Consider the following 72089-nt stretch of genomic DNA (forward strand, 5'->3'; position numbering starts at 1 on the left):
GAACAACTGAATGAATGCAATACAGAGTGGCCAATCAGAACATATGTAATTTATATTATTTATATTATATTTACATTAGACCTTAAACAGACCTGTACACATGGTAAAGAAATGTTGGGGCATGGTTAGGTAAAAATGAATCCTATTTTGGGCACTAAAATCAACAAAAACAAGACTGGGGACCTTCCATAGCATGTCATCGCTGTCACCCAAAAATCTTGTATCTCTATTTTAGCTGGTTTTCACTTTTTTTTTTTTTACTTAATTTGAATCTGGCAGGTGTTCTTTACACTGTGTCAAAATGTCACGAAGAACGAGCGGATAGAAATGCTCCAAAATGACGGAATAAAATCTGTTTTACATTGACTTCCATTAAAAGTTAAAAAGTGTCATTTTGTAGATTTCTGCCTGACATCTATGATACATACAGTAAAAGTAAAATGTGGGAAGTGTCCTCATAAGGTTTTAATATCATTACTTGATAGAGCGAGTGTTGCACCTTTGTTTTCCTCTTAATAAGCAGTATATGTGGTGTCATCCATCAGCACCCAAAACAGGCCCTGTAAGCCATCCCGGAATTGTGATGGAGATATCCCTTGGCAGATTGGCGGAACAACCAAAGCAAGTGTGTGCACCCTCAGCCCCAGCTGTCTCCTCCCTTGGTGCTGTGAGTCCCCAGAGCTGTCCATTAAACACTCTCATCTGTGGGCTTGGCTGTCAGACGCCTGCTCACCTCTGTGCAAATCTCACCAAACATTCGCTGCTATTGTTTCCCTGGCCCTGCCACCACAACCACCGAGCTTTCCAGAGGAGAAAACAAGGAGGGGGGAAAAAGAAGAAAATGACGCTCAGGCTCTCCGAGGAGCAGGATGAGATGGTTTTGATATGGATCCCATGCAGAAAAAAGAAGCGTGTGTAGGGTGGCCCATCAGGGACCAAATATCTGCGCTGGAGGCAGACAGCCACAGATATATACATGTGACGTTTTTATAATGCCAGAGCATTCCCTGGACAAAAGCACATAATGTTACTGGGATCATGCGGTTGTGGGAGGGAGCGTAAACAAATTAATTATGTGGTTTTTCTCCGGGACTTTAACATGGGGAAACGGCTCCAGTAACATGACATGATGAACAACGCCGAAGCGTCTTCTTCCTTTCTTCCTTCTCTGAATGGTTATACGCTGCCTACAGAGATTAAACACTTTGCGCTTTCATTACAGTGTCACTCCCAGACAATAATTACGCCACGATGTATGGTGTGTTTTTTAACTCTCGACTCTTAACATTCAACCCGCATTTCGTTGCAGTATTTACCAAGCTCGGCGTCTCTGGACGATTATGAGCACGCTTTCGGATCTCCAGCTGTAGTCAGGTTTTTCACTGCAGGCCTCGTCTAGGGTTTAGTTGTCAGATGCTTTGTTAAAAGGGAATTCCATCCATGTTTCGGAATGAAATTCCTGCGTAATGTGATAGCGATGTAAACAAAGTCATTCAGAGTGGTTGGAAGGGAAATGATGCTTCGGGAATGGTTCTGCAGTAAGGAGCCCTCTATGTGTCTCTTCGTTGTGATTGTTTTTTCAAAATATGTGTTTTAGGCCGAGAGCTGATTTTAAAACCGCCGTCTCAGACATCAGGCAGCGTATTCATAGCCATTCTGTGTAATAGCTTTCTGTAAAGGAGCTTTTAGAGTCATTAAACTCTTCAGACGTCCGGTACGTCTGGTTCCTTTCACCACCACTGTGGACAATTCTGACACAGTACTCTGAATGACTGTTTTTTATTGTGTATCTGGGTCATTTTATTATGAGGGGACTTTTAAGATTTACACAATATATTGATGATGTTTCAGTGATATTTTCTGATCCTGATTTGTTCCTGCTTTGTTTGTTAATTTGTTGGATTTGTTCATTGAGTTCCACTTAGGATACTGGTCCAGTTTGTGTACCTATGCACCTAAAACGACCTAACTTATGTCACTTGACCATTTTCTATATATTTTAGAAGTTAACAGACTGTTATGTACATTCAGATGGGATGGGATTGTGATGGGAATTACATTTATCATTCAGTGATATCTCTAAAATGACAGCTCTAGCGAAAGCTCTACCAGGAGCCCTTTCTTCAGTCAATCACCAGCCATCTCCACCTGTGTTAAAAGACCTCAACAGACACACCAAGTTTGGTCTCTATGACTGCCCAGGGTAAGCTCTTCCCCCTGCCTCTAAATTTGACAGGATGTGCAAGAGTCTTAATGTTGCAAGACCCGGGTCTATCTATTAACAAAGAGTTTTAACTGGCTAACATGGCTCCCATCTCATTATTTGTCAAGATTAAGTGTGTGCTTTACAGCTATCATGTCCCCAAAGTCTTCTGGTGGAACTATGCTTTTTCTGGGGCAGAATGAAGCATAACTTACACCTTTAATAGAGAAAGACAAGAATTTGGTGCATATCTTTTAAATTTGGGGTGTGAAATCAACACAGGGTCAAAATGATACATACAGGGTCAAAACATATACACACACCCACTTAGCTAATTAATTCAGTGGCGCTGAAAGATCTAAAGTGTCTTTTAACTAGCCAAGACCCAGGCCTCCTAACATCCTGTTAGTGATCATGATTGACTACAGCTGGTAGCTTCTCTGTGCCCACATAAAAAGGGTTTGTTTGACGGCAAGCAAGCTATTGGGAGGTGTAGCCACTTTGCCAAGTTCTGGAGGAGGATTCAAACTCACACTGAGCTGAGAGGAAATTGGAGCGGATGGTCGGGAACAACCCAAGAACCCCTAAGGCACAGACCTGCCATGAACTGGAAGCTGCTGGAACACCAGTGTCACTGTCTACAGTCAAGCCAGTTTTACGTTGCCATTGACTGAGAGGTTGCCGTCCAAGAACGAAGCCTCTGCTCCAAAAATGACACCTTCAAGCTCAACTAAAGTTTGCAGCTGAACCGCATGGACAAGAAGAAAAAGTCTTCTGGAGATAACTTTATTGGTCAGATGAGAGAAAGGTGTGTTTGGAGGAGTAATGGTAAAGCATTTAATCCCATAAACACTGTACCAGCTGTTGGTCATAATCAATGCATAAACTGGAGGGAATAATGAAGAAGGAGAATGACCTTAGAGTTCTTCTGTATAACCTCAAACCATCAGCTTGGACATTATTCAGTGTTCCAACAGGACAATGCTCCCAAACACACATCCGAGATGGTTACGGAGTAGATACAGCACCGCAGGCTAACATTAAGCATTTCCAATGGCTTTTGTAAAGTCCTGACCTCCACCCTATGGAAGACTTATTTTTAGAAAGTTGAGTCTGTGCTAGGAAACAACACATTTAGCCAGGAAAAGTGGTCAAATATCCAACCCGAATTCTTCAGAGGCTTGCTGATAGCTACCAAAAGCATCTGGCCAAGGTGCAACTTTGTGAGGGACATTTAACCAAACATTAGGTGTGCTGTATGTATAATCTCAACCCTGTGTGGGTTTAGCAACCCCCCATGCATCCCAATATTGCATAATATTGCCATGACATTCATGCCCATGACGAGTGTATGTAAACTTCTGACCACAACTGTACGTAAACAACCTCTGTTGTGATTAGCTGCCCTATGTTGTGCATTGCCTGACAAGTAGGCTGGGCTGCAATGCTCCTTCAATGGTTTCAATGAGAATGAATGTGGCTATACTGCTGTAGCACGAATAAATGGATATATACATTATATGGACAAAAGTATTGGGACACCTGGCATTAAAGAGGAGTTGATCCTGCTTTTGTTGTAACTGTTGAGTAACTGTCTTTACTGTCCAGGGAAGAAGGCTTTTTTCCTATATTTTGGAGCATTGCTGTGAGGATGTGATTGCATTCAGAGACAAGAGCATTAGTGAGGTCAGGATGTTGGATAATCACCACCCCCACCTCATCCCCAACTCCCCAACTCATCCCAAACTCCCCAACTCATCCCAAAAGCATTGGACAGAGCACCAACCATCATTCCAGAGAGCACTTTTTCACTGCTCCACAGCTCAATGCTGGGGGGCTTTATACCCTTCTAGAACACGCCTGGCATTAGGCATTGTGCCAATAGGTTCATGTTTATCTTCTCCAGACAGTCCTATTCTACTGGCAATACTTTGGGCACATAGGACACATTATAAAAACATACCATGCTTTGCACAAAACATCAAACGCATCTGCTAATTCAGGCTCTTTAACAAATTGAAGATTTATTTTTAGATTTATTTATTGAAATTTCATTTTTTTTAAATGCTTGTAAAAATCAGTTGAATTGAGAGTGGTCAAATAGAGGCCAATTTTTCTTAACAGAGATGGATTAGCCTTGCCTCCTGTGGCACAGAGTGGCTGGAGCAAGTGAAGTATTTCAATTGAATTACATCACTAGTGCCTCTGCAGCAGAGGTCTTTTCCCTGAAGGCTTTCGCACTGGAAGTATCTTCAAAGAAGTCAGCCTTATTATATTCATCTATTAACCATGTGCGGTGTAGGGCACTGGAGAATCACCTCCACCTTCACAAGCCTCCTCTTTGATTTCGGCTCTCTTTTACAGGGGTCTCATTATTAAAACAAATAAACAAAGAGACAGGGCGGCAGGCCTGAAACATAACCCCTGAGGAAAGATCAAAACCCTAAGAGTACAGCTGCGAGATGTAACACTGGTCTGAGTGGACGTCTGAAGTAATGGGACAGGTTAATGCACACACACAGAATTATTGAAAAACACAGACTCAGGCATATGGATTCTAATAGCCACAAAATATTAGGAATCCTAATTTCCCAGGACATAATTATGTATTTTTTTTACTTTATCAAGAAATTGGTCTTATTAACAGAGCAAGCATATGACATCATCATCTGTCCTAGTCCATTTTTTAGGAAGTGACATAAGTTCTTTATGAGATGCCCTGTCCAAATCCAGGCTAAGGCATAATTTACAACTTGACAGTGAGGTTGTAGTCCTGTTCATAAGACTTTCTTATAAGCCCAGAAATAAAGGAATCCCCTGATTTGTCCAGATTTATCTCTGTGTGAGCTTGGTTAAAGGAAGTATCTGGACCTTCTATGGGTCCCTGAGTGACCTTTTAATGGATGGTTCTTTAAAGATTCATTTCTAAATGAGATGTGTAAGCATGTTCAGAAGTGTTTTGAGAGTTTCAAGAACCTCTACTTAAGTTAAAGCGTATTCAGTCTTTCTTTAATGGCAATGGTTATATTTAGAACCATGACAACTCCAAGAAACATTAGAGTGCACGAGTAAATGGCCATGACCTGAGGATTGCAAGCTGGAATCCCAGGTTAGCAACCGGAGCCCGAGAGAGCACAACTGGCCTTGGGTGGACTTGGGTCTTTGGGTGGGTAGATGGCTCGCTCTTTCTCCGCACATCATTTAAATGAGACGCTGACCGGCACAGGTGTTTGCTAGCCGATGCTACAGAGCTGCGTACCTAATGCTCTCCTCCAAGCGTATTGGTTGCCCAGTGACGTTGCATCAGCAGCAGTTCAAAAAGAGACGGTTGGTTGGTTGCGCATATGAGGGGGGAGGCATGTGTCAGTCTCCACCCTCCCAGTGTGGAGAGCATAAAATGTAATAGGGGGAGAGTACTAACAAGTGGGTTGGGGAGAAACATTAAGTATTTAAATATTGGGAAATTGAATATATAAATAACTAAATATATACATAATTCATCTGTATGATGGAAATTGTTCTGCATGTTGTTTTAACAAAAGATCTGTTTACCATCCAAAGGCCTTTTTTCAGTTCACCTCTAAGCAAAAAGGGTGCTTCTAAGGGTAACCTCTAAGGGTTCTATGTAGTGCTGAACAATACAACAGTGCAATTCTTTTTTGTTGCTGTATAGATCCTGTTCCTATAAATCCTGTAAATAACCATATACTAGATTTTTCTTATGTTTAAAGGAACATTTAAACATTCAGATGGTTGTTTGAGATGGAGTATTTCCATAGAGAACCATTGTCTATACCAAAGAACTATTGAAAACCCCCTTTTTAAAGAGCATACAGAACCCGATTTGTGTATTGTAGGAAGAACCCTTAAATTGATATGAACTTTGTACATTATAAGAATGTTTGTTTCACAAATCTCTTTTTTAAACATGGTTTGAACCCTTAATGGAACCTTTTTTATAACACTGTACATTCCTAACATCTGTTAGACTATTCATGAAAAGTTCTAATATTGGCTGATTTCTGTCAGCAGAAGATGTACAGAGCACAATATTTTCGTAACGTCACTCTCGCTATGGATCTGATTCCTACTCATGCAGTTCTACACTGTCAGCACAAATCCACATATTGTAATATGGATTATCCTGAAACCATCCATCAAAGCCCGGCCTAAACTTGAGCTGTAAACTCTGCAGGGCCGGTGTCCGGCACAGATCGACTCAGAGCAGGCTTAGCTCCGTTTGCAGAGGCCTGGCAATTCTGGGGAGGAAACGACAGGGCAAATATTAGTTTTTGTGAGATTTGGTGTGGCTGGCAGTCCTGAGTGTCCTCCAGCTGTAACCTAAACCCCCGACAAAGGAAGAAAAAATAGAGAAAAAAACAGAGCTACATTGTAGCATGCTGGCTCTTTTTTCTGCATCCTCTGTATTTCACACAACAGCTTCATTTGTCTCTCAACAGATGCTGGTCAAGCGCCGACAGGAAGGAACAACAAGCGGTTAAGTGTTTTTTTCTCTGCGGCCTTTGACCCGCGTGTCCTGGACTGTGCTAGGCAGAGGGCCGTGGAGGAACAGAGCCATCCCCAGGCTCAGCCAGCCTGTCAGCATGGCGGCACCACGGCTCTCTGGCCTGTCAGCATTGCGGCTCCGACCATCTTAAGCCAAAAAGTGGGTCTCCTCTCCAAGGCTTATTTGCAGAGAAATCCCATGCTCTTCTGACCATAAAATACCAAAAAAACTAACAAAAGTATTTGAAATGTTTAGTTTCGGATAACTAAAACATGGATCGAGTGACTGTACTGAGCGCAGCAGACTGATTACTGTAACAGTATGAAATTACATGATCATTTATTAGTAAATGGAATTTGCAGGATGGGAAAAGTTGCTGACAGGTCTATGGCAGTGACTACATGCTCTAAATCTGTATAGAATCTGTCTTTATTTGTCTTGTTGAGATGTTTTAGGGACGTCTAATGCTACTGGAAAAGGTTTCATAACTATAGTTTTTCACCTTTGTATGTACTACATAGAACCCTTTTTAATGTATATGTATAAAAATGCTTTCTTTGTATTTGAAGAGCCCATTATCCAGGTATTTATGCATTCAAATAATACTTTGAGCTGTCCTGCTTCTATATCAAGCTACTGCTGTTACCTAAGAACCCTTGAAAAACCCTTTTGTATTTAATTTAATTTAAATTACACTCATAAAAACTGGGTTTTAAGGGGTACTGTAGTAAAAGCAATGGGTCTAAATACTGTAGAACCATGAAAACCCCAAAAAACATTAGGTAACTCAAACTCAAATAGTTGTCTGCTTAAAGGGTTCTATGAATTGGTGGTAAATCTTGTGTTGATACTTCTATGGAGAACCTTTTTAGAACCAAAAGTAGAATTCCACTGTTGTTTTGAGTCCCAGAACTCTTTTTAGTACTATATAGAAGTATTATATCATGGCCAATGGCTGTGGCGTAGTTCAGTCCTCAGGGATGCCACAGCCATTCGTAAACACTTCTTATTACTTCAGTGTGAATGGGCGGGGCAAAACTGATGGAGACTGAATAGGCCGACATACTACATCAAACTCCTTTCTTTCAAATAAACGAGGAGAGTTCATTTTTTCATGTTTTGGGCCCTTTAAATGGACAGTTCCTCCAGCCCTAGCTCTTTCACTGGTCGCAATACAGAGCTGCAGAATCAGCTTTGATTGAAGCAGAATGGCAGTAGGGTGCCCACGAGTCCCCTGGCGCAAATTGCAGGCGGGAGCCCTCTGGTCTGAACTCTGACACACACACCCTCGCCTTGCTCTACCTTCGACCCAGTGTACTCTTGCTCACCCAAAAGCCCAGGTGATCCGCCCGTGGGTAGAGACCATTACCACACGCAAGGACATCCTGTGGCTGCAGGCACTCTTCAGTAGCATTTCATATCCTGTTTGGGTTATCCTTAATCTGGAGAATGCAGGGGCCGAGAGACACAGATAGAGAGAGAGAGAGAGAGAGAGAGAGAGAGAGAGAGAGAGAGGGAGACATAGAGGGGAATAAGACTGTAAGACTATTTTTTCCATTCCATTTCACAAGCATCCATCTGAGCCATAAAAATGCTAGGAGAGGACACACTAATGTATTCATCTCTACAGCAAAGTGGGCTTGGTGGCAGCCAGAGAATTGGAGGGGGGGTGGTGGTGGTGTGTTGTTGGGTTGTGGCGGGGCGGGACATAAAAGTAAAAAGGCGGCAGGGGAAAGACGCTATTGCCAGTTGTTTGCTGTAAATTGACGCCGGTGCATTTGATTATTTTGACTGCAATAGTGCCTGGGCACCAAACGTAGGCGCTTGCTCATTGACGCTATGCAGCACACACACATCTGTCAGCCCCTGGTGGTGCTGCACCCACTTGCTGCTGTCTCGGCACATGTCTCTCTGCCATTTCCCCCAAGTTTTGATGCATTTTTAATTCCATCCAGTAACCATGGAAATGTGATTTTTTTTTCTTCTTCTTCCATCCCTCTCTTTTTTCCAGTGTCAGAGCAGACGTTAAAAAAAGGCAGGTGCTAGGCAGAAGGCCCAGGGCGACAATATTTGAAAAATGTTCAAATGTGCGCGAGTGTGCCAAAGCCTGCCAGCAAGGTCACAGCGACTGGCTGCTCGCTGAATGTCAAGCTGCTCTTCCAACAGTAAATACACTTCCAACACACACAAGCGCAGAAGTGCGGAAGCACGGGGTTCAGAAACGGACGGAGGAGGCTCGTGACCTCTCAGATGCTCTGAGCTCGACTTGGCTTGCCTGAGCTTTGGTTAGCCGGAGTCTCTGTTACTGCGGCACTTTATTCTAATTCGCATGACTCCAGACTAACACTGGATATTGTACTTTTTCCCTCCGCGTCTCTCGAGTAGCTTATCCAGCTGAGACGCCCTTTTTCGCTTCATGCCCTCGCTGAGTAGGAAGGGTGGCAGAGATCCTCTCTCGACCAACGTTCCAGCTAATCTGAGTACCTCCTCCAACTTTAGTGTTTTTCTCTAAGAACACTAAGCTGCTCAGTGTGTGTTTTGCTACTGGTAGTTTCAATATGTGCAGTGCTACGCTGTTAAAAATAAGGTTCTTCGATGGTTCTGTAAAAGACCATGGCAACTAAAAGAACCATTTAACCCCTCAAAGAGTGCATGGTCTGCCAGGGGGCCTAAAGTGTTGTTATAAACTCCTATTGCCATCTATGACCATAGACCAGTTTGCACAGAAGTTACAGTAGTTACTGAGTAATACACCTTAGTATGTAATAAGCCTTTCTGCAGTTTCCCTTGAAAACCTTCATAACACAACTTCAAATAGGAAGTAGTGTTTCAAAGTAGTTTCAAAGGAACCAAATGGGGTCTGATATTCTTAACAACAACAAGCTCTTTTCAGTACTCTGTACAGAATCATCAAGAGGTGATGACTGCTCAATCAAAAAAAAGATTTCCTCCATAGCTGGGTGTTTTTGTACAGAGAAAATTCAAAAAGTCTGCAAATCAGCAGCTACCGTGCTAGGTTAGAAGCTAATACGAGCCAACCAGCTTTTACCACCGCTTCTCTCCAAAGTCTGCTTCCTACAAAACACATGAGACTACCTCAGACTAGAGCAGACTACACATTAGAAGGGGATATTTAAAAAGTGCATCTTGAGAAATCCAACCCGGGGAAGCAAGTGAGTACCGTGTTCAGATAAAAGGTAAACCGACCAGCTCTTCGGTTAGCTAACCTTGCACCATGCTGAAAGGACACAGAGAGGACAGCAGATATCTGATAAGACTCTGGAGTTCAAATTGTTCTAGTTACAGTGCTAAAAACAAAGCTATGCTATGAAAGGAAATGTAGTGTTTTCCTCTGGGACAATGCTTTTCTGAGGCAAAGTTCTTCTTAATGGGCCCAAAAACAAGTCACATACTTACAATTTATACATCCAAGAATGTAAAATACTGAATAAATGTCGCTTTTAGAAGTCCTGTTCAAAACACATTACTTATGAGCTGTAATATAGGGATATGTAGAAAATCTGGAATGTGAAAAATATTGATGCCTTGTAATGTAGATTTATGAATGCTGGCATTCAGTTACCGGTATTTTTTTTTATACCTTGCTTCATGCTGAACAGGTGCATGGCGTTTAAAAAATCCACTGCCAGAGTTTGAATATGATATATTTGAAGCAGTAAATGAATTATGAACTCTGCATTTATGTATTTTGACTAAACTGAGCTGTGCTCTTCAGATTCTCATTAGGATGGAATGGGAGTTCTGTGGGCGGAGCATGGATGTGTCAATTGCCCTTGAGTTGCACTGAGGGGAAAAGCACAAGCAAATCATTTCAGGTAAAGGCATCTTTACAGCGCAACTAATACACCGCAGGCAACATCTAGTGATTTCCATATCTAAATGAATGCAAATCTAAATAGAGCTTAAAATATTGCCCAACCAGCGAGCAAGTAATCGACTTTACAAGTCAGACATCCTTTTGATTTGTATTATGCCGCTGCATTATACAGCTGAAAGGCAGGATTTTAGCAAGAAATTCTGAAGGTCACACATTGAATATATGGGTAATTCTGAAACTGACATTGACAATGTTTAGAAACGATTGACACTAAAAGCTTTGTATCGTTTGTATGGAGTCAGTTTGGAAATACAGCACTGAGATCAATATTTTCAATTTGCACGTCTTCAAAGATGGTCATAAGAAAGACAAAAACAGTCCTATCAGCTTTCTAAAGCAGAGAAGTAATGTGGTTTATACTGTAGCAAAGCTTTTAAAATGTTTTTTTCTTTTTTAACATCCAGAGTAGTTCTGACATATCAGAAGCGTCATTGAAAGTGAATTCACTTCAGCTAGGCAATTGGTGAGTTCAAGCCATCGTGTTCTGTGTGAAGTGAAAAAAAAATGTAATTGCTAAGTAGAGATAGCTGTTCAAATGTAGGCCTTTCTAGGGATCACTCAGCAGGGATGTAAAACAGAACCTGAGAAGACAGCAGATGCTTTTACCGCTTAAGCTGCACTTAGATAAAGTAGATAAATGTGTCAACAAAACTGTTGAAAACTCTGGCTTCCATCTCAGATCACCTAATTTACATGATATATCCTTCAAGCAGCTATGCAAAGCTTAATTCTGTTCAAATGAATGGCTACAAAAATGGAATGGAAACTTTGCCATAAATAATATGTAAGAATTTTGCTGTCAAGGTAAAAAGAAGTAAGAAGTAAAATGTAATTTATTTGCACAACAAATAAATGACATGATCATGTGTGAAATACGGCTATGTTTCAGATCCATCTCTGCTCACCAAATTTACATTTTCTTTTATTTCAAAAAGCTATATAAACCCATATTCTGATCAAATGAACATTAAGAAATGAATACATATTTATATATAAATCATGCTACTGATTTATAACAAGAACCGCATTTTTAAGAATTTGGTTAATAAAACTGTAGAAAAGTCTAGTTTCCACATTAAATCATATAATTTATATCATATAGCTATTTAAACAGCTATATAAACTCTTATTCTGGTAGTGATTTTTGTTTAAAAATAGAATGATCTTTTTTTCACAAATATTAGTTATGGAGGTTGCTACAGGGGGTAAAATAATACCCAAAAATATGCCCAAAATATCATTAATGAATATTTAATCACAATTTTCACATTTTAATTGCACAAAAACAACAACTCAATAAGAGCGAAGTGTGAAATACAACCCTGTTGACAGTCGTTCACATCTGGTTTCCAAAGCATTTATAAATATTTTGCACAACTTGTCTAATATAAAATGTGCAAGAACTGTAAGGTGAAAATAACGTCAATTAACTGTTGAATAATCTTGAATTATCTAATTTACATGCTGTAGCTTTTGAAACTGCTTTAGAAATTCTTGGTATGTTAAAACTAACATTTACAACAAATGGTTGCTGTCCAGTGAAAACCTGGATCTCCGAAATGATGACTTTTCAGCAATTTTTGAATGGTAAAGTAATTTTGAGCATTTCTATTGGCGTATTCATCCAGAATGAGCTACACAGTGTACAGAGCAGCTACAGGGTTCAAACCATAGAGAAAACTAAAAACAGAAATGAGATCCACGTTTTTCATTGGACAGCAACAAGATTTCATCAGTATTTTATGCAAGTTTTAAAATCTGAAGTTTGCTACTAAGGTGAAAGCTGGAGCTAATACAACAAACACATCCAAAACACAGCGATTGAATCTGTTAAAAACTCAACTCGGATCACCAAATTCAATTGAAGGCGGCAAAGCAATGGTGAGAACCCATATTGAGTTAATATGAAAGGTTGATTGAATACGGAATACATTTTCAGTTCTGAATTATGTTGTTGAATTAAAAACAAGAACCAAACAAAAAAACGGTACACCAGGAATATCCGTCTGTGACAGTGTGGCATGTATTCTTTCTAGATTTGACTTGCCTACTCAATGAAGTGAGTCTTGTGCAGAGGAGAGCGTGTATTTCGTAATGCACTCCCGAAGGCCCTTAATTCACTAGAGTTGGGAGTTTTACATATGAATGAGAATAAAGAAATATATACAGTAGCTGCATGTCAGCCCCCTTCCCCCTCCTTTCCCTCCCCACCCATCCATTCTCTCCTGCTGTCCATTGAAATTTTGAAAAAAGTATAAATCCATTTAAAGCTTGGCCTCGTCATGCTGCCTTTGGGTATCTTTTTGTTCATGGCTGGCTAGCCTTACATTTTCTGGTCGGTGATTGGCAGAGTGTCCAGCAGGCCAGTTCCTTGAAGACTACCACTGTAGCGTCTGGAGGGTCCAGCGTTATTGATTTCCTGCTCGTGCTGGCTGCCTGAGCTGTCAATCAAGCGCTCAGAACAGTGGGATGTCATTGGGAGTGCATTGACAACATGCGCTACTTGGCAGATGTGAAACCAAGAGTTACCGAACGAGCAAAACATGTTGGCGTGAGCGACAGCAATCGCACAATAGAGAGAGTTAGAGAGAGAGAGAGAGAGAGAGAGAGAGAGAGAGGGAGAGAGAGGGAGAGAGAGCATGAGAGAGTAAAAAAAAAAAACCACAATCCAGAGGGCAAAGCCCTTTTTCACTTTAGGCTACGAAACAGGTATCGTCTTGAATTAAAAATGTCAAGGTTTTTTTTATAAATATATATTCTGTGGATTGAATGGAATCCAATCAGTTCTGAGAGAAAGATTTTCTCACCTGGTGGGAACTTGGTATGGGGTTATTTCGCTTTTGTAGAGCACTAGAGCTTGCTCCTCACAGTGAACCAAGTGATTAGTTACAAAGAATAATCTTGGGGCACAATGATTAATCTACCTTGGAGACGGTGGAGTGGAAAAGTATTGAGAAACATTACACCTCTTGAATCTCACAGTTCGATTTTCAAAGACAGGCCTGAAGTGTGAGAATGAATATCTTTCTCTCTCTTAAGAAATGGCCAGAATGAGTACAGAAAAGTGCAGCTGAACTTTTGGGGCTTGTCTGCCTCAAGCACACAGTTGTCTCACACCACTAAAGAAACACACTTTAACCAAGCGTGCAGCTTAGCTTTGTTATCTCCTGGAATAGAAAAGAATAGGCTGAAAAGAATGACGATATGAAACTATTTATGGGGCAATCGAAAAAAGTAAGGCAGCATTATTTTCAATTATTTATAGCTGTGAGAAAGTTTGGGCACCCTTGCCCAACCGACACACTTTGTTAATCAAACCTAAAACACCACATTTTCAGCAAATACAGTTACTCTGCTTTTCATAACATAAATAAATAAAATAAAAAAATCAAATTGATAAAATCACCAATGTGGCCTGTCCCAATGTTTGGTCATTTGTTTTTAATAGCAAATCAGGCCTGAGATGTGTCAGCAGTTGTTGTTAGGAACTGTCAACTGAATAAAATCTCCAAGTTTTATATTGTTGCTGTCCAATGAAAAAAACTGTGAAGGCAAAATGCCCTTAACTTTGAATTGAAGTTAATGTTCCAAGTCATTTAGAGCATTTATATTGGTCTATTCCTCCAGACCTGTTCACACAGTGTACAGAGCAGCTGCAGGGTTCAAAACAGTTTTGTGGCTACCAGTGGCAATGGCAATATGGAGGGAAGTATACGTTTAGGTATAGGTAAGGGTTCCCAGCTGTATATGTACACATTGTGTATACTGGCATTTATTTAGTATATATATATATATATATATATATATATATATATATATATATATATATATATATATATATCAATGTTATATGCTAAATATAGTATATATAGTATATTTAGATAATTCCATAAATCTTGACATTTTGACATTAAATACATTAAATGACATTAAATGACATATAAATCACACTTGGTTGATTGGTTGTATGAAATAATTCTAATATGCAGGTTTCTGATGAACAGAGCTATAGATGATTCTAATATTAAATATAAAAATGAGACATCCAGCATTCCTTATGTTTCAAAAGTGTCTATTTAATCTCCCAACAGAAAACTCCACAAAAATGATTCTACATAGATAATAACATTCAACTGTCTATCATTTGATTAATTTTTGTATAATTTAAAATGTTGTTTTCTACAATCCTGTTTTCCCATGATTATTGAATATTAATATGAATTATATTTTCTCACTAACAAAACCTTAAAAGTAACATCCATATTTCAATCCTTTTTATGACCACTGCACCCTGAATTTATCCACAAATCAAATCCTATAACCAGTCAAGCATCATTAATATTGCTTTGATAAGGTTGATGCTTTCTCGAAAGAGAAACATGCATGTTTATTTGTTTATTTATTTATTGTGTATTAAATAGTAAGCTTTTACTTTCAGAAATTAACACTCGTCACATTTAAGCAAGAAAACATGATCAATTTTTCAGAAGCTTGTTGTTGTGTAATGGTTTCATCTTGCCATTAATGGGTCTCACTCTACCCCGCACTGATACAGCATCATTAAATATAGATCTCCATAAATACTTTAATGATGTCTCCCCTTCTTCTCTCACTTTAATGTCTGTGAAATCTCTAAAATCACACAGAACCCCTCCCTTAGAATGTGTTGGTAAAGTACAGTGAAATCAACGTAAAATATAAACCCCTAAAATCTCTTACTGCATCTCCCTAAATCCAGTTTCTAAAACTGTGTTTTTAACTGTAGAATTTATGTATTTTGCTTGAATAATAATACATAACTTTTACTCACTTATCTCTCAAATTTAGACCTTTAAAGTCCTTTCAAATTTCAAACCCAGAGAATTTGCTTTTGTCATTTGAGTTTTTACAACCTAGTGTACAAAATAGTTACAAATTAGTGTACAATTAATCTGTCTGCAAGTCTAGTGCTTTTTTTTTGTTGTTGTTAAAGCTCAGCACCATTCAGTAGACACAAAAACACCCCCGGCATGGCAGTGCATGGCCGGCAGTGATGAGGACGAAGGGAAGCAGGAGTACAGTGTGTTAGGGATGAACAGGGCTGATATAAGCAGCCACAATGAGCCCTGCGAGTATTCAGTAAATGTTTATGTATATGTACATATATATATTTGTATATGTACATATATATATATATGTAGTGGTAACACATTGTATACATTGTTTTTAATATTATTCTTAATATTTTTTCTTACTTAAAACAAATAACAAATAACATTAGTCTCAGTTAGGTCTTTAAATATTCTGAAACAGTCTGGGTGATGAATTCATAGTGGTTGAACATAAAATAACTCTTTAACCTGAACCTAAGTTCTTAACCCACACCACCACTTGATTTTTAATGTGGCATCTTTCAGATTCTGTTCAAGTCTTTTTTATTTTTTGTTTTGCTATAGTGTATAGTATATATATATATATATATATATATATATATATATATATATATATATATATATATATATATATATAACCTTAAAAATAACATCCATATTTCAATCCATGTTTATGACCACTGCACCCTGAATTTATCCACAAATCAAATCCTATAAGCAGTCAAGTATCATTGGAGTTGCTTTGATAAGGTTGATGCTTTCTCGAAAGAGAAACACATATGTTTATTTATTTATTTGTTTATTGTGTATTAAATAGTAAGCTTTTGCTTTCAGAAATGAACACTATATGTTTAAAACAGTTAAGTGTTTATGCTTGTAAAAACATTACATTAGAATTCAAATGTAAGATTAGAATTAATACAAATAATAATGCAGTACAATGTTAAAGGTGTCTTGTTTTCAAACAAAGTAGTTTATGTCTTAGAAGCTGTTTAGATAAACACAGATTTTAATTCTGACTTCTGCTGGATGCTCCCAGCCAGCCAAGTTCTAGGTTCAGTTGAAGTATTAAAGTAATATATATATATATATATATTTGGACTTCTCGTAGATGCTAACTACATTGCGTTGCCTTTTACTTGTGTTAAGCAATAACAAAATTTAATCATAACAAATAAATAGATCATAAAATATACTAGAAATATAATTTAAAAATAAATGTTAAATACATTTTACATCTATGTCCAGAGAATTAGCCTTTTAAATCTAAACTTCTCAGGTGTGTAAGTATATATACTGTATTTATATCCAAGCGCATCCTGTTTCCTGCTCACTGATTGTTGTATTTCAATTTAAATGGCTTTTCCACCTTCAGTTTTAGCTCCATACTTCCACTGCTGTACTCACACACATTCCACATCTGAGCTTACTTAATTGCAGTGTATTAATCCCAGTGAAACTTCTGTGTGTCATTTCAGACAAACTTGCTTTTCAGCACACTTTGCTGTACCTGGCTTTTTTTTTTTTTTTGCAAGAATACTATCTCAGCAGATTCAGATATGCGAGTGAGGGGCCTGCACATCAAGCTGTCTGCAAAGAAAACATTTTCACCTACAGCGGCCTGACAGTCTGGAGGAAGCGCCATTATTGCTGCATGCTTAATTGAACATTCATACTTTACCATCAAGTGTCTGTGCAGTCATGCACTGCTATCTGGTGTCAGGGGGAGACGTCTAACAGAGCTCCACTGACGACTGCGGCATATCAGCACTGTGAACCATCAGCGTTTTCTACATGTAAATTATGTTGCTACAAAGAGACATTTTCTGATGCTCTGCCATGAAATCTTCCTCCCCTGCTCTAACATTGGGATGCAGCCGGTCGAATTTCGGCTGTGAATTACTGTAATGTGAAATTCATGTGAACAAAGAGTAAACAGAGTGGAGAGATTGTTGTGAGAGATTGAGCGTTGTTAGAAAAACGGATGGGCGAATACACACCCACCTCCCAGCCTGGTTGTGAATATCAAATTGTGTAAAAAAAAAAAAGAAGAAGAAGAAAAAAAGCATTTTCAAATAAAAAAGAAAAAAGCACTTTAAATAGTGTAGAAAGTCCCAATAGTGCTTCCTGAGTAGAAGAGATGAATGCAAATGTTCTCAAAACTTTTTTTTTCTGGTTTTATATTTTGTATTAAAAGGGAGACTACATTACAGCAACTATTACAACTACTACAATTATGAAAGTGTGTTTATGTAAAAATATACGTATATACAACAGTCATCAACTTATTTAATTAGCAATTTATTGTGACTTATTAAGAAATGCACCAATTACAATGTGAATTATCAATAGTATTAGTATCCAAAAATACCCAAATCTTGTCTAATAGTAAATGAACCAATTAAGATTAAATTAAATAGTTTCCCAAAGTTAAAATGTCCCAAAATACCAAAATGTACTCTAATATATGCCCTTTATTTTATTTAGTTAAATTATTTAATTAGTTATTTATTTTGGCTGCTGAAATGCACCAATCACAATCATTTTAGTGTTAAAGTATCCCAGAATACCCTATTTTACCCTAATAGAACAATTAGCAATAGTATTAATATCCTAAAATACCCAAATCATGTTTAATATTAAATGAACCAATTAAGATGTGTGAATTAAATAGTTTCCCAAAGATAAAGCGTACCAAAATATCCAAATCTACTCTAATATTAATATCTATCAGTAATCATAAGTACATAGTAAAAGCAAATAACAACATTGCTATACTAACTACAGAAAGTTTCACCTTGTACAGAAGAGTAATGAATTATTGGGCAATTACTGCAGAGCAAACCCAGCGAAAGAAAATCCTCCCAACCTGTCTAACAATGCATGTCGGCACAGTATGAGCACGCCCTCCTGGGATGCCAGTGCATGGCCCCCTGTGTAGCTACTTTTCCACCGTTTAGACCACCCAGTGCTCAGCCAGTACCTGTATGCCTGTCCTAGCAACAACAATAGACCCGCTGCACACCTGCATTGAGCCTGTCCACACCTGCCTCACACAATACGCTTTAAACCAGCCACCATTCATGTTCATGGATTCTGTGTCATCCTTAGGTGAAATTCCAAGGTTTTAAGTCACTTACACTCCACCCGGAAAATGAAAAGTTCTTTGGGAAGATGGTGAGGAAAAAACATCGCAAAGAGCGTTTCAACTGAGGATTTTAAGGGACCATCCACTAAAAGGGTCTTAGAGGACCAGATATGTTTTGTCTACAATGTCTCTTCAAAGAACCTTTTTGGCACGTTTATTTTTAGGATGCTGGGAGGTTTAGAATAGCTTAAACCAAACTAAAATGTCCTCATAGACAAAACTTGTACTGAATAGATGCAAAGTGATTTCACTCGTTGTAGACTCCCAACTTAGCAGAATTCGAATCAGAATCACCATGTCTGTGAATTTCAAAGAGTGTGTCTTGATAGAATGGATGCACATACAAATTCAAGAATTTAAATAGTAAACAATGTTGTTCTGGAGTGGGAATTTCTATAATGACATAAAACCAGAGCTTTACAAAACCATATTTCCATTGAACGGAAAGGAATTGAAAAAGCTGATTAAACAAATTGAATGTGCCACTAATATTACATTTAGAAGTGTGCATGTTACAACAAAATTACAATGTTAATAACACTTGTTTTTAGTTTCTAAACTTTATCTTGACATTTAAAATGCGTCTCTTGACTTTCACGCAATTCTTTTACCTGAACATACTGCCCCTTTTGAAGTATTTGGAATATTCCATAAATTGTATTCAACATGATTTTTTTTTAACTTTACAGGTAGTGTCTTTATTCTCAGTAATATTGTGATATTGACCAACAATGTTGCTTTAAAGTACAACCATGTTATTAAAATCATTAACTGAAAAAAATATTTCAAGTAAATCCTTAGAATCTCCTTAACATCCTTGTGCTATTAGCATGGATGCTAGTTAGTGAAATTATGTATTTGTTTTGCTAAAAAGGGGTTACTTCAACCCTGTTACTCATTCAAACCGGCAAACAAAGAAACTATAGAAAAAACACTTTTTTGTATTTTATGAAATTATACTGAGCAGAATCTTGTCTTATATATTTTGTTTGCACATAAAGTCAGTTTCAAGTTCTGTCATCTTTAGACATACAGGCTCATAATTATTAATATACATGAAAAAGCAAATAAATGATAATGATAATAAAGGAATGGATTTAAGATTTAAGAATCTATGCATTTTCCAATGCAAGTTATATGTTAGTTGCTCTAATGGAAGGACTTTTGTAACCTGGATTAACCAGTAACTAACAGATGGAATTTGAGGGTGACCGTAAAATTAGAATACATCTTGGTCAAGAATGCTAAAAATGAATAAATAAATAAATAAATAAATCTTTTACAGTTAAGCTGTAGAGTCTGTATCAGAGTTCAACAGAAAAGGAGCAGGAGAAAAAAGTGAACCTTCAATATTTTTCTAATTCATGATGTACCCTCTTCCAAAAAGACTGTATCTTGCCACATAACCATTACAGTGTAAAAATGTCAAATCAGTCCAGTTCACATCTAGAATAATCTGGGAGGATCTTTTGGAGCCGGATTGGTGGTTAGATTTGTGAATAGCTAATGAGCATAGTTTAGTTTTCCAGTTGTCATCACATATTTATTTATACGTTTGTTTCCTACAAATTCTTCAGGTGAGGTAGTGATGAGACACATGAATTGGACAGTACATTAAATATACGTGAGACAAGCCCTTTTCTGATTGCAATGGCTGTCTAAAAGCAATTAGTTCTATTCTCAGTTTGTCCCCACCCTGTAGGATTTGATAACATGATGAATTTGCAAAATACCTAAAGAATTCAAATGTTGAAAATTCTTCCTGAATCTGTAGGAAGGACTTCAAAACATCACCAGAAAACAAACAAATGGGATTTTTGTATTTACATTTGCATTTATGCCATTTAACAGACACTCTTATCCAGAGCGACTTACAAAAGTGCTTCACTATTAACTTAAGAATAACCTCAGCTAGTTTGAATAGCCTAAAAATTCCTAAAAAAAGATCCCTCTAAGCTTAGACACTACTACACACAAGTCAATATGGAGACGGAGAGGAGGGTCTTCAGTCTGCATATCAGTTTCACAGCAGGTACTGAACACCTTGTTTAGGCAGTTCCTGAATAATGAATTGTTAAGATTAACATCTCAAACATAAGCTTGTAGGGTTCAAGGGCATTATGGATAGAAGACCAGCTATGAGAGCTTCATTAAATCCCAACAAACACTCAACAATGATGTACATAATGCAGTGTGAACAGGTGAACAGACAGAAGGGGTGTAGAACATAGCTGGATTAATGGCTCAAGGTAGCTTTAATCCCAAAAGTCCCGTGTGGTTGTGTGATCGAGATGTGTAAGTATGAAAGTACAGTACAGTAGTTTTCACTCAATGCCCTGGTTTCCTTTTGATCAACGTATCCTTTTGATCTTGTAAAATACCTGCAGAACTCTGCCTAGACAATCCTATGTTTGACAGTTAATAGGGGGCGTCAAGGTTATAAACAATTGGAGATTTTTGTGATCAATATGTGAGAATCTTAAAATATGACTGAACATCTTTTCATGCTAAAAGTTAAATGTTAAATACTACACAAGTCCTGAAAAGGTATCTCATTTTATGGAAACTATGTATAAATGGTAGCAGCTTGATTGGTAATGGTGAGCAAATTGTAGACTCAACACTCAAGGTTAAAAGCTTTTTTGAATGATTAAATGTATATTTTTTATTTCATGTTGAAAAGGTTTTATTACATAAAGAGTTACAAGGTCTAAATGCCAGCCAAATGTGGAATCACACAAAAGCCTTTAAATAAGGAGAGCAACGATATGCTTTAAGCTTTTTAAACCTACAGATTGCTTTTTAAAAATCAAATGACATCAAATGAGTCAAAAATCAAATTCAAATTCAAAAATTCTCTGCTACTTTATCATAATGTACAGCAAAAGTGCCAGTGTTGAATCTACACCAGTAGTGTTAAATTCAATATTAACTGTGCTAATTAAACACACAATGTTGGAAAATTTGCTACGTTTAGTATAAGTATAGTTTAATTATATTAATTTATGGTTTAATTGATTTAATTAAATAATGAATAATTTGCAAATATACAAATGTTACTACAGCAATATACAATAATTCACTACTCACTCAAATGTCTGCACTTAGCACAATGTGTAATTCAAATCTCAAATAGGAAATATGGAAATATGTAACAAGCAGTCCTATATTTGCTGAAATAAATATCACTTCACTGCGGATAAACAGAATGCCAGTCACTGCAGCTAATTAAGCAGAAGATATAGAAGTTAAGGAAAGCTGGTGGAGTTCAGTGCTAATTAGGAAACTCAGTTGGTTAGAGTGGTATCGCTGCTACTTATTATATTGTCACATCAATGCAAAAACCTCGGATCTCCAGTTTAAATCTGGCAGTTATTGTTTATGTTGTGTCGAACATTTTATGATGATTTGGATGAATAGAAATGCTCAAAAATGACTTGAAATAAAAAGTTTCTTTACATTGACTTGAAAGTTTTTTGCCTTCTCCTGTAAAGTTGCAATTTTTGAGACAAGTAAAACACCACCTAATGATCTTTCAAAAATCACATCTTTACTGTAAATAAAGTGTCCTAGACTTTTTATTTTCTTACATTTTCTATAATTGAACAAGTATAACTTAAAATGCATAGTTAGAATTATCCTGATTTGTCCCCTAAAAAATGCTTTCCTGATTGACAGTAACTTCAATCCATAGTTAATCTCTTTTATGACAAACTAACCTTTATTTATTTCTTTTTGATTTTGATTTTTTTATTTATTTGGCAGCCAGGAGAGAATGGGTTGCCTTGCTGTGTTGGCGCTTTGTTCCTCTCAGGGCTTCCTTTGAATTTCCATTGCCAAACTCACCTCTGGCTAGTTTAATGGCCTAGGTCCAGGGCTCTATAAACAACAACAACAACAACAACAACAAAGCTCCATACAAGCCAAACCAAATTGAAAGGTTTATGGCAGACATCACATGTGCAGTTCTCACATTTAATCTTTTATTAGGAGTTATATTTGTATATTATTTATATCTTTAAAAAAGTTACTCCCAGTTGGTTTACAGAAAGGGCAGCAATTCTGCACCTGAGGGCCAGAACACCTGGAGTCAGATTCACAAAAGATAAAATATATAAAAATACATATATTAAGCAGTTCATAGAAGAATGGACCTCATTCACCAATACCTTCCTAAGAATGTGTTCCTACATTTGTTCTTGAGAAAAGCCCTAACTCTTTTTCTTTTAACCTGCAGAATTGTTTGCAGCTAAGCTCTTACAATTCTTTCTTAAGATTTTCCTCAGACACTGTTGGAGGTTTTCTTACGGAGGTCATTTGTAACGTATCCCTTTATGCTGCATTTCACAGCTTATCACATTTAAATGAACAATTTTAGAGGCTGACCTTCTGAACTCTTAGAGTGTACTCACACTAGGCCTGATAGCTTGATGCCAGAGCATGACTGCCCCCCACCCCCACTCCCTCGCTGGCCTGTGCTCAAATTGCACTTAATACAAATATTGTTATGACACTTTTGTTAATTAATATGCCTGTTCTTGGTTCTATTTTAATGACAAAAACAACAACAATAATAATAAATATAGCACTGCTACTAATGTTACTCCCACCACTTCTTATAATAATATGCATTCCCTTATTCATTATCCCTGGTTAAACTATTAATGGATGAACTCCACAACCAGTGCTATTTACAAAGCTCAGTACTGTGTATTATTACCTGAAGTTTCCTAATCCTGGAATTCTCACTGCCCTCAGTACACAGCCCTCTTACATGCTTTATTGATTTATCGATTAAGCGTCACAGAAAGTTCTTTTTAATTGTGCTGCATGTGTATTTTTATGCAGGCAGCATCACTGATGCCATGTTTAAGTTCCGTCTACTGCACCCAATTCTAACTGAATCACGTCTGAGCCCACCTCTTCAAGTGGGCTTGGGCACAGTATTACACTGGGGTGTGGTACGGAGCGATCACACTACTCCAATAAACCGGGCCTTAAGGGGAACTGGCATGTACTGATCGCCTAATGTGCATACACACTCAAGCTAGGCATACACTGTGTGATTTTGGACGGCACATTTGAGTAGTTTGTCATGTACATGACTTCTATTCTCATACTGGACGGGAGTAGACGGTCTGGCTGATATGCTACGACATGGGGGAGTTCTCTCACACTGCAGCTGATCAAGTTATAATTTGGACCGACCCTAAAATTCAGTGGTCAACCACTAAATTGGGCTTAAAAACAGGCTAATATCGCACAATATATGCCTAGCTTTATCTAGTTAAAACAAAAACACATGTCAGAAGCATTCATTTCTTAAGACAATTTTGTGAATCCAGCCTCAGAACATGTATTTCTCCTTTGTTTGATTTGCAGTGAATAACCAATAATCACTGTTGCTGTATTCTGCATGCATTGTTGAGAAAATAGCCTAATTATTCAGAGAATGCCAGTGTGATATTTCAGGAGGGTTTTCTCAGAATCTAAAAAAAAGAAAAAGAAAAAACTGGGAACTGCTCATGTTGACATTTCCTCAAAATACCAGGGGAAAATAATGTTGGTCCCACACTGTTATTGCAGTAATTGCGTTTTTGATTAGCCAATATCAATACATGTGACATTTCTCAAATCTCAAACACTGCAACGCCAAATAAACTGATCTCCATTCGAGGACACTTCAATCCCTTTGCATCCCATAGCAACATGGTTTCATCTGTCCTTGGCTATATGTCACCATAAGAACTCTTTTCTCTAAGCTACAGTGAGGCATTAATTCAGCCAATGCTAATAAGGCTGGCCTGTGGGGACGATGGCAGACAAGCCTGGCATCCGGACAAATTTGCCACTTGACTTTTCTTTCTTGTAGACATGCGCTGCCCAAGGGATTTAATGGAGTCAATGGCTTCTTCTCTCCATTTGAATACGATATCAGTTGGAGTGAATGCTGGATGAGTTGGAGTAGGTACAGTATCAGTTGTTTTTGCTTGACTGCTCATTTAAGAAGTGTTGAAGTTGCGTAGGCTCCCCTGACAGCTGGGGTGTTAGACGGTGGATTGGCACTCCATGTGGACCCTTTCTTTTGTGTCTTGCCTTCTTTGTAGTGTACTAGACTGCAAGATGCCCTGAATCATCCCAGATATGGCTATACGTATACATGCACACATACATATGCAAACTTAAAAATAAAGCTGCTCCAAACGGTTCTTTGAGCGATTCCATAGAAGATGCACTTTTGCTTCCTCTTTTATAAAGATATTGTATTTATATAATGTTATTAAAAAATAGAGCCATATTTTAGCGATTGTTTGGCAAGCCATCAACAGTGCAACACGCAGCTTGATTTAGGGCGTGTCAGTGTGTCTTTGCTACCATTACTACGGGAAAAGTGCGGCTTGCACGGCTCAAAACGCACAAAAGGCATGTACTAAGTCTCTTAATTAATCATGGGTGTGTTTTGGGTGTAACATGCAGTAAACCAATCAGCGTGTCACTTGCCTTTACCTAAGAGCCAAGTGCAGTCTGACTTTGCGAAGCAGGGGTATATGTGTGTTGGGCACACGCCTGTGTTGACAATTTACTGCCAAGATAGCAACGAACGTCTGACCGTTGACGTCTGCCCAGGTTCAGTCATTGGCGCACCTGTGTTTTCCATTGCCAAGATATCAATAAGCCATGAAATTTACCTGAACACATCTCATTCTGAGACCACCACGGCCATTGGCGTAGATATATTTGAAGCACTGTTGCTATTTAAACGATGCAGGCGGAGGGCGTGAAAAATTAGCAAGATTGGCAGGGTGTAGGATAGCAATGAGCATTGCCACGCATCTTGCATTAACAGTTACTGTTAATTGTTGTACTGTTGGTTGTACATCTGGTTAGCATGACAGTGTTTTAAAACATTAAGCAATGAGGTGCTTAATCTACTCTCTCAGCAGTGATGTGGACCAATTTATAAAAAAGAAATTGCTTATTACTTTTGAATATTTGAATACCCAAGATTAACCATATATCAGGCATGACATTCAGCATTGGCTAGCCTGTTAGATAGCATCTTTAGAAACCATGAAATTGCATTAAAATACTTCCATTTAGATCAAATTAGTATAGCTCAATTTTAACTTTAATTGTAATCCTAATGAACAGGTTAATTTACCACGGGGGGTGGCGGCGACGCATCGTCATGTTCAGATGCAAAAGATACGTCTACATCCTCATTGACGCTCTCTTCCTTATCCTGGCTGTTCTAAGCCGTGTGGACGCTCTTGAATAAACAGATTCTCTAATCTTGATTTCTCTTGATTTTGAAGTTATTTTAAGAGAAATGGCATGGGGCACCACCGGCTCGGATCATGAATCAACCTGAAGTAGTCTTAAAGTCGCCGCTCTCTGCAAAGCATTGGCTGTAGACATGAATGACGATTGGGCTACCTTGGCACAATGTGCAGCTGTAACATTAGTGTATATTTATAGGTAAAGCTGCTTTAATAAAACATCAGGTAAGGTATTATGTTAGGCTAAAAGCACCATATCATAAAATGCTCTCAGTAGAAGTGTAGGCAGGATATTTGGATAGCCTAAATCACTGTATCAAAGGGTAAAAAGAACCATAGATATGATAAACATCTTTTTTTTTATTTAATTTGATTCCCAATGTACACTTTTGGTACACTTAAGCAGATAATAATGGGAAGATTATGGGTCTACAGATGCATAGAGCCGCTGAGTAGCACATATCAATAAGTAGCCCAACTCAACAAAACACTAGCATTTACTTGAACGCTGGGACACTCTACCCTTCAGATTGCCCTTCAGAGTCCATTTAGAAACCAATGAAAGTGACAATACAGAAGAGGGTCAATTAAGAAAGAGTGTCTGTAACTGTCTCTGCTGCTGTGAGGATCTGATTGCATTCAGCGACAAGAGTGATTGTGAGGTCAGGATGTTGGATGATCACCACCCCCACCTCATCATCCCCAACTGCCCAACTCATCTCAAAAGTAATGGTTGGAGCACCAACCATCATTCCAGAGAGCATAGTTCCACTGCTCCACAGCTCAATGCTGGGGCGGGGGTGGGGTTTATACCCCTCTGGCCTATGCCTGACATTGTGCATGGTGCCAATAGGTTCATGTTTACCTGCTTCAGAGAGTCTTTCCATTCTATTTGTTTCTACTGTCTTACAACTGAGAAATAATTCACATCAAACTCCGCCATGCTTTTGTTAGCACTGGGATGCTAAAAAGGCTTCTTTGGAGCGAGGCCACCGACTTTCAATGGAAGCTTCCTCAAAGAACTCCTACTTCTTGTGAATGAGTCATGCAAGGTTGAAGAGACCTCTTTCACCTACAAAGATTTCTATTCCAGTGGTCTCCAACCCTGTTCCTGGAGAGCTCCCTTCCTGTAGACTTTGGATCCAGCCCTAATCCACCCCACCTGATCCACCTAATCACTGCCTTCAGAAGTTGTCGATTGGCTGAATGAGGAGAGTTAGACTTGGGTTGGAGATGAAACCTGCAGGTAGATGGCTCTCCAAACAAGGGCTGTAGGGACAAACCTGGAACCTTTTAGGAATGCTTCTGTGACTGAAGGGTTAATAAGGGTTGATATTCTCTGATTCGTACATTATTTATTTATTCATGTAATCTTTCCCCAATCAAAAAGTGACAGTTTACCAGAGGATTAAAAAAATAGATGCTTCCAAACAAGTTCCAACAAGTTCTTTGTGCAGCTGCCCAACAGCACCCCTCCCTCCTCTTCCTCTGAAAAAAAAGGGGGGGGGGGTAATAGACAGAATAGTGATGGATGGCTCTGAGGCGCTAAGAGAGCAGTGGAGAGAAGTGGACTCTATCACAGCTGTAAGCGAGGAAGGAGATCCATTTGACAAACACAGTGTCCTGCACATGCAGTGTAAAAACTGTCTGACATCCTGACACACTCCTCTGTTGACAGGTTTGGCAGGAGGAGCCAGCAACAGAGCGCAGATGTGCGGAAACGTGGAATATCTGTGAATTCTGATGACTTGAACTCGATTTTTTTCCCCTTTCCAGGACAAAGATACTTCAAAGCAATAGCGCGGCACTTCAATGAGATTGCATTGCTTTTTTTTCCCCCAACCCGACCTTCATTATTTCTTTGGTTTCCAACCACAGATTAGCATTTATTTGAAATCAGTGTAAGAGCTATGAGGTGAAATAGCGGCGGCCTTCTTATTGTTAAATTGTCGCGCCACATCAGCAACTCCTTCGTACAAGCGACATTCAATTACACAATACAGTTTGCCTTTATTCGTTAGCATGATCGCTGCAAGTGCATTCAGCATGGCTAATACATCGTTTCAGGAGACTTTACAGGGTAAAAAAAAAAGCCCTTCACGGCAGCAGGATTCTGTGTGAGGAGCCAATATAAAGTCATCTTCCTGAGCAGAGCATTTCCATTTCATGATAAAAATCCACCTTCAATCTCGTGCCAAGTGCTCGTGACACGTCCCTTGTGTGTGACTGACATGTGAGAGCATGTGAACAGCAAGCAAATTGATTCGAGCACATGTCTGAATCATAATCGTAATTGTTGGCAATGAGCTGTCAATGTCGCCGACTGTCTTCGGCGGAGATCATGGGGGCGGTGTTTCATATTTGTAAGTTATTAAGATGACCTTATATAGTAAAGGCTATATTAGAAGCAGCGAAAGCCAGCATTCCACAAGTGAATTCCTCTGGTGAGCCAGAGGACATTATTCCGGATCGTTTTATTGAGGCGCGTTTGACAAAGTTTGGCGTAATGGGAAAGACGTTCTCCCCCGGCCTGGGAAAACGCTTTCACCTACACGTCACCTTCGCCTTTAATTCGTTTGTGCTGCGTTTCTGAGTCAATTGCGAAACGTCCTGCTGGAACATCTCTCTTCATTATTTGAAGACCGCCACCTTTCCTCAGAGAGTAAAGTGACGCCAGAACTAGCTAGTGTTTGTCCTAGCCAAAAAAAAAACACAAAAAAACGTAGTGCTGTTGATATGGAGGTTGACAGCAATTGTAGCACAGTTTATGAATGATTTAGGAGAGGATTTTCCTTCAACGTTTTACTCATTATTCTTAATCACACACACTTCAGCCTTTTTGGCCCATTTCCCTCCCTCATTTCCTCTGTCTTCAGGCTGACAGTGACAGATAGCAACATTGCTAGTATATCTCCACAGCGCCAGACAGGGATATTATCACTGTCCTAAAGAAAAGCCTGGAGACTTTTATTTCTGGAGAGCCAGTTGATTTAAAAACAATGGCGCACCTGTCTGGAACAGACAAAACGCCATGCGCCGTGTGAGTGCAACAGTGCAGCAGGGAAAGGCCGAAGGGTTATTCAAATGAAAGTGGGACAAAAAGGCACTTTTTAATATAACCTGGCCCATGTAGAGTAATAACTGTGGAGCGGAAAGCCAGGACCAGACTGGCTTGAAAAAAAATCTAGTCTTCAAGATATGCCCAAGATCTTATTTTTTAGTATAGTTATTAAACTATGGTTTTTCACTGATGAGCATCTTATGATAACCAGAGATTCACAGACCTGACTCTGGCAAGTCCTTAAATGACTCGTGACTTGGCTCAGAGACTCTGAGACTCTGTTCAGAGGAAAAACTGAACAAAATTGATTACATTTGGACCTCCAAAAATAATGTGGTAAATGAATAAAACCTTTTATTTCCAGCCCAATGTGTGGGATTATGTTTGTCAGCCTTGCTTCTGTCAGTCATTTCTTTAATGACGTTCTCCTGCAGCTCTCAGTGGCGTCAGGTTTGATATGGCATCAAATAATGAGCCGTTCATTATAGCAAAACTTTCAATCTGATGGTGAGAACAAAGCACTACATGCAGTAAGGTATGCTAGCTAGCACAATAGCTAATTTAGCTGAAGTTGTCAGCCAATCCAGCTGAAAGCTTAATAAATTACACATCACATTTCTTTAAACTGTCAGGAAGCACAGCGAAAAACAGAACAAAAAAAGTGGTATGATTCTGAAATGACGTGTTACATTAAAGTTTGGATGAAAAAAACAGGACAGAAATATAAAAAACACTGCTTTAAAAAGATCAGGCTGAGCAGGCTACTCTGGGAACTGTGGTCCTAATACTATGGACTAATACTTTTAGCTTTTTTTTAGATTTTAACTCTATCTGACCCCAGTATCAGGTGTACTCTGCAAGTTTGAGCTAAACTGCTCCCATAGCCAGGCACTAACCTGGTATACTGCCCAGATCATCACTACAGCCATGAACAAAGGCCATATGAGCATCATCCTCCTTGTTAGTCTAGTCTAGAATGCAGGACCATCTACCTGTTTTTACTTTCTTGCACCCACTCCAGACAGATCTGACCAATTTTCACAACTTCCACCTGCGTCGTTTAAAAAGTATATAATATATAAACTAATATATAAACTAATTATTCTTGAGGTGAGGCAGTCCACTGCTTCAGCAAGCCTTCCCAGACCACTGAAATAGCAATCCGCCAAAGTCAGACCGCACCTGGCTCTTAAAGGGATGGCAAGTGACACACTGATTGGTTCATTGAACCTCACACCCAAAGCACACCCATGAATAATTATAAGACTTAGTACATGCCTCCTGTGCGTTTCAAGCTGTGCAAGCCGTACTTGTCCTGTTACGATAGCAAAGACACTCTGATACGCCCTAAATCAAGGTGCACAGCGTGTGGTTTAAGGCTCGACTGAAGAACGTATAAATAGGGCCCAACTTGTGCTTTTATATTACTAGAAGTAGTTCCAGAAGTAGTAGAAGTTAAAAAACACAACCTAGACTGTTTTTTACTTGTTAGCTACTTGTAGCTCCATAGCAAAACTAAAGAGGCCCAAACTTAAGACACCAAATAAAATTGGATGATCAAGTATGAAAAATCTTTCACTGAATTATTCCTTGACTTGATTCAGACATGTGTGTTATATAAGTTATAAGTTGTTTAAGCCATTTCAAAGAACCCAAAGAACCTACTGAATGTACATGTACAGCGTAGTATTTATTCATTCTGCATAAAAAGATTCCATGGGCAGAATATATACAGTAAAGATATAGTATGGAAACACATAGTCTATTCCTCGGATGTTTTCCTCCGATGATTTGCCATATAGATGACATGAGACAGGGCACAGGGAGACCTCAAATTTTCCACTCTTGGTTTGACACCTTTTTCTGTAAGCGAGCACAAGGCTAAGCTAAAGCTTGATGGCCACGCATCATTAGGTGATGGAAATAGGGGCCAGCAGGTTCAGGAGCTGTGCTCTGCTACTAGCTGACAGCTGGTCGTGTTTTACAGTAACCACATCAATTCAGATGCTCCTGCCAAAGCAAAGCTCGAGTGTCATAAGATTCTGTTACCCCGAGAGAGGGGACGAGTGTAGTTTTGAAGCAGAGACAGCATTTTAGGAGGGGGGAATGGTCAGCAGGTTAAAAAGCATCCATATTTTCCAGATAAGGGCAAACAAGTCAACAGCAGAAATGAATTAACCCTTAGAAGTCACAGTTATCGCTAGCAATAATAAAAGTATGGGCTAATACAGTATTAGCTATTGTGCACCTGTAGCTCACAGAGAATACCTGTGGAAAGTGAGAAGCTTGGCCACTTTAAACAACCTATGGGCCACTGGCGGGTCCGAAGAGTTAGTACAAATTTCTATTACCATAGAATAGCCCCACCAGTTTGTACAGAAGCCCCTGTAGTTACTGTGTAATACACCTTAGTGTGTGCTAAGCTTTCTGTTTGAAGGGGTTAAGCTTTTAATCTATTCCACATTTATGTTTGTAAGTAGAAGAGATTGTATTTTATTATGGTTAAAATTTGACGGACAGTTGTGGATAGACTTCTACTACAGAGAAAACATACCCTTTACATTTTAGTCACATTTTTGTCATCTGTTAAAATAAAGATGAACAAAAACATTCAAATGCAAACTCAAACCTGTAGATACTAAATAGAAATGGAACAGACAATGGAGTTAACTGTATTTTAATAATGCAACAAAAGCTAGCTGAGTATTTTCACTCCATGAGAGGTGGATACAAAACATAATGTTAGTGGTTAATATTATTTTTCTGTGCCCAGTAGGAGCAATTTGACCTTATCGAAGCATAGAAAAATGTTACAACCCTCCGATCAAGGTTTACAACAGAACAAGAACTGAATGGATATGTTGTGAAGAGGTTTGCTTATCCATGATATGCTCACATCCATGATATGCTCAGCCTGGGTAGGGCCTTCCTTTGCTCTCAAAATTGCCTCATTTCTTTGTAGCATCGATTGTGTGCATGTTTTTCTTGAGCATCTTCACTCTAGTAATATCTATTGGATTCAGATCCAGTGACTGGGAAAGAACACTAAACTCAGAAGTAGCTTGGAAGTAGCCAATAGAAGATGGTTAAATTGTGGTCATGAAGGGATGCACATGGTTGGCAACAATGCTCAAACAGACTGTGGCGTTTCAACGATGATTGATTGGTATTAACAGACCCAAAGTATGCCAAGAAAACATTCCCCACACACTTGCACCACATCCTCCAGCCTGGACTGTTGACACAAGGCAGGTTGGGTCCATGAGTTCATGTTGTTGGCACCCAAACCTGACCCTACCATCTGTGTGCCTCAGCAGAAATGAAGGTTCACCAGACCAGTTCTACCAACTGCAGCCTCAGCTTTCTGTTCTTGGCTGACAGAATTGGAGCTTATCATGGTCTTCTGCTGTTGTAGCCCATTTACCTCAAGGTTGGACATGCTGTGCAGTCTGAGATGCTTCTCTGTTCACCACAGCTGTGCAGAGTGGTTATTTGAGTTACTGTAGCCTTTCTGTCATGTTGAGTCTGGACATTCTCTGTTGACCTTTCACATCAACAAGGCGTTATGGTTCTGAAAACCCCCTCAATGGATGTTTTTTCTGTATTACACTCTTGTAAATAAGCTCTCGAGATTGTTGTGCTGAAAATCCCAGGAGATCAGCAGCTCTGGAAATACTCAGTCAAAGCTCAGTCCCTCTGGCACCAACAACCAAGTCAAGTCAAGTCAAGTGGGTTTTATTGTCATTTCAACTACATACAGAGTACACAGTGAAACGAAACAACGTTCCTCCAGGACCATGGTGCAACATAGACAGTGCATACAAAACACAAGTGCAACACAAACAAGTGCGGACAGACAACACAACACAGTACAGACAGAGAATAATAAATAATTGCCGGTAGTGTGCAAATTATGTAGTGTGTAATAAATATTGAGTCCAGTGAGGTAGTAAAGTTATTAGTGCAAATGCTTGTGCAAAAAAAAATGCTTCCCATTTTATCTGGGGTAAATGCTTGGAGAGAGAGAGAGAGAGAGAGAGAGAGAGAGAGAGAGAGAGAGAGAGCATGTAACAGAAAAGATATCAGTTCAGAAGTTGAGTTGTGTTGAGGAGTCTGATGGCTTGGGGGAAGAAGCTATTGCAGAGTCTGGTCGTGTTGGACCGGATGCTGCGGTACCTTCTTCCTGATGGCAGGAGGGAGAACAGTCTGTGTGAAGGGTGGGTGGAGTCATCTACAATGCTGGTTGCTTTGTGGATGCAGCGGGCAGTGTAAATGTCCATGACGAAGGGGAGAGAGACTCCGATGATCCTCTCAGCTGTCCTCACAATGCGTTGGAGGATCTTGCGGTCAGAGGCTGTGCAGGTCCCAAACCAGGCAGTGATGCAGCTGCTTAGGATGCTCTCTATGGTACTCTATGGTACCATGCCACTTACTCCCATTCTAATGCTTGATAAGAACATTACCTCAAGCTGCTGGCCAGCATCTGCATGATTTTATGCACTGCATAGCTGCCACATATCAATAAAGCTCTCAGTGAGCGTAAATTATTATGATATACATGATATAATCTACCCTATTTATTACATCTATATGATGATGAATAGACAAATTTGTGATTTCTTCTTCCATATAGGGATCATGTCTGTAATGTATGAATAAACCAGTTCACATTTTAAAAGGCTACTCACTAGATTCTGTACAGTAACTGTTCCACCACTATAATGTGTTATTAAGAATAGACTTCATCCTTGAACTGGGTTTATACTTAAGCATGCAAAGGATGCTTAAGGAATATTGATGGCCTACACGTGTCCTGACCCCTGTGTACGTGCTCCTGCAACACCTTGACTGAAATATAGCACACACCATATGAAAAACGTGTATCCTAGAATGCTTTGCGGCGAAATGAATGCCGCAGTACTGTAACCTCCAGCCTTTCTTACACAGGTCAGTGCAATGCCTGAGCCTCCGCCCTTTCTTGTGGAGAATAGCGGCACCTTATACAAAGAAAAGTTTGAGTTATGCAACTAAAAATCCAATGCCCTCTTTCAGTAAGTCAGAGTGTTGGGCTGTCAAGGCCTGTGGTAGGCATGTCATTTTAAATGAAGCACTTGATGGCATAATAACACTGTTGAACGCTGTAGAAATGGGACTGTGTTGTGCACTAAATGAAAGCCAGGGCTTTAAAGAGCCAATTTAATCCACCAGAAGTTATTTCTCAGTATTTTCCAAATTGTTTGTCTGATTTCTCGCCACATATTGTCAGTGGCGGTGGCTGGACTCCAGTGGACTCTATAATAAAAGCTGCATTGTGTTTTGCGAAGCCTGTGACAAGCGGCGCCGATTCAACATTCAACGTATTACCTATCAAGAGCAAATGGAATTTCTATCATTTCCCATATTACCCATTAAACCGCAAAGCCAACAGACCAGTCCCTCGGGCGCAGCCTGTCTTCTACCACGCCACTGTTTATCATGGCTCTGTGGTCCGGGGTTGCTTGATGTTTACTCTCGATGAGCTGTTTTTATTTATTGGTTTTGTCAGAAAGTTGTGTTTCACATAGCTTTTGCCTATTCATGCGTGCCATGTCAGCGGTGAAATTAGCATCTCATTACTGCCGTAATTAGTCAATGAAGAGCAGATGTTTCATCTCTGTATTAGGACTGATTACACAGGAGTATTTTTAGCCCTTAAGATGAATGCTGGTGGAACTTTCGTGGGTGTTAATGGCTTCATTCATTAAAGTTTGAAGAATGTGTGACAGAAAGAAAGACGGGTTTGTACTTTGTTTTTGCACGCCCTGCCATGTTTAATGGACACAGGGCCATCAATGTTCCTCCTGTTCCATTTGACAGTGCTTCAGGGGCCCATATCAAGAAAAAGAAACTTTTTCCATTGTTAAAGTTTCTACATCCGTACCAGTCCGTACAGTCCACAGGCCGTGTGTGGCAACCACAATGTAAACACGGTCTGTTTTGAATTCACAGTTTTTGTGATGTCACTAAAAACCAACACAATTTACATATGTGCCCATTCATCCCCACAGCACTTTAGCTGCACCCATTCACACTGATTTCATAAGCGTTTCAGCCTGGACTGATTTCAGAGCAGCCAATCAAAACACAGCCCTTTTACATATATCAGCCTTAAAGGCGCAGCAACAAATTCCTGTTTAATTCCCATTGAAGACATTAAGAGAGGTCAGAAAACGGTCATGTAGAAATGAATTATGCATGAACCTATATAAACATGATAAGTGAACCTCAGGGAGAAATGAAATGCAAGAAAGATGTATGATATGGGCTCTTTAAAAGAATATTTTCATGATTCGGGAACAAATTAATAACATGTCACAAAAGGTATCTGTTTCTGCTGAAAGGGGGCAGCCAAAATCCCTGGATAGGTATGTAGTGTAAAGTTTGTCTGTTAGTTCTGATTTGATGGCTTTTTATTAGTATATTAAAAAAATATATTAAATTCAAGTCATGGAAGAAGATTGTAAGTGGTGGCCACGACTTAGTATGACGAGATCTCGTACCACGTCTTATTAAGTAGTGGCACGACTTCATGAATCATCTCGTTCCCACACCTTACACCTTAAGTTCTGGCCATGACTTGATTTTGGTTTTGTGTGATGTCCCCAGCAGAGCTTCTCAGGGGCTTTTTGTAAAGACTCAGTTACATTGTAAATGACCCTCACAGAGACCCTCATTGACACTTTTATTATCTGTGTTAATAATACACAGATAATAAATACACATACTCATCATAAACCAAAAGAACAGAAAATTCATAAATGGGAGGGTTCCAGCCCCCTACCACCCCCTGGAAATGATACCTATGTATTTAACCCATGTAAGCATTTAATTGGAAGCCCTTTTTAAGTGTAATACATTTGAGCCCCATAAATGACTGTTAATAAATCAACTATCATAGATTACTCTAGATATTTTTGAACTATTGATGTCTCATGGTTCCTTATTGTGGCAGTACTCTTTCGTAAAAGTGAAAGCACTGCAGAATGGCAGCAATGAATCAACCAGACAAACTCCACCTCTCTCTCTCTCTCTTACTCAGTGTAATCTCCTTCACCAACGTCATCAAGTTGGAGAGCTAAATGCCATCTCCTTACGACTGTTCACCACTGTTTTGCCCACTGCCGATGGTAATGGCTCGCCACCAACTTCCTCCGCAGCATGGAAACAACCTCCTTCTCCCTTGGCGCAGACTGTCTGTAAAAACATAAGAAGATTATGGGTGGAGGGGGGGTGGGGAGGCGAAAGCCCCTCTGGTTGATATTAGAGGAGTTCAGAAACCATTTGAATTAGTGATAAATCCTAGTCGAGCAGCCTGTGAGCAGATGTGACAAGTTGAATTATGTCCTCCTCCTTACTAAGGAAGCTTTGCGCTAAACTCCAAACATATGGTGCGCTTCCCTCCACCATCTAGGCCTATAAATGCAGTTGGAGCCAGATCATTCCCAGAAGCAGTGACGACTATGGCATGCACTGGCCATATACGAAGCTTGATTGCTTCCTCCCTGATGTAAGAAGCCCACAAAGCAACTGAAAACCTGCCATCCAGGGATCCGATCTGAACGTTAGCGTCTAATTCAATTATTAATCCCCTGCTTTTTTCCTCGTGTTATTTTTTTTTTTTCACAGGGATTTTTAGGAAGTGCTGCAACAGTGCTGGATTTATTCATTAGCTTTGAACCGGGTGGCGGTGGGACGGGTCAGCCCAAGTGGCACTGTGATCATTTCCATTTTTATCAAATCGGCTTACCGCATGTCTGAGGAATTTCGACAACGGACACATTGTGTTCAGGAAGCCACTTCATATCCAGCAAAGCCCTTGCGCTTGTCGGCATGTATGCGCAGAAGTGCTCACTTACTTACAGAGATAAAGCACGATATTCCCAGCCAGCCTCATTCAGTGCAGAGAGATCCCACAGACTCTTATCTGCCTGTCTGACACCCCCTCTTCCCACCAAAAGAAAAGAAGTTTAACAACATGGCCAGCGGTTTGAAATCTAATCTCTTCTCATGAGTCGATTCTTTTACACAAATGGATGGAAAAGTACCTCAGCATTAAGGTACAGCACAACATAAAGTTACACCGCTGTTCAATTTCTGCACCCAACTAGACAAATCAAGCCATCTGGATCCCGACCAATTTGCCACTGAGGTAGAACCGAGTGAAAATCCTGCAGTAATCCGACTTGGCACAGGACAGAGAAGGAAAAAAAACACTGCATTTTACCTCCCTGAACACTCACCGGACTCTTAAGAGTAGAAGAAAATAGAGAGAGAGCGAGAGAAAGAATGAACAAGTGGAGATTAAAAAAAAAGAAGAAGAAGGAGAAAACCACTGCAGGGCATTCTGGGCAAATGGTTATATTCCCCCCCAGGCAAGGGCCTACATGACAATCCACTATGTGTGGATTTGTCTAATAACGTCCCTATAGAAAAAGTCGACGGTAACTTTTGCATGGCTTGGGACTGCACTATTCCAATGCTATTGGCCATTCAAGACGTGTTTGATAACTGATAAAGGACATTATGTTTTAGGCCCAAGGTCGAAACACTTCACTATTGACTGGAAACGTCTGACTTGGACCGGGAGCTGTCTGATAGCTTGAGAACTCTTTTACTTTATATGGCCATCCTCAGCGCCAACCACAAACAGACTTATCATCTTATTAAGCTTATTCAAATACGTACGTCTGAACAAAAACAGAGACTTGCAGTTAGACTGACAATTAGACAGATTCCACAATTTAGACATACCTTCTAAAACACATAAAATACATGTTTTTTTGCTCTTTAAGCCATTGCTGTAAAAACATTCATAAACTATATTTGAATACCAGTAGTGTTAGGACTGAGGGTGGGGGGAGCAACTGCACTGAGGCCAAGGATTCAGGAGGAGGGACCAAGATGCTAAAATCTTCATTAGGCACCTCATATAAATATTCCCATAATAGTGCATCCATACTCACAGAACCATCCAATGAGGCTGTTAAGAACAGCATGCCTCACCTCAAATTACTGAATGTACTTTTTCAGATGGCAAACAGCTGTCTGATTTGTCATGAGCCAAATAATACGATTATATAGATTCCTAAGAATCCTTGCTAAATATGATATATAATTATACCCAAATATACCCCTAAAAATAGGGCAACCTTTAAAAAACACATGTTAAAGACAATGTCAATTTACTGTAAAGCTAAACCAGATATGTGCTTTAGTTCAGCATGTTTGGGATAATAAAGCCTAAAGCTGCAAACAGCTAGAGTCATCTTGTCTCACTATTAAAAAAAAAAAAAAAAAATATATATATATATATATATATATATATATATATATATATATATAAAATATTCAATGAACAACAATTATATGAAAAAGAAGAAAAAAGAAGATGATGATGATGAAAAGGATGAAGAAGAATGAGGAGTGTTTACAATAAGGTGTGAATGATGACTATGTTAGGGTAATGTACTAAAGGGAGTTTTTTCCCTCTTTTTCAGACGGGCTTCTAACCTCTTTTCTACTTCACTTCAAGGGAAGAAATGTACTGCTCTCTCCTCGACCAGCCCTCCACCCCCCACCCATCCACCCATCATCATATATATTTTACACCTTCTCTTGTACAACTTGATATAAAGGCAGATAGCACTGTTATCCAATGAAAAAAAAATCTGATCTGACCCAAAAAAAAGTTTCTAAAGGAATACATTCTGGGAATTTCATCATTCAGATAAAATATCTTTTTAAATTAATTAAATCATAGCAGTTCAATAAATGTGGTGAGATTAGACCTGAACCCATCATTAGACCAGGAGAGAAAGTGAGCAGGGTTGAGGAGTTAGATGCTAGTGGGTGAATTCCACTGTTACTTTTTTATTCATTGAAAGTATTTTTTGTGGGTGGGTCTATACGAGCACAGTCCTGCCAATGATGATCACTCCCTGCTGGGATTGCAATGACACAGTTTAATGATAAATCAGATTGAGGTAGTATGAAGTCATATTTGTAAACTAACTTCACATTCGTTTATGTAAACAAGTAAACAGCGTCAGTCTAACATCTGCTTCCGTCTGGCCGCATTATATCAGCATGTTGACATGCTTGCTAATTTCAGACGACATGCTTTCTGCTGCTAGCAATTATTCTGTCTTCAGGAGACTCCCAGAACTGCTTAAACTGTGGCCATATTTAACTCTTCTGGGAACATCTATGTTTCTAATAGATTATGGAATATTTGTTCACAATATTTGTCTCAAAAGAGCCAAATATTGTTTATACTATAGTAGTTTATACTAACATTGATTCCAAAAGTCTGGAATCAATGTTGTCTATAAAATACATTTTATTTGGCTGAAGATAAAAAAAAATGTAATATGTAGGAAACTGGAGGATCTGGAAAAAAAGGAAAAAGGTTTGTTGCATCCTGAATAATAAACACAACTGTAGTTAGTCTAAAATCAGAGATAGAGAGCTGTAGAACATCAAGAATTAAACTCTAATAGAAATAATATCCTCAGTGTCTTGTGGATCTACAGTGGTGATTAAATAAGAAAGAAAATTTGACATAAAATGATTTTTATATACAATCACATTATATAATGAATAACATTATGTTATTCACAAATATTGTTATTCTTTAAATATTGCTCCCAAAATACCTTTTGAAATTGAGTCAAGTTGTTTTTGTATGGCATTGGTCCAATACATCCTTTTGATACATTTAGTTTTAACAAATCTTGCCTTTATTGTATAATCCCAATATTTAGTGGAAAGAGACAGAGCCTTTAAATATTCAGTCTTGCTATTACATTATATTATTAAAGAATACAGTTGTTTTATATACGGTTGTATTTCATTTCTTATTACTCCCGTCATATTTACAATATTGTGTAAAATGTCTAAATTTACATTTTGGTCTGTAGTTAATCTATTTTGATCTACATTGTGTAAAGTATTATTGTATGTAAAATAACATGACCAATACAAAACATGATTCTGACTTATTTGAATGGTAGTGTATGCTGTTAAACACTGTTAAAATACTGGCCTATAAACTTATAGAATGGAGCACAATACAAATGTTCTGTAATGGAAAAAAGCCTCTTTACAGTAAAATACAGCTGTGATCAGAAGTTTACATACGCTCATCTTTCAGTGATTTTTGAACTGTTCTTTTTACAACAATGCATCTTATCAGATAAAAAGAAGAATTTGGGGCTACATTTAAATTTGGTGATTTAAAAAAAAAAAAACTCAAAGTCAAGTCATGTCAAAGTTATACATTAAAAAATCTACATACGGCCACTTAGATTATTCATTCGCTGGCGAAGTTCTAAAATGTCTGTTAACTTGCTCTTAACTTCCTGTTAGTGATCATGATGGACTACACCTGGTAGCATCTGGAAGAAGATTGGGTCTTTTTCCAGACTTTAGATACACCTCCAAATTGCATCTTGTACTTATTGATCATTGTTTGAACCGATGATCTTGAAATCTGCATTTGTTTAGAAATGGTTCCAATGGACATTCCTGACTGACTCTACAGTCGTCCTTCTCAGTTCTGCTCTTAGCTCCTTGGACTTTCCCATTGCACTATGTGTTGGTCAGTTGGATGGGTGCTGTCAAACAAACCAGAAAAATCACAGTTAACAAAAAATCATTGAAAGCCCAATATTGCCATGACATCCATGATGAATGTGTGTAAACTTCTGACCACACCTGAAAATAATAAGCAAAGTCTATAAAATTACCTGGTTTCAGGAGGGTTGAGTTTACTACAGCGATGACATCACAGCTCTATGCATTTTCATGTGACTGAAACTCTGCTCTGACTAAGATACAATTATCAACATTTAGGGAAAAACCCTGCCTGATTCAGGAAAGTCACATCGGGGCAGGTATCTTTTTTTTCACGATTGAAAACCTTTCAGCCTTTATAGACGTGATCTGACAGGAAATCTTTGAAAGGCAACCAAAGCTAACTGCCCAGAGATTTCAAACTGTCTGCTCTGGCTGCTGGAGACGCTGAGAACTGCCTTCCTATTAGTCAAAACACACAGTGCCTATCCTTCCCATCCAACACACACACACACACACACACCCCTCCCCGCACGCCTCCGACCAGGAGTGAGCTGCCTGTCAACTCTCAGCGTCCCAGACTGTCAAACTGAGCCTGTTATTTAGCACCCTCCGTCTGGGACACACACATGCACACATGCGTGCACACACACACACACACACACACACACACACACATGCACACTTTTTTTGGATCTTTTTCTAAACAGTCTTTCAGATCTTGTCAAAACTTTAGAGCAGCTGACATTCAGTATTCAGTGACGCAACTCAATATATGAGCAAACAGACATTAATAGATATTCCCTCCTAAGCAAGACTGCAAGAGCAATAAATTCAGGGATGTAGGGAAGCGCGAGGCACACATTTACATTTATACTTAATAATTTAAAATTTTTTGAGCAAGATGAATGTTTTATTTATACACGCAAAACACACATTTCACTGCTACAAATGAAAAGGTAACTTTTTTCTCTAGCACCTTCCATTTCAGAAGAAGGAAGAGTGGAGGCAGACATTACAGTTAACCCCATAGCTTGTGGTTAATTGCAATGTTTACATTTGCTGGACAAATAAATATTTATTTCTAAAGTTACAAAGCATGCAAATGTTATAATAAATACAATTAATACTGATAATCACGTTACATATTTCAATGTTTTTGTTTAACCATTTCAACCTCTTATTAACCCCTTAAAACATGTATGTCCAGCCTGCCGAAAGAGTTATTACAAATGTCTATTAGCAGAGAATAGCCCCACCAGTTTGTACAGAAGACCCTGTAGTTACTCAATAATACCCCTTACTGTGGAATAAGCCTTTGGGGTTAAATACCCAATATTTTTGTTTAATATAGTTGTCCTCTAGAACCTGCTTTGGATAGTCAGTGATTCTTTAAGTTAAAGTTGCAAGACATTTATGATTTAATGAGTAGAATTTTAGCTAAAACATGCAGTTTATGAAACTTGCATGGAGTCACAATTCTTTCGTAGTTTGAAAGGAGAGGTGGTAGCTGGCTGCGCATGTGTCAGTCCTCACCCTCCCAGTGTCGGGAGCATTATATGTGATAGGAGTAGAGTACTAACCAGTGGGTTGGGTAATTGACCATCTAAAATTTAGGAGGAAAATTGGGTAAACTATTACAGCTCATACTGTCATTTTGTTTTATTATTTAACACATTTCAGTATTATGTAACTATTAAATGATACTATTAAATGATTTTACATTAATTACACATACAGGGTTTTTTTTACATTCACACATGGTTAATATTCAAATGACAAGTGACACACAACTTAATAAATGACAAATAAAACAGGAACAGTGTTCCTAAGATTCATCAAATCATAACACATCTCTTCTACTTATGAACACAATGTAAAAGTTTCAATATTCAGCTTGATTCAATGAGGTACAAATTATAAATAATTCATATAAAATGACATCACCCGCAGTGATTATGACTTGTAAAGTTGCGAGATATTTACAAAAGTTCCTAACATAAGAATTATAGCTGAAACGTGTAGTTAAAGAGGTCCCTCACACTTCATACATTTCTCATTCACAGAACTGCTTCTTTAACTTGCATGGAGTCACAATTTATTTTTACATGACCCTTACCCAACACACATCCGACTCTGGTTTATGCTTTCAAATGAAACTGGCTGTTTTTAAAGATTAATATATGTAAATGAGTTCTGTTCTGATTGGCTGCACAGTACTGAATTTCATTTAACAAGCAGACCAGGCGGAACTGTAATTGTACTTCTTATTGAATAGACAGATGTGTGTAAATGCAAATGTTGTTTGTGATGTCTATCACTGCCACACAAAAACCTTGTATCTCCAAAATGGCAATTTTACAGGAGACATTTAAAAAACGTTTTCACATTTTTACACATTTAAAAAACATTTTTATAGAAGTCGATGTAAAAAGATCTTATTTTACACTATTTTAAAGCATTTCTATTGGTCCGTTTCTATTAGTTCTGACATAATGTAAAAAATTATCTGCCAGATGTAAATTATGTAAAAAATTTAAAAACTGAAAAATTTATTGTTTTTTTTTTTTATGAGGTTTTATGATATAGTCCCTATAAAGATACATCTGTTGAAGGGTTGCATATGGGGAACCAGAGGTAGTTCCATTGCATTGCTGTAAAGAAGCTTTTAGTTTTTAAGATTTTCAGCTTCAATAGCATTGTTGGTATTTTCTCTGTATTGTGCAGGGCTAATATGTACTGGGCTTCTCAGGATGGATGTCAGTCCTGGACTTAAACTTTTAAGCAGTACAATAAGAATTTAAACTTAAGTGGCTACATCATTTTGGAAACTGCGAAAGTTTCGCTTCTGCAAAGTGAAGATAGCAAGAAAAACCCTGAGCAAAGCAATTGCAACGGTCCACAGCTCACACGTGTGCCTTAACCACCCTCCGTGCAGCCATTTGTGGTCTGAATAATCACAGTATTAATGCCCCTCTAAAAAGGCCACTTTGTCTACTAAATAAGGCATCCTGCAAATTCCTTTCTCACACACACCCTAATTGCTCTCCGAATTAATGGCGTGCTTTTTCTCGGCCAACTTTTGCACTAAAACATCACCGTTTCCACCCCGCGCTGTAGTCTATGACTAAGGAGTCTCAGCGCAGTGAGCTCTCTAAACACCGGACTGGCTCCCTGCCTCGCTTTCTCTGAGAGGGGAAAAAGTTAGTCAGTGCACATGCATGAATCATTTTTTAATCTCATATTTTTGTCTCTTTTTTTATTTTGGTTTTATTTCAGCTTCTCTTGGAGACAGACGTAGCATAGCTAGCATTAGCGGCTCCCATGGTCGGTATCGACTTTTGGAACAATAACTGGCAGCTGCAGTGTGATTTATGGTGATGCACAGTATTGATCACTTAAGGAGATATTTAGGTATTGGGAAATAAATGTGATGCTCTCATTATGGTGATGGCAAGAGGCGCCAGGCTGGAGGGTGGGTTGGTGGGTGGGCTGGAGGGGGGGAGTGCACTTTAATTAGCACGTGTGTGTGTACTAGTCTTTTCCTGTCTGTTCCTCCAGGCGCAGTGGAAATCTGTAGAAAGGTTTCACCCACAAGTGCTGGTCTTGGACCTGCTCAGACTGCTGAACATTAATCTTTCCACTGGATGAGAAAGCAGAAACGTGGCCTGAGATCAGTACACAATCTGAAAAGTGGGCGTTCGAGAGTTCTTCAGTAATGGCAGAGGTTATACACTCATTATCAGACTGCTGGAAGGACATTGTAAGATTTACAGCAGCTACTTGCTGAACAATTTAACTGAAAGTAAAGTAAGTGCAAGCATTACAACTAACCACATGGGTGGGGTTAACGGTAACAGGTTGAGGGGCTAGTTGTAGAAGTTGCTAAGAAGTCTGGTAATGTGATGCAAACACAGTTAGCTGAAGAAGAGCTAAAATCAGCGGAAAATAAATATTTTTGATGGGCGGGTTTTTGACGAATCTGCTCATGAAAACTTCCTAATGGACTTCTGTTAACCCCGCCGTGTGGAGGCTGTACATTAGCCTGGCTAGCTCACACTGTGTTGTTTACATGCTTTAAAATGAAAATACATCCTTAAAATAAAGGCGCTAAATGGTTCTTTTGAGTCATGCTTAGGAATTACCTCCTCTCTGAAGAACCATGCTTGTGAAAGTGGTGTGGGAGTGTGAAGAACCTTTAAATTGGTAAAGATCTTTTCATCAAGTGAAAGTTTGCTTTACACTCCCTTACACATATATCACACTCGCATAAACATGGTTCTTTATGGAATCAAAAATGGTTCTGCTATGGCATCACTCCAAGAATTTATATTGAGTAGAACTTTTATTTTGAAGAGTGTTAACTGTTAGGATGTGTTCCAGGTGAATGCTAAGAAATATATGCTAAGAAATATATGAGTCATACTCACAAAGTCAATATTCACAAATGATATATTAGTAATAGTAGTAGTAATAGGAGCAGATCACCCAAAACCTGCTCGAACTGTTTAAGTATATAAAAGACCCATTTTATAATGTTTTATCCAATTATCTCCTTATTTGAAGGGAACAAAATGATCAACCAATAGAATAAGATACTGTTAATACATGTAATTAAAACATAAAATAGATTTTTAGAGTTCCATACAATCTTAAAATAATACATCTGACATTTATCAACTAGATTTAAGATGATTTTGACTCCTAGTTGATCATTTTGTTGGGTTCCACTATTGCTAGAAGACCCAGAACCATATTTTGCTACTTTGTAAAGCATGCAAAGAGCAAGTTTACTGACTTGAGCCCAAACTTCCCTTACTGTAAAATTCAGAAATAGTTGTTTTAAGAGAGTGACTCAACCGTGTGAAATCCAGAAACTCCATATTTTTGTGATTGATTATGTACGGAGCGTAGATTTAGACAGTCAAAGCAAAGGTTTTGATGCTCAAATATGAACATCCGTCACTGAGAAGCGCATAAGGCCGGGGCGGTCGCCAGCTTGTCAGATTCTTCCACTATTATCCACTTTATTTCTCTCTTTCACCACATGAAACAAAGCTGAAAGCGAAGTAGAAACGGCTCTTTTTGGCAGAAAGAGTCCTCTCCGAAGTTGCTAATTTATTATAGCATAATTCACAGGCTGAGTGAGATGTGGTGAAGAGTGTCTGGACAGGCTGGAACCTCCTTCATTAGCGCTCAAGTCTTATGTGTGGAAATTACCGACTCAATCAATAAACAAAGCCAACGTGTTGAAATATTTATCGGGGCACAAATCCATCTTCACCAATTATCTAAACATCCCTCATCTCTGTTAAGAGTAATTCAAAAAGCCCTTTATGGATGTTAGTACACCTTATGACTGACAGCGTCCCCTTTTCCATACCTAAGTGCTGGCCCATTAGTACCTAACACCGTCAATAAAAGGGAAGTAAACTCGGCGGGCACTGTAAGTGTCTCTGCACAGAGACAGCTCATCCGGCTTCACTCTGAGGAACTGAAATAAGCTAAAAGTGTGTGAATGCTTCTATAATAAACAAATACATTCTGTACTAACAAACCAATAATCACAATACACCATGACTTTACTGTAGTTTCAAAAGCTCCTAACTTTTAAAAATCCAATTTAAATTACTTTTAACATTTTGAACATTATGCCTACATATTGAATGGACTCAATATATAGTATATATAAACTTACTTGTCCTGCATCTTGCACTTGTCCTTTTTTTAGTTTTACTCTTAGATGCAATTATTACATTATTTTGAGTCATTTAATGGCACAAAAAGCACATAGTCACTATTCGAGCTATTACATTGGTGATAGACTTTTTTATTTATAGTTTCAGAGAATAGTTTTATTCTTGATTTTTTCATGCATTTTATGCAGTGCAACAGAAACGATCCAAAATCATCCCAAATTACTTTTCTTTAAATCCAAATTCAACTGTAAATGTAATGTCTACGGTAAAGATGCTGTAAAGAAACACCAAAGACATGTTATGACAGCAATGATAATCAGGACAGTGCAATCAGACTGGTTATTTTAAGCTCTATTATTAACATTGGATATTTTTACTGATGCAGTTTTATTATGTTCTGAAATACTGAGCTGTTATGAATGGTGTTTACATTTACTTTACATTTACAAGGCATTTAGCAGACGCTCTTATCCAGAGCGACTTACAAAAGTGCTTTGCTATTTACTTAAGAATAACCTTGGCTAGTTTGAATAGGCGGCAGCTAGTTTGAATAGGTTATAATGTTATAATGCACACACTGTTGCAGTGAGATCAGATTCTTATCATGTCCAAACATGTCAGTCACCCTTTCTAATTGCTGATATGAATTGCACACAAAGCTTGTAAAAGCTCTAGAAAACAATGGGAAAACTGAAATGAGGTGATTTAACGACCACCATGCCCAAACTAAATTGTGTATAAAGACTCCCTAAAGTGACTCCTTAATTCAGCCTAAAATACTTCATGTACTAACAAGCAGTTGAACGAATGAAGAAGTTCAGCTCAAGTATTTTAAGTTGAATTGCAGTTCAATGTTTTGCTTGTTAGCACGGAGGTCATTTTTAATGTGTGGCGCAAAATTTCTTACACAAAAGCTTCGTTTTGGTGCTAAAATCACCAATAATAAGATAAAAATGTCATTCACTGCTTTTCTTTCTTTTGCCTTAAAATACTGGAAGGAGATTATTATAATAAATGTTATAAAAACGAATCAAATGTAATTAATTTCACATACAAAATAGTGAGAAGGCTTAACACATGATTTTTTTGTTTCTATCTGGTGGAAACAAAGCTGTACTGAAAAGTCATGTGTATATTGCACTGATCCTATGTTAAATACAAAGTTGTACTCGTGTTCCTTTGTATTGAAATTCTTAGGAAATGGCTTTCTAAACTGGCTCCCCACCCCACAAAGTGTTGGTAGACTGTCAGCAATTAGCACCTTTTTTAGTAAATCTGCTCCAAAGTGTACCAGGTGATGGAGGAGCTGAATGATAAGGTCCTTGATTTCTAGTCTTTTAAGACCTGTACTTCAACGAGAGATTTATGCATTGAATAGTGGAGGTCATCAACCTCTCTGATGAAGAACCTCTTCGTTTTGTTTTAACTCTACATTATGATATTTTTACCTGGATATTTAATTAACATGAATGTCTTTTTTTGTTGTTGTCATACATCAAGAGTCAAAGCAGTTCCAGCAAAGAATTCATTAAAGTTTAGATTTTCCTGAAGGATCATCTACAGCATCTTACAGACTGGCACTATACACTGGGTCAAGGAGAAGCCAAATAACAAGACGCTTGATTAGAAGTCCATATTTATCTGTGCATCAAGGACAAGAGATTGATATGTTGAATGCTTGAGGTCATCAACCTTTGTTTTGTTTTAGAGCTGGGTGCTATGCTAATTTGTTTGCTTTTTTCTTTTTTCTTTTCTGTAATTGTTTCACCTGGACATTTGATGAATGTGAAAAGTTCAGAGTGAAACAATATGCTAATTTGTTCCCCGAGCACATTCTCATAGCTGTACGTCTAATTTGACAGAAATGGCTGCTCCATTATTGTACAAGTCTACAGTTACAGCAGAGGCTTGCCATGTTAGGTGAGACAGAATACATTATCAGGGTTCTTTTCTTTCCCTTTTCTCTCCACTGTCACCAAGGTTTCAGTCTCACATGAGTTTAAGTCAGTAAATGCCATGCTAAAGGCCTACTCTAGAATTCTGAAAAGTATTTTAAAATCATCTTCCCCAACAAGCCCCACTGGTAACTGAGACATTTAAGCTTTATCTGCAGTAATGATTTCTGTTATTTAAGCATTTATATACGATGGCTGCCATGGTTATCACTGTGTATAACAGTGTTGTGAATTGCATTGATTTGAAAGTTGCAATTTAACTGAATCACTTCTAATTGATAATAATATTTACTATAATATGTGCTCATTTTGGGGGCAAAATAAAAAAAAAATCACTTTTCATACATTTCAAACTAAGCATTCAGTGCATAAAAAATGTATTTCGATTCGTAGTGTTTATATCCCACTGCTGTTTAAAACGTTTATCCAGTCACATTGTGCATGAGTATTCAAACCAACCCTCTGAAATAATATTTACTAACTGTGCTATATATAATGCTATAAAATAATGTAAAGTTAATGTAATGGTCTAGTGGTCTAGGCACAAGCTAATATGATAGTTCAAAGTCAAAAACTACCATTAGTCATTATACAGTAATGTGTAATGATTATAAAAAAAGAAATATATTATTATTATATATATATATATATATATATATATATATATATATATATATATATATATATACATTTTGCTTGTTTTTCATCCGTTGCTAGCAGGCCTTCACTCCTTCTTTGGTAAAAGTGATGATTTAATACAGACCCATGAAAAAGAGTTAAAGAGTTCTTTTTTAAATTTGTAGATGGTAAAAAAAGTCAAAGATGCTTCCATGATATATAAGCCCCATCACAAATGTTATAGTTTCTAAAGGTCTGATAAGTCGCCTCTATACATGTGGTTTCTTGCTCCCGTAGTTTCAGTGGCTCTTTGGGAAACAGTGCAGTTTATTGTGCTCTAAAGTAAAGTGACATGGATGCCTGGAATAAATGTTAGCTAGCTAGCGTAGCGTTACAGCATAACATGTTGATGTCTTCTTTGGTTTCTCAGCTCTTTTATTAGTTGTAAGCTCTACTTGTTCATGCCACAAGTGGTAATGTTTAATCCAGTTTGCTGGACATGTGAGTGAAATTCTAGTCATGCGTAGGTGTTAACATTGTGCAAAACACTTGATCTCAAACTGCTTAAAATAAACCTACAGCATTTTGAGATTTTAAGTCAGACAGTATATTATCTGGAACAATGTCTCAGTATAGCGCACATCACCTGTTTCAGCCCAATGTAATGCTGAGTACATGTTATTTAATTATAGTCACTTGATATAAAGTAGAATCAAAATACTGAAAGTCATTCTATTTATGGTGAAGTACATATTAGCGCCGATTTACATGTGTGGAGTGTTGACAGCTGACATTTATGGTTATCCCTCTGGATAATGTTCCTCTGTGGCAGTACAAATGTTCATCTGTATACTGCAGAACGTGTGATTGGCTCGCTGAGTTGAATTGTCCTCCGTCAAGGGCATTTCACATCATCAATATTCTGATTCATTGAAACGTGCGCTTGTTACGTTGAGTACAAGTGAAAGACAACACGCAGCTGATTGCTTTCATGCGTCCCTCTGGGCAGGTGGCTGGTTAGGAGTTCTGCTCTGCTGAGGGAGCTTCACCAGAATACATGCTCATTACCAAACCTTCTCTTGTTAACATTAGTTTTAGCTCACATGACAGTGAGTGGACATTGCCTAAAGCGTTACTGAATAAAATATGCTTGTACGGAATGGTGCAGACATGGGTTTTTAATGATTTTTCATTTTCTGCTTGCCATTCAACCCACACAAATTAAACGGTGGAAAATAATTGGTCCTCGATCTATCATAATCATTGGCACTTTGGCTTCACCCTACCATTATCATTATCATCTCTGTAATTCATCCAGTTTATCATCCATTTTCAGATTGACCCTAAATAACTAATGTCATAGCTAACACCAGGGAAAATCATTGGTTTCAAATTGACTGCAGCTCACTGCTGTGCAGCTGTATATTATGTCTTAAAAAATGAGATTGCTTATTTAAGATAATTAACTTATGCAGATTACGCTCATCGCACAGTGACACGCTTTGTATTTACATACACGCTATAATATCCCAGCGGGCTAAATGTCAATTTTGCCCATTGACAAAGCACTGTCTGAGGGCTGCCTGACAGGCCAGTATCTCTGTCTGACAACAGTTCTGACAGTCATATGCGGCGACTGGCTTTTCTCTCATTATATCATCGCTCTTCATTTACAAGCCCTTTCGCTAACCCCCCGTGCTAAATTCAATCATCATTATCAGCATCATAATAGTGATTTAACCTAATGTCACTTTCCATTGTTCAGGGCCACGCGTTGTTTTCTCTGCGCCACTGCTAAGCTAGCTCTTAATTAGCAGAGCTTGTCAGAAATTAGATACACGGGCCTCCTGGAGCAAGTGTTCCACAACCCTGAGCAAACAGCTGGATGAGCTTGCCACAAGCATGCGTAAGGAGAGACTGGAGAGGCTGCCTGGACCCCGACATTGCCGTTTTTGCTTAATGAGAAATATCAATACAGTCGAATTGGATTCCAAGGCTGTCAGAAGCCAGCTCAGGTCATGCTGTTATGAGACTTCCAGCACAATTAAGGCAAATAGAGTTGAGAGTGTGTAGCATTGTTAACAGGACATGCCTTTCTGATCTGGAAAAATTTTATTGCCCTGAGCTATGAAGAAATTTGCATACCCCTATGATGAATATTAAAAATAATAATAACTCAAATAAAACAAAATGCTTAAACCAGCATAATGAACAGGAACAAGTCAACATGAAGTAATGCAGTAACTATGCCACGATGAAAATTCCACGCAACCAAAGACAGAAACACCACAATGTAACTGTTACCCTTATTAAACAGTGTATTAAAGCCTGTTACAAATAATGTGAGATATAACAGGCTGCCCTGTTACCATTAGTAACTGCTGGGGTTTTTTGTTTTGGTGCAACAAGCTAGGTTTTCTTTAGCTAGCATGACGGTGGTCTTACGTAGGTGGAGGCTTTACTCTAAAATTCCCATGGTTATTTAAGTCACTAAGGTTAATGTATGATACTGTTTGCTGGACAAATGAGTAAAATTCCAGTCACATGTTGGGGCTAAAGTTTTGCTAAATCTATATTGGCCAGTCCAAATGTTACATATGAATTAATCCTCAACAGCTTGAAATATAAATTCTTCGCCAACTAAACATCTTCTCTTTCTTTTCCAGCTCTCCTGAAGTAGAGTTTTATTACAGTACCATGATTTTAACTGCAAACTGTACAATGCACGTGTCTTTGTTGACAATCTGTATTATCATGTTTTGTCTAGTAAAGTCCTCATGTAGAAATTGAGCATAGCTTTTAACTGTTTGATAGAGGTAACTCAAGCTAACTTCCCACAACTTATGACTCATCGTAGGCCTAGCGTAGCTTTTGGCTAGCTTTAAACACTTCGATTTTTAACAATGACACTATTCTCTTCATCATATTCCCATAATCATCACAGCAGACACACATTTGGTTAAAAGTAAATGATGAAAATTTAGTAAATCATACAGAAGATGTACGTATGTTAATTGTCTTGGTGTACAAGCTCATAAGCTACTAGTAAACTCCTTTATTAAATACTGCTTCTTATGCAGAACACCAGGAATCTCTGATGCAACAGGAAGTTGTGCAGAAAAGACAGACTGATTCCACAGATTATTGTTAAAATATGATAATAAAGAGGAAGGACACATTGGTGAACTGTAGACAACAACCAACTACAGATCCAGATGTATCTTAGCCTGTTGTTAGGCTTTAGTCAGAAGCCACAGAACCTATATGTTTAATCTATTGGCCTATATGGTTAATCCAGCAATGTGTCTTAGAAGCGGCTTTTTTTTTTACACAAAACTCTCTACTTACTTGTAACGGCTTCATGAAGATCTTCCAACTTTCCAGCTGCCTTGTATCATTGGTTTAAAACGCCTCACATTATTTTACCTTCTGTTTTAGATTAATTCTGGAAAAAAAGGGAAAAACTGCCCCGATTTAGTTTGATAAGCCCCAGTTCTCCCATTCTGAAGTTGTAGACAGACATTTTAAACATCTTAGCGCTGGGGGGAAATACATGATGGATTAGATCACATTGAATAAATGTTCTTTCACCTTACGCTTAATCATATTAAGATATATAGCATTTATCTCCTGCTAAATCTACACTACAGTACGCAGTACAGTTGTGTTAGTTTTGCGGCCTTGTCGATGTTGGTTTTTATAAGCTTGCTGCCAAAATGCCACTTAAATCTAATTATGCTGAAGGAATACTGTTTTATTACAGATGACACAACAAAAGTTAAAGTATAGGAACATAGAAGCAGTGCCAAACAAAACGCTGCTGATGTGGAAGACATGGGCTGTGCAACGTGAAATATATAGTCAGAGCAATCATCTCAGCATATAGCCACCATAATCAGCTCAGAACGTTCAGATTCCTTGATGTACGGCCAGATCTTGGGATCAGGATGAGTTTCAATTCTTTTTCTTTTTCTTTTTTTGGAGGGTGGACCTTTAATGAAACTTTAGTCACATATACTGATTAAAAAGGACTGTACTAGTTTTAAGGAGCTGAATATTCAGATTATTTCATAATATTGGATATTCATTTTATTTAATCAACAATTAAACCGACTTTAGTAGATTTCATTAAACAGTACTTTGATGACAGCAGTCAGTTATTAAACAGTTAGACAGTTCTCAATCATCAAATATTTTAAAAAGAAAAACAGTCAAAACACATAAAACAATGTTATAACACTATCCTAATGCTAAAAATGTATTTGGAAAGAACAGATAACACATTATGGATTAAAATAGGAGGCACGCTGTATATTTGTTTATCGCACCAGTTGCCAGTTTTTTAATTACATAAAATGACCCCACACTAGACACGAGCATTTTCTGAATAGCTTAGTGCCACTCCATTACTTCTCTGCTTTTCTTGATTCCGTCTGATCTAAACCTCATGTTCTTAGTGAAAGCCCAGTATAAGCTGACTAACTATGGAAAATATGTTTTTCCCCATATACGTATTACCCGAAAGACAATTTCAGTTTAACGTACATTTTAAAGCCCCTGTCACCCCAGCAGAGCCACTAGTCCACATTGCCCACACTGACCACACACTAAAGGGAAGCAGACCTGTGCTCTACAATGAACAAGTAAATAAAAAAAAATGCAGAGTGATTGCACAGTTGAAGCAATTCCCATGTGGTTACTCTGGTGTTCCAAGTGGTTGCTATGCTGTTTCCAAGTGGCTGCAAAGCAGTTTCTGTGTCATCCTAAGTGGTTGCCATGCAGTTGCTGGGTAATTGTAGGGTGCTGCTAGCCAGTTACTACATCATATGTGCATATAAGCTGCAATATGATTGCTTGGATGTTGCTAGTGAGCTTTGATATCCCACATGGGTGCAAAGCTTTTGATAGTGTACTAGTATCAGTAAAAACATGCGAGGGGTGGCCAAAAGCTCATATATACTTAAATTCTTATATACACAGAAATTCCTATGGGGGCAAAAGAAAAGGGTTCATACATGGAAACTGTACATAAATCACAAAGCTGTATACAAGCACACAATTCCCGATCAGGTCAGACATTCCAGAGTTGAAGTTAGTGTTGATATCTTAAAAACTGTGGGTAAGCAGACAAAAATCTAGGAGAAAAAGAAGAAAAAGAACATACCATCAGAAAGCAATTGCTATAAGCTAAGCGATGACAGTTATAAGCACACTTTTATATTCTTCTACAGCTATATATGCTATGTATCCACTAAATGCAGTTAGTGGCCCAAACAAAATAAATGTCGATAATGTTTTTACATATCAATTAAATTAAACAGTAGCACTAATTTCAATAAGATTATTATTTGTAACCTTTTGAACTCTAGGTTTATTATTGAAATTTAAGTGTATTTTTATGTCGCTTTCTACAGCTGCTGCTGTTATTCTGATTAATGCAGAAACTACTATGAATTGTTTGGTAACAGTTTAGCACTTTTGGGAGTCCCACAGGGTTCTATTCTGGGGTTCATGAAACTGATGCTGTACACAGTTATGAGGGTGAAGAACTGAAGTGTAGGTCTACGTACAGGGTTTTGGAGTTAATGGAGGAGTACAGATTAAAGAAATACACTTATATGGTTGAATTCCTTGACTTGTTTCATGGTAGAAGTGTTTTCATTAACATATAACTGTCCGTCCAAACCAATAACCATTTAACAACCTTAATTTTTAAGAGTGTGGTTCACCTTATCTTTCCACGTTCACAGTCATGAGTCCTTAAACCGCATTCATTTTCCCATTCATGCTCTGTTAAGTCAAACCACAGGCTCCTAAAAAAACCACACACATAAGCAGTGAACTCAGCGTACATCTGCGTTTCAAAAGGAGCAAAGTCAGTGAAGTGAGAATGGGCTGCTTTTGTTCATCTCTGATGCACCATTTTCCTACATGCCTACAGTTAAAAGTCAGAGACTACAGACAGGATTGTGGCCTATTTAACGCTGAGCCGGATTTACTCATCATATTTGATCAAAGATTTTTAGTCAAGGCATAGAATATAAACCATCTGCAACAAATAAAATACATGCATACTCAAACACACACAGGCACATAAATCTAGTGGCCTTCAGAATGTGTGTGCTGATCACAGCCCACAGTTTTTATTCATTACAGCAGCATATTTATCTCCCCCCTGAGTAAAATGTAACTTACATGTGAAGTATAATTAAAAATCCAGTTCTTTCTGTTTACCCTTGCAGTTTCTAAACACAGCACTTACGCTTTCTGGCCAAAGCATGTGGCAGCAGTGCACTGTACCATTCCACAACATCATCTCACAAAAAACAAACAAGTACAGAAATAAATTGTGATGTCCAGATATGATCCTTTGGACTGGGATCTGTCCTGATCCAGGCATGTTTAGTGGATTTAGTGCTAGATGGCTAGATTACGCCTGTTTGGAAGCTTTGCATCTTTTTTAGTATGGTACTGTCATTGAGACGCCATAAATAGCATATAGGTAGCCATATGCAAAAACTACAGCAGTGAGGTGTGTTTCAGATGCTATAGAAGAGGACTACAGTAAGTATGAGGTCCCCAGTTCCCACAGCCCAATTTAGTGGTAGGTTTCACCATCATGCGATGCTGGGAAGCTGGGAGGGTGAGGCTAATTCATGCTTATTCTAAGACATGTGAAGCTGTACAGCCTGGAATTTTGCTGTGTGGAAAATGAGTGCTGTGATTTTGCAGATCTCTGCTATTGCACTCTGAGGCAAACACAGATGTTTCTAATGCAGCATGGTTTTGTCTGTGTACATTTTTCACCTCCATTATGAGGCTGTAAAACAGACAAAATATAAATATGCTAATAGCAAGTCTAATAGCACAAATTCATTCTTCATTTTCTTAATAACCTCATAACCTCATCCGAAAAATGTACAAACTGCAAAAACGCACCAGTTTCTGAACAAACTAAGTGGAGTTATGAAATAATTTGGTTGGGCGGAACATGCCTGAAACCCCTCCTCCGTAATCTAACGTCCTATAAATTCTTTGTGTGACTACGACAAGTCTACACAACCCCCCATCACCCTTTGTCTCCTCCCTTTTAACCCTGTCATTTATCATTCGTGGATTCACTTATCAGAAGGGGAAGTGGCTTCCCACCACATAGCAGAAGCTACCTGAAGTTCTAAAACCACTACCCTCTCTTCTCCCAAAGCATCATATGCTGAAGGCATGGTCTGAACTAGAAAACAATTATAAATAAAAGCACTATTTTTAATACTTTGATGCAAATACCTTGCAGTCAGTGACTGAAGTCTGGAGCCCATGAACATCATGGACACCATGGAATATCCCTTGAGATTCTTCTACACATTTTAATGAATTTATTCTGATACTTCTGTCAATGGGCATATCATTAGCATACACCAATGACCCATCTCTCATTGGTAGCCATACATGCCCATAACACTGCCTCCACCACGTTTGACAGATGACCAATTTGGTAGACCACCTACAAAAAGCAAATTCAACACTTGGAATCAACCTCAGACCTTTTATCTACTTAATTAGTCATTAATGAAATAATGAGGAAACATGAAACCTGCTCTATGCATAAAAAACAATATCTGTAATTGCTAATTGGTTAATGCAGGATTCTTTGGTCCAATTATTGAATTAAGACTGGAAGTATACACTTCAACCATGCCTTCATTGCTTCCATTTAAATCTACTGAGGTGGTGTACAGATGTAAAATGACTGTCACTGTCCAAATACTTATGGATGTGACTGTACATTTTGGCCACGACATTAAGGTACTTGGATCTGAGTGCAGAAACTGCATTAAAACATCTCTAGAAATAAAGAAAAAGCCAAATGACTTTTAACAAAACACAAAACAGAAAAAGAAAGTGTCATTATGATAATGCTGCTCTACAGAAATAAAACGTACTTAATAGCAGGCTTCCTTTAATGAGTGCAGAGTGTAATATATTCATGAAACTCTTCCTTCTAGAAGGTATTACACACTGCAGTGTTTACCTTCAGGGACACGGATGAAATGGATTAATAAACTGACCTTAATGTGCTGTTGCGCTCTTTCTTCAGGGGATTCTTCCCGAATATGAAGGCAAGTAGGGAGACAAATCCAACAGGAAAAATGTGTTGTTTGGCAAAACGAATACAGTGGATTTAGGCAGCTCAGTCATGGCTGTTTTATGTGGGGTAATTAGGCGTCAAAGTGATTACTAAGCTGTGAGTATCTCCCTCCAAAAGATACTAGCACTGGAAGAAGAAAACCTGACATTTATCCTATTAAGCAACAACATATACCTAGGTACATATACCCAGCGGATCAGGCTCGAATCCCACCTGTGCTTGGTACCTTCCGTAGCTGGGTATGCTAGAGGCATGAGTGACCTCCAGGTACATCCTGGGAATACAGGAATCCCTCCCTTCTTCTTTTCTGATATGTGATAGCCAAGTTAATTAGGAATCTACATGGTTCCCACTGGGTTCCCAACATAGAGGCCTGTATTTGCATCTTTTTGGTATGCCAAGGAGGTGTAACGTGCATTAAAGGTTCAATGCAAAAGTTTAATCCCCGTCCTTCTCCAAAGTTGCCATTATTGGCAGTGATAACACAGACATGGGGATATTTTATTAGAATTGTTTCTCAATTGTAGCTCATTGAAACAGATATGTGGAAGTTCAGGTGATGTCATGGTAATGGAGAAACGTGTGGAAAAGAAAACTCCAACCACTATAAGAGGTCTGAGCTGTTGGAGGCAGTCCTTAAGGTCAAAGGAGGACCAATACAGCACTAATACACACTCTTAGCTGTCTGACAGTGTTATTAGCTATGTAATTAACAATGTTTGGCAGATGCTCTTATTCAGAGCCATTTACAGTTTAACCATGTTCGAGAGGTTGGCAAATCCTGGGAAAGGTCATGCTCTTACAAAGGGCCCTGGGCACAAGGGTCATTGGAAATCCCCCACACTCCAACAATAGTGCAGGATAAAAGAAAAAGCCCAGAGAAGAGAAACTAAACACCAGGTCATGTTCATGTTGATGTGTGTTTTTGGTCTCAAAAATAAAGTCAATTACCCTTATTAATACAATACCCCATTGTGTCAATATTGTAACAGATTCTGCTTTGTAAAACATTAATATGTGCAGACCTGACATCTAAAGTGATCCATCTAAAATATCCCAAATGAATATCCCACAAGTTGGAAAAATGTAATTCTTGGGTGATTTGAAAAAAAGATAATAAAAAGCAAAATGTTTATCAATGAATACATCGTCACATCAGCCATAACTTTAGCACCACTGACAGGTGAAGTGAAAAATCTTGATTAACTTTATCCACAGTGGCATCTGGATATATTACGCAGTATGTGAACAGTTATTTCTTGAAGGTGACGTGTTAAAAGCAAAATAATGAATCTGGGAATGGATCTGAGCCACTTTAAAAAAATTGACAAATTGTAAAGGTCAGAACATCTCCAAAATATCAGGCAGGTAGGTGGTCAGTACTTACCAAAATTGGCCTAAAATAAGACAACCATTGAAGCGGCGACAAGGTTATGGGCACATAAGGCTCAGTGATGAGATCCATGGAAGTCCCACCTCACAATTTACAGGATTAAAGGATCTGCTGATAATGGATTGGTGCCAGATGCCACAGGACACCTTCAGAGTCTTGTGGAGTCCATGCCTCAAATGGTCAGATCTGCTGTGGTGGCACAAGGGAAACCTACTCAGCATTAGGCAAGTGGTATTATTGTTATGGCTAATCATTGTTTGATGCAGCCTTCTTCCACCTTTGTTTTGCTGTTCTTTACATTGTAGTAGAATTGAATAATGGCTGGACCAATAGAAATGCTCCAAAATGACTTAAAGTAGTTATTTTTTCACATTGACTCCCATTGAAAGTTAGAAGTAATTTCTGAAATAAAAGGTTTTTGCATGACAGCGATGATATTCACATGTTTTTCATTTACATCTGCAATGCAATGGACTGTGGTCTAAGGACAGTATCTAGACAGGGCATTAATCCTCAGTCTACTATATAGAGGGCTATCTTCTTACCCAACATGAAATGCAAAACCCCCAAATTGCCTAACAAATAGCACACTTTAAAAAAGGCACCACTTTTGGTTCCAAATAATCATGTATATATATATATATATATATATATATATATATATATATATATATATATATATATATATATATATATATATATATATATATATGAATACATAATGTAATGTAACATGTGAAAATGTATTGCAGCACATCTGGCTTGCTGCTTAACACAATCATAAACTAAGTGAGCATGCAGTGAAAGTGCTAAAAGCTAACGAGGCCACAGCAGTGTAGCCTAATCGGAGCATGTTGTCAACAATAAGAAATGACTGTGCTTATTCTAATTAAAGGCTCTACATGTAGGATTAGACAAGTACAGCAGCTGTATAGATATCCCATATGAACGAGTCTGCATGTCCAGTCACATTTTATTTAGTTACATTTTCATAGAGTGCCATAGATCATCACAGGCATAATGTTATTCATAAGAATACACAATCTTGAGTGTTCTATTTTTTTTAACAAAGTAAAGAAAAATTTAATTATATAAATTAATCCAGGAAATCTTTGGATACGCCTTAATACTGTCAGCTCCTTCCACCAAAAAAGTAGTTCCAGTTCTAAGACATACTAATTCAATTATATATATATATATATATATATATATATATATATATATATATATATATATATATATATATATATATATATATATAGGCTTTTCACAATTAATGTTGTAACAAAGCAGCTTTACAGAAATTTGTGTCTGAGCCTTTTTTTTGAGCAAGCCAGTGGCAACAGAGGCAAGGAAAAAAAAAGTCCAAAAAAATAAAGTTTTTAGTGTATAATAGATCAGAGCGCTACAAACTATTCATGAGGTTTTTGTGAGATTTGATCAGCGATTTAAAATGTTTATGAAATGGGACTCTAATCTTCAGTTTCCAGCTTTTAACCATTATTATAGATATAGAAGCCTGGTCTTTTGTGACTGGAAATAAGCATTGCAAATATGGCTGCAGAAGCAACAGGACTTTGGTTAAGCTTAGCCTTTTTAAATTGGTGTCAATGCATCAGTGAAGTGATACAGTTTTAGTGTGAATAAGCCATGCTGTTAGCACAAATGTCAGCACAGTCAGAGCGCATCTCAACCACATTTAGATTGTGAGGTCGGAAACAAACTGTTGTCTAATGTCCAATTATAGCTAATCAGTGACCATGATATTTTATGGTAATTATAATGACTGTTCAGTTAACCTGCTCTGGCTGAATACACGTAGGGCCTTCCAGTCACCATCACTGTTTTGATGGTAGTAACTTTATTCATTCCATTGATTAAATTTTTCTTTCCATTTTTTTTTCCTCCGATGACCTTCCTTGAACAACCATAAGCAACAATCAGGTCAGGGATCCAAGTGAAGATCACATGAATACTGTGTATATGGCACTAGAAACATTCAGCATGCTGATACTTGTGTTAGATACAAACAAATCTTGTGTGTTAGCCAGCTTCTAGTCCTCATTTGGACTCTGGATTGGTGGCCAAAGCTTGTCCTTTGTTTTTCCCTTTCAGTGCCATAAGGCTTCCCATCTTAAGCTCCCAGACTTATTAGAATAGCTTTGACCTCATTATCCAATCTGGGCCCAGCTGTATTTTGGTTTTTAATATCAGCAAGAAGCACGAGAAAGGGGAGAATCTCACCACTAGAGAATATCTCCAGCACTCAGGCTGTACAGCTGTGAGGGTCTACAGGAGCTTGCGAGGAGTTTGTTGGGCCTCCAGGTGTTCTGCTCTGTTCCTTTTAGCAGGTGTGTGTTGAGTATTCTCTCTTCTGCGTCCGCTCAGCATTATCCTCATCACTTCCAGCGGAAAACCTAGAATTTACTGACCACCTCCAATGATGAGCTCATTAGTGTTATGAAGAAAAAGGGAAAGGAGAAGAAAAAAGCAGCACCTGCGTTTTTCAGGAAGATTTCGCTGATCTTTTCTCTGTAGGAAAGACACACAGCAGGTGGCTGGATGGATCTAAACATGTGCAGGAACATAAACGTCCTTGGCGTGAGAAAAGATTAGTCACAAAGACTAGTTATTATGAGTCATTTTTCCAAAAACCAGGGAATTTGCTCTGGAACAAGACTGGAGACCTCAGTCAAAGCTCCATGATTACAGTTTACCTTCTCAAACGCAGGAGCTACAGAAGCAGATTTCTCTAAAGCTTAAGAGTATCAGTGCAGAAATGGATTTCGGGTGAAACTTGAATGTAGTTGTGTCGTGCAGGTCCATATCCATAAGCCCATGGTAAACTACAGTAATAGGCCTTTGATTGAGGATTAGCTAATCCTGTTCTTCTTAAAGCTTATCCTGTCCTGAACCCCTCCCTCCCCGAGGGGCACAATGAAATGTAGGCGAGTCTGTCATTGTATTCCTACGTTGATCACTATTCTGATCTAAGCTAAGTGGTATTAGCCAACCAGTTGTCATCTCATCCTGGATAATCCAAGTTTGGGATGGATTTCTCCGTGCTGCAATGGATGGCTCGTCCTGGCCATTTATGAACTCTGTTTTGTGATCTGTTTTGGAACTCTGCTCTGCTTTGTTTAGCCCGCTTAAAGCAGCGCTGTAAATATACGTCCATGTCATGAAGGATTATAATATTAGCAGAACAAATTGCGCTGTACGGACGTAACTGCCGCCTTTTAATGAATAAGCCCAACAAACACAAATTGGCTTCATGCCGCTGTATAAATAATGTATAAAATCAGACATTAGTGGCACCAGCGGTTTACTAAAGATTTATTGATTTAATCTTCTCATGTAATTGGTGTTAACTATTGCTAATTAGCAATGGTTCCTGGTGCAATGGGGTCAATCAATCAATAGTTTTAGCCATAAATGAGATTGTTTGGTAGGTACTCTGGGTTGCCTGCTGTGCACTGTGGGAACAAAAGCAGCTCTGAAAACTGCTTTTCCAAGTGTAATTTAATAGTAGTGATAGTAGTTTTTCTTTTGTACTCCTAAGACCTTTACTTTTACTCTACTTGTCTACATTAGTCATGATTTTAGTTCACCACAATTGAATTAGTACTTCAATTAAAATTAAACAGCAAAAATGTAATTTATTACTGAATCAAAGTTCACAATGTATCCAAATGTTTGGGAACACTTCTTCTAATGAATGCATTCAGCTTCTTTAAGTTGCACCTTCTGCTGACACAAATGTTTAAATGCATAAACACATCTACAGCGTAGTCTAGCCCCTGTCAAGAAGTACTGCCAGTAGAGTAGGACTCTATGGAGCAAATAAACATGAACTTATTGGCACCATGTCTAATGCCAGGCATGGGCAAGAGGGGCATTAACCCCCCTCAGCTTCGAGCTGTGCAGCAGTGGAACTGTGTTCTCTGGAATGATGGATGGCGCTCCATTCAATACATCCTGCCTCACTAACACCCTTGTCACTGAATGCAATGCAATCAAATTCTTTTAATGCACCCTCAGAACTAAAAAACAAACAAACAAGGAAATAATACATAAATACATAAAAATAAACAAATAAAAGAACAAATAAATAATAAAATTGGTGGGATCGACCTCTCCTCAGTCTTAGCTGAATAAGACTAATATAAGACAAGAGTAAGATGTCCTCCTTTCTTATTTCGTCTACATCTCAGAGCTCTTTCAGCAGTCTATCACAGCAGAAGGCTTGTCTCATTTGTGTTTAAAACCCCTCACAGTTAAGCGCTGCTGTTGATCTCCTCTTTTCTCCTAAGGGGAGGTTTAGGTGAAAGATCTCAGAAACCTGTGAAACAGTATTGAGATCTGCTTTATTTCTACTCAGACAAAGAGAAGAAAATACCTTTTCCTTTGAGAAAGCATATTCCCATTGATGTGAACCAATCATACTGCACCTTTCACTAAACCCTACCCCTACATATTGACTGTCCAGTCAATATAAGGGAGTAAAAAAAAGCTCTGCTAAGTTAATTCAATATTGATGCCATTTTTAAAAAGACAAAAAACATTTCAACATAAATTCTAAATAAAATAAAAGAACTGTATATAGAGTAATTCAACACCTGATGACCATGGTTTGAACCCTGTAGCTGCTCTGTACACTGTGTAATTATTTCTGGATGAACAGACCAATAGAAATGCTCTGAGTTAATTGAAATAAACTCTAAATTGGACATTACCTTTCATTTTAAAGCTAATAGCAGTCTTGTCTTCTCCTGTAGAGTCAACATTTTGGAGACACATGTTTTTCACTGGACAGCAATGTTTTATATATATAGTGTGATATAGTACTTTATGTATAATGTCCTATATAAAGTACTATATCAAATAAAAGCATAGATAAAAGCGTAGATTTTCTGAGGTTAAATTGGCATCTCTCATTGAAACTAACCCCTCGGAGCAGGGGCTGTAAGTTATTTTTATGCTTGTGCATGATTTCAGCCACCAAGAGAAAGATTAACCCCATGACGGGGAAAGGCTTATTACACAATAAGGTGTATTACTCAGTCACTACAGGGACTTCTGTAGAAACTGGTGGGGCTATTCTATGGTATTATCATAGAATGGTATTATGGTTTTACCATAGATGTGTGTGAGAACACCTTCGGCCCGCTGACGGACCACTGTTTAAGGCATAAAAATAAATTCTGTGACTGAAACACCCAGAACATGCCTTCAGAGCTATTCTTGAGAAATATCTGCCCAAATAAGGTCAGAATTCACAAATAGAGTTACTATGGTAAATAGAAAAATAGGCCAAAAGCACATTTTACCTGAAATAATTCAACATAATACATCCATTACATTTTACCCTGTGTTAGTTTGGGCTGGGATCTACCCTTTAAAAAACAGGCACCTTTACACTTAAACTGAAGTAGAAGTAGAAGAATGTTCTATTGTGTTATACAGTATCTTATACAGGGTCATCTTTCACTCAAATATAGGATTTGTGTATTTTGTCATGGACATTGATGGACAAAAGTTTCCCCAGAAAAATAGAGAAGCTAGCTCTGAAGCTGGACTCCCTTTAAAAGGAGCTACGCTGTTTTCATCTTAAGCAGTTTTTGGTCTCTCTGGTTCTCGGAGTAAGCCAGTAGAGAGCGAAATAAGATCAACTCCAACCTCCACACAATCAATTCATCCCAGCCATCCCAGGACAAACATCAAACACATTGATTGAACACACTGCTCCAGCGAACGTGATGTGATCAACACTCACTATTGTATATGGTGTCATCGATTCCTCAAATCACTACAAGCCTAAGAGAAGACACCAATCCCTCCAACAGCAAAGTCTTTAGAGGCAAGGCTGAATGCCGTTTGACATTAACTATCAGCAGCTTACAGTGCTGAAGTATTTACAGGCAGGCAGTGGGAAAAGAAGCAAGAAAGTGAATTTTAGTGCACTTTCGAATGCAGGGAATTGTACTGAGCTTGACATCTAGCTCTATGTATCGTTACAACATGCAGTTTAATAAAGGGGAATTCTGCTGATCTTACAAAAAGCACTGCATAATCCAACGACTGAGATGTAAACAAGCCATTCAGAAGGGTTTGATATCAAATTGCTCACTGTAGAGAAACATACTGACTAGGATTTCATTACAGTGGTGCTGACAGGAATCAGAGGTTGTCAGGTCTACAACACAAATGCAGTCAGTTTATTTACTATTCAAAACCACCAGTGAATCTATTTATGTCTCCTGAGTTTCTAGATGTAATGTTGATACTAAAATAAAGGGAAATACAATTTATTTGGGGACTATTTAGTCTTACAACATCCTGCATTAACCTCTACACCCTGACAGCCTGGTCGCACTAGGAATTTGTGAAATGTGCACTGTAGTTAGACTACATCTCAACCTAAACTTAAACTAAACCCACTACACCTAAACCTAACTCTAATCTTAAACGTAATCTAACCTACACCTAATTCTAAACTTAACTACTACACCTACATCTCAACCTAAACTAAACCTACTACACCGAAACCTAACTCTAATCTTAAACTTAATCTAACCTACACCTAATTCTAAACTTAACCTACTACACCTACATCTCAACCTAAACTTAAACTAAACCCACTACATCTAAACCTAACTCTAATCTTAAACCTAATCTAACCTGGTGCATTTAGCACCATCAGTGGAAGAGGGCTCTTTGTTTGAATTGTAAAATGTATATATATACACTTAAATGTAGGTATTAAATCATTTGGATCTAATTTTACCTCATTTCTGGAATTTTTGAGTCTTATTACAAGCACTAACACTGGGTAGGGCCTCATTTTGCTCATGTTGGAAGTATCTCTTGAAATTCTGGTCACTCAATTACTGCAGGTTTTACAGGTTGAAAAAACAGCTTGAGACGACCTTTTCTTTGTGACATTAATGTAGAAGTAACCATTAGAAGTTGGGTCAATTGTGGCCATAAAGGGATGCATATGTTCAGCAATGATACTCAAATAGGCTGTTGCATTTGAGCATCAATGATTGGCTGGCAATAATGGACCCAAAGTATTTCAAGAAAACATTCCCCACACCGTTACACCACCTCCACCAGCCTGGACTGTTGATACAAGGCAGGTTGGGTTCATGGATTCATCAGACCAGGATATTTTAACAGTGTCACAGAAACATGAGTGTTTGGAGCCTTTTTGTATGGATATACAGTGTGAACTGTGCATACGGTACCTACATTTCTTGCAGTGAACCCAAGGCACAGAAGACCACATTCAAACTCTGCCCTGTCCTGTTTTTTACTTTAATCACTGGTACTAAATTGAACAATTTGTGCCACTAATGGGCCACTGTGTTCTGACACCTGACTCCTGGATAAAGCAAAGCTGGAGGATCTGTGCTAGCTGGCCCTCCAGTCTGTCAATTGAGTATCCCTGCGGTGAAGATTTGCAGCAGAGAGTCATCATTCTGAAGGAAGAGAGTGGGGGAAAGGCATGAGGTGAATGCAGTTATTGGAGCTGTTACACACATTATTGGTGCAATCTCCGAGCCGATTGGCAACGGGCACTCTGAAAACATAAGGGTAGTCCTATGAACTGTTCTGGCAGGATGTGTATGTCACAGTATATGTCACAGTAAGTTTACAGTAAGCTGATCAATTAGGACCAATAGGTACACGTATTTATCATTGGTTACCAACAGTACAGTATACACCTGATTTACTTGAGAGAGGATAGGTAGCTAAATGTTCAGCCTACTTCCAACAAAACAGCCTCCATTTTTTGTTGCATGGATTCCACAAGACATAGGAAGCTTTACTTTGAGATTCTAGACATGATTGTCACGCAAGTCTTGCAGATTTCCAAAAGCACTTTCCTGCTGCAAATCTTTGCTGCTGTTCTACCACATCTTAAACGTGTCTAATCAGACTCTGATGCCACTGTAGAACACTGAACTCATTGTGGAGATCATGAAACCGGTTTAAGATGAGTTCTGTGTATGACATGCTGCATTATCATGCTGGAATTAGCTGTTAGAAGGTGGGTAAAATTGTGTCCAAGAAGGGAAGAACATGGTCAGCAACAACACGTAAATAGGCTGCAGAATTTAAGCAATGATAGATTGGTATTAACAGGCCCAAAGTGTGCCAAAAACAAAACGTTACCACACCATCACACCACCTCCCACTGCCTGGTCTGTCATATAAATGCAGGTTGAGTCCATTGATTCATGCTGCTGAGATTCATCAGATCAGGTTACAGTTTTTCCCAGTCTTCAGCTGTCCATTTTTGGTGAGCCTGTGTCCACTGCAGCCTCAGCTTTCTCTTCTTGGCTGACAGAAGTGGAATTCTGCCTCAAGGTTCAGCGTAATCCGAGATGCTTTTCTGCTCACTACAATTGAACAGAGTGGTTATCTGGGGTGCTGTAGACTATTCCACATTTACATTTCTGGCATTTAGCTGACGCTCTTATTCAGAGTGACTTACAAGTTTACTCATATTACAGAGGTGAGCCAATGTAGTGTAAGAGTCTTGCCCAAGGACTCTTAATGGTGTAGCGCAGCATAGTCACCCAGACCGGGAATCGAACCCCAGTCTCCAACATGCTATCGCAGCTCAGTGGCAGGTAGTGGTGTTGTCTGTTGTGCCACACCAACCACCAAACCAGTGTGGCCATTCTCCGGTGACCCCTTTCATCCACTCACTGGCTGAGCACCATTCTGATTGACTGTTGTTCTGAAAATCCTATGAAATCGACCAGCAGTTCTAGAAATACTCAAACCGGCCCTTCTGACACCAACAATCTGCCATGCTTAAAATCTCGGACATCATCTTTACTCCTCTTTCTGGTGGTTGATGTGAACATTACCTGACGCTGCTGGCCATTGACTACATGATTTTGTACATAGCACTGCTGCCACCCGATTGGCTGATTAGATAATTGCATGCGTACATCTACAGGTGTTCCTAATAGGGTTCTTGGTGAGAGAAGTGTAAGATAGTCTATTTTCATTAGGTAGAGGAAGAGGAAGGTCAAAAGAAAAAGCATGAAATACAGAAAATAAAAAAAATGACCTGGGCTGTGTCCACAAACTTTAGCTACTGCTTCTGTCCCCTCCACCTCTCCCTTTCCTACCCTAGAGGAACTCAGAGGAGAAGGGGGGAGGAGAAAAGCAGGAGTAACAGAGAGAACAAGCAGTAATTGAGGAAACAGGACATCTGATCCACTTCAACATCATGAGATTCGACGTCAGTTATTGACACGGGTGCGAGCAGTGACGCCATTCTAAACATCTCAAAGGGACTTCCTGGGTAGCATCCACTGATGCATCCTCCAGTGGAAGCCACTTCAGAGGCTATTTGAGGCAGCTTCTTTAATCTCCTTCAGTAAGTGGACAGCCTGCAAGTTGGTGTCACTAAACCAGTATCCTAGTCCTGGGGGAGAGGAGGGGGGTCCGCAGGAATCTTTTAAGCCCTAGTAGACTACCAAAACTGTCCTTATCAGATAAACAGGGGAAAACCAGGCTTTCCTCTCATTTCAGATCTGAAGAAATCCACTGAGTGGAGCGCATCATACAGATGAAGCTGAAGCTGCTGCTGCTGTTCTCAGAACAATGGATTGACCACACCAGACCTTCAGACATCACTGAATAAAAACTCCTGAGACCTGCTGAAGAGAATGGGAGCTGTAGAACAGGGTAGATGGTGTGATTTTCAGTTTATTACTTGACACTGAAATATGACGAACTTACACTTAACACCTGTTTGACTGGAAATTAAATATTTGTGTGGTCTCTGTCTTTTCCTCTGTATATTTAAGTGATTGTTTGACCCAAATATTCAATTTACACAATCATCCTCTTCACCTAAATGTAGTTGATCAGCTAAAGCATGTTTGGTGCCTGATTTTTTTCTCTTATTTAGTTTTGCACTGGATTTACAAAGCAAAAGTAGCTTATAAGTAACAAAAGACTGGCATCAGTAAATCTTCACACCTAAATCATCACACACTTGTCTTAAATCATGCCAATTTCTTCTTAATAATTCTCTTTTAACTATCCAAAAGTGAGATCATAGATTCAAACCATCAGTTTAACAACCTCTTTTCCTCCTGGCACAAGGTTAACACTTAGAAGGGATTTCTCAATCTGATACAGGCATATTTTAATGTATCTGGTATCGGCTATTTTAATATACACTGTTTCAACCACGGTGTTCAGAGTGCCATTTGGGGCACCATTAATGGACATTATTGCCCAGCCAGCGGCAGTGTGGATGTTCTCAGAAGGTAAATATGCAGAGCTGAGAGTCTGCAGTGTGGAGCTATTTTACAGTGGAACATGAAAACAGACCATAAGATCTGAACCTTTATAAAACCATCACTGAAACACTCTGTTTTACTAGCGGGAGAACTGCTTGCCTTTCTCTGTTTTAAACCAACATTAAAGAGCCTATTCAGAGCCGAGTGGAGGCTAACGCTAATGCTACACATGCTACAGAAACCCAAATCACACACAGCACATTTAGCCACTATAAACCAGTTATTACACACCAGAAGACCAACAACTACAGACATCAGTCCAGAGTGTGTACCATTCTGGAAGTGATTAGACTACAGTGTTATAGAGGAGCTGGGAGCTGATTGGTCAGGGAGGAGAGTCATCCCACTCTACTGACATTTAACAAATACAGTGTGATCAGTATTCCAAAGTATTGTACTGCATGTCTATCTGATTATCAGACCCAAACAAGGGCACTATTTTGAAGTTTATTAAGATACACTGGAAAAATCTAACTTGAGGGGAGGGGTGGGGAGATGTCTGTCACTTTTCCCTCTCCAGATTCTCCCATAATACCCAAAGTGCGATGAAACCGAATGTTCTGCAGCAGACTAAGCGAACTGACAGGCCACAGCATTCATTTTCAGGTTTAATATTTGCCATACAATCGCATTTTATGCAACTGAGAAATGCCTACATCTGTTTTCATACACAAGACGTTACGTCATACGCCTGCGAGCAGAGCAGGGCCATCTGTTGTGAATGTTCTCCTAATCTACATGTCATATTGGGGCATTGAGAAACGAGCGTGCTTAGCTAGAGCCATCGTTATACCACGCATCCGTAACTTCCTGACGGAGTAGCCACAGGCCATTATCTCTGCTTTAATTCTTTCCATCGCTGGTATGTTCGGCGGAGGGGGGGTGTTTTAAATAAACACACCATCTTCCCCAGAGCCGAGAGAGCCAAGTCTCTGAAGGAGGCCCGAAGACATTTATTTCCTCAATTCTGTACATAAGCCGTTTTTTTTCTTCTTCGTAGCTCGTCTTTGAGAGACGAGTGTTTTTGTGGTTTACTGTACAGATGCTGAAACAATACCGTCCCCCATCTGGAAATGTGCAGTTTAGGATTTTGCACTTCATTTGAGGTAATAATGGGCAGGACTCCAAATGCACTCGAAAGGAAGTAATATTCATGTTATTTCTTCCATGAAGTTAACAATCTCAGTCTTTTCCAAACCAGCGCCGGGTAAAAGAGCAGAGAGAGGCCGTAGCTAGCTCTGCTGTTCTTTCATCAACAAATGTGGAAAGAAATTTGGGGTTTGTTTAAGCGAGCGAGCCGCCATGCTGTTCATAGCAATTTTGATCCCCATTTATTTTAAACATGACGAGACTCGATTGTCACATGAATCATTAATATGACCTTCGCCGACCTCCTTAGCGCTCACCAAATCTTGTACGCTGGTTTGTATATTAAGGCAGGCGCACTGTTTAGAACTTGGAAGTGAAGTGCTTACTCGTCTTTGTGGGTTTGTGGTCAGCAGCCATTTGGCAGAGGTAAAAGTTCCCTAGAGACTAATAACTCCCAGTACTCCGGACTCAGAGGCAGACTTACCATTCCAGTCCTCCATTACATCAAGCTGATTTGTGAGGAAAGAATCTTCCTGTTCCCCAGTTCTAGTTTCGGTGCTTTACATTTAGTTCTTAATTCTTGTTTAGGGGGTTCGTGTCATTCCACTCGGTTGGTTCAGCTCCAGTTCCATGGCTTTGCTCTTGCTCACACCTCTCAGTTTGGAGCTCAAAGCTTTTAATTTAGAAGAAAAGGAGCCCAAAAAAGAAAGGAGACCAAACCTATAAAGCTAGAAACCAGATACGAGAATGTTCCACTGCAGTTTTAAATGGATCTTATGGAGCTTTCTTTTGACCTGATTCTAGTGTTGAAGTCAAGACCAAGACCAGGACACTTTGAGTCAAAGCCAAGACTTTGTGGTAGTAGAGTCTAAGTCAGGGCTAAGACCAGAAGCTGGTCAAACCGAGTCAAGACAAGAAATTGTTTTGTTTTGTTTTCAGTATTAGATAAATATAGATAATGATTAATTTATACATATAGAAACCATAAACCCTGAAGCTCTATTTTTGTTGTTTTTCTTCACTTTTCGACATATTTGTTTCCACATTTCCTGATGAATTGACCAATAGAAATGTTTCAAAATGACTTTGAATAAATTCTTTTCACATTGATTTTCATTGAAAGTTAAGTAGATGTTTCTCCTATAAGTTTGCCATTTAGGAGATACAAGGATTCTTCTGTGACAACGATACACACTCTATGGACAAATGTATTGGGACATCTGCTCATTTATTGCTTCATCTGATATATATATATATATATATATATATATATATATATATATATATATATATAAAGCTTTTCCTGCTTCTGTTGGAGGCACTGTCTCTACTGTCCAGAGAAGGCTTTCAATGCTCTGTTTGGGGCATTGCTGTGAGGATTTGATTGTATTCAGCGACAAAAGCATACTTGAGGTCAAGATGTTGGATGAGTAACCAACCTCATTCCCAACCACCCGACTCATCCCAAAAGTATTGGATGGAGCACCAACTATCATTCCAGAGAACACACTTCCACTGCTCCACAGCTCAATGCTGGAGGCTCAATGCTGTATTTTAAATGAAGGTTCTTCAAAAGTCTAATGTAAAGAAAGAACCATTAATGGAAAGTGTCTTTTAGGAGCCCAAAGGGGATCTTTTGGAAGCCTTTCTTGGGTCCATTTTGGTCCATCTATATATTTTAAGTGGTCAACAAAGGTTAAAGTATGTGTAAACCCCCCCCCCCTCCCCTCCAAAGTGGCTTCCCCGTAATTCATACACTGATATGACTGCTGGTTTGGGTCGCACAAAGAACCCTTCTTGGAACCTTAATTTTAGAGAGAATACTCCAGCTGTTTTTGCTGGCCAATGCATCAGAGCTGGGCACCCAGTGCTTTCCCTCCATTGCATGCGTTGCATTAGCAAAAAGGTGTGTGTCTTGTAATGAAAATGTGTCAGTCTTGTAATTGACACGCTAAAATTGAGGGGGGAAATTGGGTCAAAGTAAAAAAAAAATAATAATAATAACAAATAGGATCTGGTTTAATGTAATTTGGTCAATATTTACCAGTGTCTTTATTCTACAAAGCTTTATTTATCTGCATGGATTGGTCTGGTCGAAGCTTTTTATCTAGAACATAGAAAAATACCAATGGAAATTTTCTATAGACTTCCATTAAAAGTTAGAAAGATTTTCTTCTTCTGTAAATTTTCCATTTGCATGATAATGAAGATATACAAAGTGCTATAAAAATATACAGGCTACACTTATTAACAATGAGTGCATCAAGGACA

The sequence above is a fragment of the Salminus brasiliensis genome, chromosome 17 (genome assembly GCF_030463535.1).
Source record: "Salminus brasiliensis chromosome 17, fSalBra1.hap2, whole genome shotgun sequence".
NCBI lineage: Eukaryota > Metazoa > Chordata > Actinopteri > Characiformes > Bryconidae > Salminus > Salminus brasiliensis.